The sequence below is a fragment of the Malus sylvestris genome, chromosome 2 (assembly GCF_916048215.2).
Source record: "Malus sylvestris chromosome 2, drMalSylv7.2, whole genome shotgun sequence".
NCBI classification, from domain to species: domain Eukaryota; kingdom Viridiplantae; phylum Streptophyta; class Magnoliopsida; order Rosales; family Rosaceae; genus Malus; species Malus sylvestris.
Window position 1 is genome coordinate 35,103,820 of NC_062261.1, and position 70,165 is coordinate 35,173,984.

Sequence of the window (70,165 nt, forward strand, 5' to 3'; positions counted from 1 at the left end):
TTTAATTACAAGTTTTAACTCATTCCCCTCGATGATACAATTACAACTTACTCTCTAGTCAAGTCTTTAAAAATTGGATCTATTAGGTTGACTACTGATACTATATGGCCATCATAAAACTCATCCATGTATGGAAATCAATATCATTTAAGAGTTGTTGTTTTCCAACCCTAAGTCCTCCACACAAGTATTAGGACTTAATTACTAAGTAATTTTCCAACATTTGGGTAAACAAAAATGTCCCCCGCATTCAAGGTATTTTCTAGAATGTCTCTAACCTTTTAATATATTAAATAATACACTGTAGGAAAAATTTAAACCATCTAGTGAACATATCAATTACAAATCTATTATCTTTTTCTAGAAGCAGATTACTTTTCCATTCTTCTTAAGTACATCTCAACTCTCAGAGATAACTAAGTCACACCCCTGCAATTCCTCACATTGTGAATGCTTTCAATGCTATCAATAATTCATTCATCATACTTAAGAAATCGGAAACTATATATGAAGATAGGTTCTCTTTGTCTATCTTCACTTCAAGGGAAACCTCATTTTCCTTTGTCACACATTCGAAAAGTTAAAGTTCGATGGACTAACCATGACTAAGGTATAGATACCAAGACTCTCTATGATGATCGTCATAAGACTAATTAGCCTTCCTTTTTGCCAGTAACTCCTAACTCATGCTAGCAGAAAGGTCTTGAGCAGGTCTTGACCCAACAATCAAATACCAAATATTATAAGCATATGCATGTATATATCATGCAACTATGCAAGATGTATCTTTTAATAATACATCTGAAATCAGACCCGTTAAAGTTACATGCTTAGTACAAAGATAACTCATCATCTTTCTCAAAGCAAAGAGAACTAATCATCTTCATAAGGTTTACATGTCCAATTGGATTTTTCACTGCATTGATGAACTTTGCGGATATGGCATTCACTGCAATCAAAATTGGCATTTTTTAAAAGGAAATGAATCAAATAAAGAAGCAAATTCCAACTAGGGTTGTGCCGTTGTGAGAGAGAGAGAGAGAGAGATTACACTTACTTCTCGTGAGAAATGTTTGGAAGCATTTAGAACACAAAAACTGAACGAATTGAAGAGAGAGCCTTCGTACACAATACAAGGAAAATGGGTCGAGAGAAATATATATTCATAAAAAGTAAAATAAATGGTATTACTTCGGGTGTCAAAGTAATGCGTTAGAAAAAAATTGGGTGCCCAGAAAAATGTGTGGGAGCAAATAATAAGGTCAATGCTGGTAAATTTTTATATGGGCTATGCATGTGATGCTATTTCAATGTTGAGTTTTGTCCTTCTGGTTTAAAGAAGAGATTTGAGATAAGCCGCACCATAGACTAGCTATAATAATTTCGGTATTGAACTCGTTACTTACAAGCAAGGTTCTAAAAAACTTTAGGCACTAGTCGGGTGACAAGATGAGACCTAGCACCTAGGTGCCTTAATAGACTAGACGGATTTAAATAAATCTATTATATTTCGTATAAACAAGTATATTTATATTTAAAATTGTATATAATTTCATCAAAAACTACAAAATAGAATGACATATATATTATGAAGTATTAGAACATAATGAAAACATAGAGAACAAGTATATAATGTGTGTTCATTTAAATATTCAACAAGTTTTTTACAATTTATTGATAAAATAAACTGCAAAATGAAAACTATCTATTTTCTGTCTAAATGAGTCGCAACCTGGGCAGATGTCTAAACGGGTTTGGACGAGATAGGCGGGTGCCTAGGCAGTCCAGGTGGGCGCTAACAGGTCAAGCCCCTTTCTTAATTTTTAAACGTTTAGGCATTAATCGGAGCGGTGACCAACCGCCTATCGCCTAAACAATGCTAAGCAGAAATTTTTAGAACAGTGCTTACAAGTGGAAAAGAATGCAAATAAGCACCGGAAGAAAGAAAAAAAACAAATGAAGAAGAAAATCACTTTTTTTTTTTGTAAATCCAAAAGCACTAAGATTTACTAGAGGATCAACTCCAGCACCGATGGAATAGTAGACTGAAATTAACAGGAGTTTTGTTTCAGTTCGTCATCCTGTTCATCGGAAGCCCAAAATTAACAAGTGGCAGTCACTTCCCAAGACCATTCGTCGTATCACCACTAAAAGCGTTACGAGATACCAAGAGAGAATCCATCACCATCAACTAGAACACTGATGCTAGCAGATTCAAATTATATTCCACTTCTTCTGCAGTGCGCAGCACAGTTGAGTCACCTCAGTAGAAGGAGCCAGCGGATATCGTGAAACTGCAATCACATGAACAGGAAGAAACAAGAAAATAAATAAAACAAGAAAGCAAATGTTATTTTCTCTTTAGGTCTAAAGAGAAAGCAAAGATTGTATCAAAAAAAACGAAAGCACAGTTAAAAATGAGACTTTTGGCTTTTGGCTTCGCAGATAAGTAGGAGTTTCCAATTCGAACTATACAAGCAAAAACAAAGTAAAAGGCATGAAATAAATAAATCAGAAAAGCAAGTCAGAATTGCTGCGTGATCCCCAGAACAATAATTCTGCTCCGAAGAATTCCTCGCAGAACTATCCAATCATTTGCTGCAGTAAAAACGCAGCAAAGAGAACCTCCTATCGCGCCTTTATGGCCGCTCTGCAGCACAACTTAGGTCCAGTAACCGCTCGAGCCTGAGCCTCACTACCCTAAATTAGAAGAATCTCAAAATGCCTTATTCCCTCTTGCTAGCCCCAAGATAACCATCCTCCACTCCACAGTATCCCTACAGTTTTCACTCTTGAAAAACCCAAGTCGATCTAAAAACTAACCAATCACTTCATTGGCACTCCCTGATGCAAAAGCTCTGTGTTTTATTACCAGTCTTTGACTCCTAAACGGGCATAAACATACAAAGGTCTCCAAGGTTAAAGTAAAGAAGAAATAAAGAAATTACCTTCCACATATTCATCAATGTAGTTCTCAATCTGATCCATTTTACCAACCTGTACAGATTCAGTAAAAAAAAGTAATATTAACAATGAAAGCCCTGGTGGGAGAACACAAAATGCGAAAGCGAAAAGTCAACAATAAAACAATAGACGCGAATAAATTGGCAAACTTTCAACTTACGACGAAAACAAGAGTCTGATCATTTGGAGCAGCAAAGATGTAGTTGTCAAGCGGAGCACCTCTTCCCTTTCCAGACAAAACACCTGAACTTGCAACATACAAATTCAGTGTGTTAGGAAAAGGAGGTACTGGCATAGACCATTTAGATACCAACTGCAGAAAACGTTGAATATTGACCAATCTTCCTAGAATTTGCAGGTAAGCCTTCCATCAAACTTGTTACGGCACGATTCTTGTGCCAAACCACAGCCTCAGTTCCCTGCTTCAGAACCCTGCCAGATTGATGCAGCTCAACTGCACGGCATGATTAATGATTTATGTTATATACAAATATGAACAAGTACTAGCCCTAGAGTCCAATTAACACCTAAAATGAATGTGCTGCAGTGAGGGAATGAACAGAGACCATAAGACATTAACTTACGCCAGAGTTTCTTAAACCCATCCAGTCCGATTGGAACTTCTGCATCACCATGGATTTCGTAGCAGCCGGGTGTGTTTTCAGAGTTGATATGGACAGCAAGGACCATGTGAGCCTTGTTAATCGGGCTCTCCAAGATGAAGTTCAAGGGCTGAAAGCACAAAAAGAAGAGCATTAATTAAACAATCAAGAGAATCAAATCCAAAGCAACAGCCTTATTAATTAAGAGCATTAATCAAACAATTAAGAGCATTAATTCAGATTAATTAAGAGCAATAATTAAACAATCAAGAGCATTAATTAAGAGGCCTGAGTTCTAGGAAGATGATTACGAACAAATTCATTAACATGCAATAAGAAGCAAATAAACACAAATTCCTCACTAACCGCTGCGTAAGTAGCATGAATATCGTCAAAAGGATCGGCTGGGTCATCGGATTCAAGCTGCAAGAGTGAAAGGGTTATGAGTCATGACCTTGATTACCAAGTAAAACAAATCGAAACCCTAAACCCTTGGAAGAGAAAAATACCAAATCTACACCCTAAAACCCTAAATCCCTTACCCAAGTCCACTGAAAAAAGCAAAAGTAATAGAAAAAAGAATACACGAACCCCAAACCCTAAATTGTCACCCATTACAAATCGATAACCCCAAACACCAACATGCGACCCTCAGCTCGTTATTGGAGAGATATAAAAGTAATAAAGTATATAAAATAAGAAACTAGAAAAACCTCCAGTTCAGTGAAATTCGCATCGAATCCCTCTGCCAAATGAAGATCCGTCAACAGAAAAATCACGCCAGGTGCAGGTGCCCTCTGTGGCGAAACCTCGGACGCATTTGTCGGCTCCTCTCGTGGCGTCGACGCCATTTGGATTTTGGGATACTTTTTCCTTTTCTCCTCGATGCGAGCGTTTCTTCCTTTTTCCTTCTCCTTCTATGTTGTCTGGACGACTTGATTAGTGGGGGTTTAATATATAAAAGTAAATTGTTTCAGTGTATCTGATGTAAACCATTGCAGCATATGTTTTAATACCATTTTTATTAGATTCTTGTGATGCTTTGAGTGAATTCGCTTCTCTTTCACTTAGTTTTGTGTTTTTCTTAGGTTTAAGGAGTAAAGATGAAGAAACAAGAAAAATGAGGGATTTTGAGAATCCGGATCCTCTTTGTGAGGATTCCGAAAATTCGTAAACTGTATCCGTTCATCGTACATCGTACGGTCATAATTCATTTTAAATATTTTTATTTAAAATTAAACACAAACAGTACCGGACAAAAACTAACCGCATGATATACAAAACATACACAATTCATGGATCTTCAGAATCCTCACCAAAAGGATATGGAGAGGATCCTATCCGGGATTTTGCGATTGAAACGAGTTTCTCCTACTCAAAGGAAAAAAATGTATGTGCAAACCAGCCAACTTAACGGAATAAATTGTATTTCCTCAAAAGTATCCAGTTGTTGAGCCTTAAACCACTAAAAAGATATCGAAGTTGGCTTTCAGAGGAATTTTACGAATCATGGTTTCGAGTTTTCTTTTACTGATCACCTTAGGACTTTGTGTATAGTAATTTGAAGACAAATTTGAGGCATAACTGCAAAATAATTTGAATTAGCTTCTTGTGATTTAAGGTTGTGAATTACATAGATGCTGTAACCAGATTTATGGTTTGCGTGATTCTCTCATTCTCTTGTGCGTAATGAGCTTTACATGTTAAATTGTGTGCCTTAATTGGATAGAGTACATGTGAGGATGTACGGCCTTTGCTCTGACCAGACAAAATCATATACTTAAGGAGAACTATGGTCTATATAGTGCCTTAATTGAACTATGATCCATGAGATGAAATATTCCATTGAATGCATTCAAACCTAAACCAAATTGCTTGCGGTTCATTCTGAATCCCTAGACCTAAAACCCAACGTTGTCTGCCACTTAATACTATGGTCTGATGGTATTCCTCTTCACTTGAAAATGAGAGGACTTAGGTTCGAATCTCATGTGTGGCAAATTCGATACCAAATTAGGTTGCCTATTGTGTGGCTTAGCCGAACTCCCCTTCCCCTAGTGTAAAACTATCAAAGTACTAAAAAACCCAACGTTTTCTTCTCCTTAAATCTTTATTTATAACTTCCTGTTCTCTTTTTATTCTCTTATAAAATCATCAAACCAAATTTTCACAACTTTAATTGAATTGTTAACTAAGATCGAGTCTAGTTTATTGTTTGTGTTTATACATTCGTGTTTGTGTGTCTTTAATATTGTTCAATTAGGTTTAGTTTATCAAATAGGAGACTAAATTAAAATCCTTGTGGGAACGATACTTGGACTTATGAAACGCTATACTATGACTACCTTATGCACTTGCACGTTTACACCAGTATCCAAAACACGTGTCATAATTTAAGTGGAGACACTAAAATAAAGCTCTAATCTCACAACTTATTCGGTCTCATACCACCGATCCTCTTGATTGTCTAGTTTGTAAACCAGGATAAATAATGGAGCGGTGAGCTTCAACAGCTCGGTAGGGATAGAATCTTACCACAATAAATTGTCAATACTAAATAAGTTTCATGGCATCACACAATCAAATACCAAATTATTATTAATAACAATGTATGAATGCAATGCGACTTCACGTGTTCATATGTCCAATGTATTAATGAAATGCGACTTCACGTGTTCAATGTATTCTTAACAGGGTTAAGTGAGTTTGCTTTTCAAGATTATATTTGTTGATGTGAGTGATAAAATGTGTAAAAATCATGAGCTGTTATAGATTTACTATATTTACAAATTTCTATCTATTTTCAAGTCAAACATGACGAACTGGCGCCTTTGTTGATTTTGGAATTCGAATCTTGTTTCAGTTTAAGTGTAAGTTTTTCAATCTAGATTTAAGCACGGCTTGTTGTAAGTATTGGACCATGAGCTATCATAAATTCACTCTACTTAAATCTCTATCTATTTTCAAGTGAAGCATGGCCTTTGTTTATTTTGACATTCGGGTCTTCTTATCTTCAGTTTAATTGTAAGTTTTCAATCTAGAGTTAAAGACGGCTTGCAGTAAGTTTTGATTTTATAGTAAAGCAACAATTTAAAGTATGTTATTTTTCATATTAGTCAGAACTAAGTTTTTAAGATCAAAATGTTCAAAAAAATAAATCAACATAACTTAAAAAAAAAAAATCATTCTTAAAAATACAACGAAAACATAATTGAAGCTAATTAAAACTTCTTCCCGAACATATGGTTTGGGATTGTGATGCTTTTGTGATGATTAAAAAAATCTGAAACATCAAATGTGTTGGTAAAACAAATTTTTTTCTTTTCTTAAACTGCTATCAATGACCATAGAGAAGTATAGGAAAGTAATTATTTTTTTTAAACTGCTGTCAATGACTATAGAGAAGTATAGGAAGTAGAAGCAGGGTATACCATGCTTCTAAATTTTTTTTTTCCCAAAGCCCGGTAATTAGTTGTCACATCCCGGCCCGGGGCGGACCACTTCCTGGGCCCGCTCCACCACCGTAGCACGATATTGTCCGCTTTGGGCCCCGACTACGTCCTCACGGTTTTGTTTCTGGGAACTCATGAGCAACTTCCCAGTGGGTCACCCATCCTGGGAGTGCTCTGGCCTCATTCTCGCTTAACTTCGGAGTTCTGACGGAACCCGAAGCCAGTGAGCTCCCAAAATGCCTCGTGCTAGGTAGGGATGGGAATATACATTTAAGGATCGCTCCCCTGGGCGATGTGGGATGTTACATTAGTAGCTCCGCCATTGTCTCTAACACACAAAGGGCACGTTTACGTAAGGGTAATGGGAATCAAGAAACGAAATTGAATTCCGATTACAGATTAAACCGGTGTTTACTAACGTGAGTGGAATAAAAAATCGTGTGGGACCCAGTTGAATTCCGGAATCACACTCCGGAATTTCCCGGAGTCGGATTCTCTAGCAACATGTGGTAATTGAATTCCTTGTATTGCTGTCCTCCAGGAATCAAACTTTTTTCCTAAATTACCCTCTCAATTCGTCTTCTGCAAATCCACCCAAATTGGGAGGTGGCAGGGGCCATACTGGTCCCTTAGTAGCTCCGCCATTGTCTCTAACACACAAAGGGCGTGTTTACGTAAGGGTAATGGGAATCAAGAAACGAAATTGAATTCCGATTACGGATTACACCAGTGTTTACTAACGTGAGAGGAAATAAAAAATCATGTGGGACCCAGTTGAATTCCGGAATCACACTCCAGAATTTCCCAGAGTCGGATTCTCTAGCAACATGTGGTAATTGAATTCCTTGTATTGCTGTCCTCCAGGAATTAGATTTTTTTTCCTAAATTACCCTCTCAATTCGTCTTCTGCAAATCCACCCAAATTGGGAGGTGGCAGGGGTGGTGGGAGGACATGTGAATATGGGAGGCAGTGGGAGGATCTGTGAATATGGGAGGTTGTGGGGGCTGGGGAAGAAGAGGATATGGAGGATTGGGGAGCGTGGATGACCTGTGAGTATGATGGGTGGTGGGAAGGGGATGTGCGGGCTAGGAAAAAAGAAGGCAGCAAGGATGAAACGAAGAGGCGTGGGAGACTGGGGGTGCTCTGGAAGTTGGTGAAGAAAAGATGGGGATGAGAGCGACCGAAGAGGTGATATCGTCTGTAAGAGGAGGGACACAAGTAGTAGCAGCAGGAATATCAGCATCAGTGGAGGCGTCAGAAGGAGGAGCAAAGATCTCAATCCATTTCAATGAATCGCTGCCGATGATTGGGACCTCCATGCCTGCTAATGTCGACCTGCTTCCCATCTTCTCGTACTACTAACCCCCAAAACCCTAAAACCTAAAACCCTATTTTGGGAAAAATCTTCAAATCAGTAAAAGGGAGATCGACTGGGGTGCTCTGGAAGAAGGTGAAGAAAATATGGGGATGAGAGGAAACAGAGAGGCATGGGAGATCGACTGGGGGTGCTCTGGAAGAAGGCGAAGGAAAGATGGGGATAAAAGGATGGGAGGAAGAAAAGATCAAGTTTTTAAAGATAAATTTAATTTTATATAAATAAACTTAATTTTCAATAATTATAGCATAAAAATCATTTATTTTCAACAAGGACAATTTATTATTTACATTACTTGGAACAAGGGCATTTTAGTAATCATACTGGTTTATATTCCGATTCTGCTAAATTAGTAAACAGATTTATGGAATTCTATTCCAATTCCAGACAGTTTTAGTAAACAACTTCAACAGGAATCTGATTTTGATTCCGCCTCATTTCATTTCCTCCTCAATCTAATTCCTCCTCAATTCAATTCCTCCCAATTTGATTACGGAATAGTAAACGCGCCAAAAGTTATCAATCAATTCAGAGTTATCAAATAAGATAATAATAGTATTTGTTCTTTCCCTTTACCTGTATTGTCCTAATTTTACCATCCCAGAGGGCTTTGTGAGTGTTGTCTTATTTTATTGAGTTTTTTTTTTGTTATGCATAGCATTCTGCAAGCCTGCAGACGTCAAGGCATTCTTCGAGGAGAAAAAACAATCTCTTCTGGGCAAGCGTCACAGAAAAGCGTCAGGAAAAGACGCTGATTTTGTTTTTAAATTCTAAAAAAGATTGAAGTCAAAACAAAAACTTGCATAAATCGATTTATACTTAGAAGATTTAAAATTTCAAAATCACTATCCTTTGGTAAAAAAGAAGGTTGGTTTTCTCTATACAAGCATTTCAGGGTTTTAGCTATAGGATAAAGATTACATAATGGTAGAGTTTGATATAATGATAGGGTTTGATTATTAGGTGGGTTTCTTGATAAATTTTAATTTTATTATTAATTACATCTTCTACTTGGTAGTAATTATATATGCAACAGAGAAAAAAAGACAATTCACATTTACAGTTTAAATTAGGTGTAGAAAGAAGTTATATGAGAATAAACAGCTGTAAAATAAAGTTGTTAAGTATTTGATAATTTTTTATTTTGTAAAAGTGCTTTTAACAAAAAAAAATCTTTATTGAATTGCTGTGAATATATTAAATGACTAAAAATTATACGATATTTAATGTGATATAATAATTGTTAAAGACAATAATATAGTGGCAAATATTTAATATTGTACTTTTGTAAAATGTGGAGATATACTTCCTATTTGAAAATTTTATTAAATGAGCACTAATGTCACATCCCGGCCCGGGGCGGACCACTTCCCAGGCCCGCTCCACCACCGTAGCACGATATTGTCCGCTTTGGGCCCCGACTACGCCCTCACTGTTTTGTTTCTGGGAACTCATGAGCAACTTCCTAGTGGGTCACCCATCTTAGGAGTGCTCTGGCGCCTCCTTCTCGCTTAACTTCGGAGTTCCGACGGAACCCGAAGCCAGTGAGCTCCCAAAATGCCTCGTGCTAGGTAGGGATGATAATATACATTTAAGGATCGCTCCCCTGTGCGATGTGGGATGTTACAATCCACCCCCCTTAGGGGCCCAACGTCCTCGTCGGCACACCACGACCAGGGTTAGGCTCTGATACCAATTGTCACATCCCGGCCCGGGGCGGACCACTTCCCGGGCCCGCTCCACCACCGTAGCACGATATTGTCCGCTTTGGGCCCCGACTACGCCCTCACGGTTTTGTTTCTGGGAACTCATGAGCAACTTCCCAGTGCGTCACCCATCTTAGGAGTGCTTTGGCCTCATTCTCGCTTAACTTCGGAGTTCCGACGGAACCCGAAGCCAGTGAGCTCCCAAAAGGCCTCGTGCTAGGTAGGGATGAGAATATACATTTAAGGATCGCTCCCCTGGGCGATGTGGGATGTTACAACTAAGGGACCAGTATGGTCCATGGCCCATACTACCTTCTTTTCTTCGTGCTACTATAACAAATGATGTTGCTGCATGCTAGTCTAATACCCTTAAAATTAAAGTGTGTTCTCAATCCGAACTCTTTTCCGTTCTAGGCCAAGCTTCATTTTTCTTACCATCCCTATCTTATTGCAATGCAGTCTTCACTTCCCCTCCTTATTCTATCCTTATTCGTCTTTGGCGAGAATCGAACCTAAGACCTCTCATTTACAAGTGAAGAGGAATATCACTAGACCGTAGTACTAAGTGACAACCTTTTTATACAAATTTCTTGCTTATTCTTTACCTCAATGTATAAATTACCTTCACAAACTCATCTGGATATATTTATTACCTTCAATGTATATAGACCTCTCAATGTATAAATTACCTTCACAAACTTACATATATAAAAAATTTAAATAGAGATTAAAAAAATCAAAGGTTATGCCTAGCTCTAATTAAAACAAAAAACAGATAGATATAATCTCAACAATAATCCTCCAAGAAGGAGTTGGGCAATTTATACCTAGCTCTAATTAATTAAGCTTGAATTTGACAAATGCAGGAGCAAGGATCGAAGATTAGCACTAATATGAAATAATTATGTAAACTTGACTCAATTGTATATCAGAGTGAGAAGTATTGCGTCATATCTAGTATCCACCGTGTTCTTGCTTTTTTTCCGACTTCGACTTCACACACATAAATCAAGAAGAGTAAACCCAAAACAAATTCTACTCCCACCGAACAAAATATAATTAATTAACTTAAATGGAATATCAGACAGGCGGAATTCTTTGACAGGGTAGACCTCTAAAGAAATCATCTGACGGGCGGAATCCCATGTGAGAGATATCAACAGATGAATACAAGTAATGACAAATATGCAGCAAAAGAACGATATGCAACAAAAGAATTATTAAGCACGAGACAAATATGTGAGAGACACTGTTATTTTACGCCTTGAATGAGTTGTAGAACATTGATTTGGGGTTTTTAATTTCTGAAGAGTATAAAAATATATTTATACATTGAACTTGGTTTGTGAAGGTAATTTAGATAGTAAATTTAAGTTTATAAAGATATTAATATTTTAATTAGAAATAAAAGTGTATAGAGAGTAAGTTGGGTGTAGAAAACTATTATATGAGTTCAAATAAAATTTTCCATAATGTAGGTGTTCTTCATCTGGACAAACATTCCAAAGAGTTATGGTAGTTTCACAAAGATATGGATTTTTTCTAAATTATGACACCATAGTATCATGGACGGAGGGAGGTGATGCCCAGAGGGGGCATATGCCCCCTCTCATCCCATTTTTTTTGCATTACAAATTATTCAATTAATCATTTTCATTTTTTTTGCTTTGCAGATTATTCAATTAATCATATTAAAATACTGAAAATCCTCTTTTAATTTTTAAATGCACCTCCCTCCTATATATTTTTCTCACGCACTAATGTCTAAACCTTGTTGAGTTGCATGTATCTGGTTAATTAATACAAATGAGCATTAGATTGTCAACAATTAAAGACAAAATTAGACAATAGAGTAATAAAATTAGGCATTTTGAAATTAATTTTTTCAGCATTTGTAAAAAAACTAGCTTTATTTGTCCAAAAAAGGAGCTCAAATTTTTTAAGGTGCCCCCTCTTAGTTAAATTTCTAGTTTCGTCCCTGCATAGTACTCAACAAAAAATTCGGCTGGGTTATGGAAAAATCCCTTGGGAAAAATAAACAGGTCTCTAAGCTTTTGAATATGGTTCACGCCTTTTTTATCTACACCAGGTACGTAAACAATTTTAGCTAATTTTTTTCTAAGTTCACCACTTTTGTTTCAAGAATACCTTAAACACCTACGTCAACTACTTGTAAATCAAAAAATTCATGATTGATGGGCTTCAAATGGGTGATCTAAGAAGAAAATGGACCAAAAAAGAACAAGAATTCAAATTCTACAATGTATAAACTATGATTGCATGTTAATTTATATCATTTGAATCAAAGAGCTTTTCATTCGGTGGCCAAGGAAAAAATTGCAGTACACAAATTCCAAAAATTATTTTCTGTGTAGAAAGCCATGAATGAAGGCCTTGAGAAAACCCAGCGTCTTCTTCATTTAACAAAAGGAGAACTTCGTCTTCTTCAGAGAGGTTTGGGATTGAAATTAAACTTCGACCATTTTATTTTTAATCGAATTAATTCCTTCTCTTATGGGTTCCTTTCAAGCTCAAAAGGAAGCCAAACACTATAACTGAATAGGAAACCGAATCCCGTTCCTGACCAGCCTCTTATCTTTTGGACACCATTAAGGTGATTGGAAGGGGATGACTAGTTTTTCCTTGTTTGTGTCGATTCCACTGTCCCTTGTTGTTTTATTTATTGGGGCCTTTTGGCTCACCCTTGTACTTGCATTGCCTGCTTTCGGCTTCTTTGAATCTATGATCTTTTGACAAAAAACAAAAACTAAGAGGGAGTGTGCAGAAGATGAAAAAGCGTGTCCAGAAATCATTCCCTTTCCAAGATTTGTTTGTTTGAAATTGGCAGCTGCTGTTGAATTTACTATATGATTTCTATGTTTTCTTCTTCTTGGGCAGCCACAACCCAAAAGCCGGTCTGAAAGTGGATTTATTTCTTGTTCTTTTTTTTTTGTCAAAGAAAGTGAATTCCGTAAGTCATGAAAAAGAGAGGAGTTAGCTAATTAGTTATGTCAGGAAGTTATCTGAAAGCCGTAAATTATGTTGCTTGGCAGCAGATCTTGTGCTATGATTTTGGTTTAATTTGATAAGCATGATATTATTGAATCCAAAACTAACAAGGCTCCGTAATGAAGTGACAATATAGCAATTTATTTCACTTCTAGCTTGGAGGAGAACACCTACCCAGTAAAGCATTCTCGAAGGAGATTGACTAACTAGCTCTTAATCAATAAATAACTGCACTGTTAATATAAATAGCCACTGGGATTCACAACTGATATTGCTTATATATTTATATGATATCCATAGCATGAAATGTGTATATATAGAGAGCCTGTAAGTAATTTGAATGTGAAGAACATAAATACATTTTGCTTAAGTTTTAAAGTTCAATAGGCTGTCAAATGCAGATTCCCACAAAATTGAAGCCCATGTATTTTTAGTAAACTTGGTACTCTTGATTCTTTGATATATGCTCGACAGTTTAAGGAAAGATCCAAAATTCTACCCAGTTGTAGGACTATCACTGCAAATTTTCTTAAGTTCTCAATCCCAAACCACTATACCTATCACACCATAGCCATCAATATACTTTCAAATTTAGTGCATAACATACATTCAATGTAAATAATAAATGATTAAATCGACAAAAAGATACAACAAGAGCATATGTTGGGTTTAGACACAAACTTATGATTACTCTGTTTTCAAAATAAACGAGCTCATTTAGTGGCAAAGATAATGGTAACTCAGACACATTTTCACTTATTCAACTGGTTTCTCAGAATCAGAACCTAATGTGATTCTTCTGTTTTACCAGTTCAGACTGTGTCGATATTCTCGGCTAATGATGGAAAGCCTCACTACCCTCACAAAAAAAAATTATATATATATAGACAATTTAGACCGTGTTTAGAAAAACCTGATTTGCTGCGATGAATCTTGTGAATGGGTTTGTAGCAGAATAACCTTTAGTTCCTTAGCATTAGAGGTGGCAAATCAACTCATTGGTGATATTAAGACCTATTTAGTTTGATTTTACCTTACATTATCATCACCACTACCAATCTCACATTTATATTATGGTGATATTAAATTAAAAGGGTCTTAACGGGCGTTCATTAACAACCTAATGAGTTGATTTGCCACCTCTACTTAGCGCAATGTTGGGAACATGCTTAATAACATGTTGTGGCCTATTTTATTTAAGAGTGTGATATCCACACACACCCCTTTTTACTTCTCACACACTCTTCTAATTTTCGGCTGTCGGATTAGATGAATTGAAGAATATCAAATGATAGAAATTAACAAGAGGTGTGAGAAGTAAAAAGGATGTGTGGATAACACACCCCTTTATTTAAAGGGAGAGAGATAGTGCGACAGTGGGATGGAGAAGGGCTTGATAATAAACATGATGGGATTCATTTCCTTACAATTAATATAATCATAAAAAGGATGGAATTTTCTAATCTCCTAAATACAATCTACTAGTGATTTATATAATCATACAAATGCTATAATTAATATCACAACACCTCTATCATATTCACAACTGAATATGAGCCCATGTTCAATTTATTCACAACTGAATAAATTACAAAGAGAGAGTGAGATTTTTGCAATGGAATTGTTCAATTTATTATTTCACATGTTTTTTACTTTCTTTCCTTTTCCATTTAAGGGTGTAGTCATTTTGAATTTTAGCGAACATTAATGAATTTTTTTAAGTGACAGATTTTAAAGGATTTTTATAAATTCTAAACTCTACAATTTTATATGCGGATTGTGACAAATTTATATGGATTTCTATGAATTTGTGAAGACTTATTTAATGAATTTCTTAAAATTTATTGACACACAAAGTAAATATTAAGATAAAGTAACCAGAACAAAAACTCATTGTAAAAGCTCAAGGTCATGTCTTGGTCTACCATTCATCAATATCCTCATCACCGGAAAAAATATCATTTTCATTAAAAAGTAAACAATATCAAGAGCGTTTCGTTAAAACTCCCTTGATTATATTCTACACTCAACTTTCAAATGGTGAAAATTCAACGTGAAAGATGCTTTTGAGTAATTGAGTTAACTACTGGTCAACGTGAAATATGCTTTAGTGCTTTAAAACCAAATCCAGCAGCAACTGCAACCGTAAAGCATTTCTTTACCTCTTCCAGACGAGAAATTTTTAGTTGTGACGGAAATACGGATGGTACATCACGTGTTTTTATGCGAGTGATAAAAAATTTTAATTTCTAAGTTATTAACATTTTAACACACATAACCCACCATTTATATATATAGGGATACGTGGTGTACCATTTTGTGTGACGGTCATACTGAAAAATCTATCCTTCCCGACGACGTCGCACCATACCTTAACTCCTCTAGTTTTTCTTCCTTCCTCCTTCCCCTCTCTATAAACCCCTTCTAAAACCAGCACCGTGGTGCGGATACTGCCATTCCTTGAAACCTTGCAGCAACAGCTACTGAGCTCAAGGGCGAAGATGTAATTTTGCCAAGGTGGACGCCACAGAGAAGAACAAGCTGTCACAGGAGTACGGTGTCGAGGGCATGGCAAGAGAGAAGTCAGGTTGAGAGAGAAGCTTGGAAAGCAATCATAGGGGTATATATGAGATTCTTTATAGCTTTCTTATGCATAAATTGACTCTTAAATCCTTCAAAATCTCTTACACTATGTTTGGATGAAGAAATTTACGATTACTAAGGAATTTCAAAATGATGGAAATTAAAATGACAGGATTTTATTTTCTAGAATTTGTGAATTTTCTTGTTTGGTTAACCGAAAAGAACAATGGAATTGAATATGAAATTTGTTATTTTTAAACTCTCAATCATAGAAATTGAGAAATGACACATATTTACATAAAATTTAAACTTGAGAATTGGAGGTTCCAAATTCCAAGTTTTTTTTTCCACGCGGAAATTTTAAATTTCTATGGTTAAGAATCCAAACAAGAGAATTGGTACATATCAATTTATAAATTCTGACTTTTACACAAATTCTATGTTTATTTCCCTCATTCAAACATAGTGTTACTTAATGGAATCCTTCAAAAACTATAACATTTTGAATATCTATAGATTTGTACCTTGGAATTTAATTCTTGATTGATTACATTTGAATTTGAATTTTAAAAATTCATCTTTAAAATCTCAATTGACTATAAGCTGATTCTAAGGTCTTTTAAAGTTTTTTAAAACCTTAATTTGTCTACCCCCTTATAGAAATTGTATATTATGGTTGTTGTAAATATATATTTATGTGTAGTTGCTTCGGATTAGGATTATGTGTATCTTATGTCAAGAGATTCCTAAACCGATGGCTCCAAATTCAGGACATCGAACATATAGATCTGTAAATAGATTTGTATGTATAGCCACTTCAGTCATGCTCGTCGTTTCTCGAAAGTATCTTTTTTCTGGGAACATGGTCAACCACACATTATTATGTTCGCGACTCTTCATCCACCGATGAAGAAAATGCTCCAGTTTTCCGTTCTTATATGAGGCCGGAAGATTTATTAGCAACAGGCCAGCGCGAAGTGATTCATCATACTCAAACATGAGCCGATCGTTCGTTAGGGACGGTTTATAGATCATCAAATTTCCACAAATGGAATGAGAAGTGGGCCCATGTAAATGATCGAGACCTCGCAAACAACACCACTCCTTCCCCATATGAAGTTCGGAACCCAAAGGCAATCGTTGAGTGAACTGTATCTTCTTTGTGTTAGTTGACCTAAGCCACACCATTACTGCTGGGGCAGGGCTCGGCCTCCGAACCGTACGTGGGACGAGTTTCTGCCTCATACAGCTTAGGCCGAAGACCGGGGGGAGTTTAGGAGAGATGGGGAGACCCAACCCAGCAGCTGCCGAGCGGGGCGGGGATAAGCTTGCTTCTTCACAAGCTTATCCTCCATATGATTGTGAAACTTGTTACACTAGAAACATGATTAAATAAGATCAATTAGACCAATCCATGTACTTATCATAATCCTTGTAATATTCTTAAACCCCCTCCGTAACGTGAAAACACACATCAACCGCTTCTCTCTCATTCTTTGAAAAAATATTGTACGACGAATTTATTTAAGAGAGTGATATTCACACAAGAAACCGAAAATTGAAAAAAAAAAGAAGGTAAAAGTTGGCTATTTATAAAAATTTTTATTCGGGAGGCACCCTAAAAACTGAAAAGAGAAAGCAAATAAAAATAAATAAAATATAGAAAAAAGAAGAAGAAAAAAATTAGAAAGAGAATTCGGAAACCCTAGCCCCAGCCCAGCTGCCCTCCTCCTCTCGCTTGTTTTATTTTTTAAACAGAGTCCTCCTCACTCCTCAGAATATTTTATACTCGTTTCTTCTCTCGAGTCTCAGACTCTCTCAACGGACGAAACCTTCACCTTGTTTCCAAAGCAAAAGGCCTCTGCTTTCCAAACCCCCAATTTGTTCCGGTATACAAACTCTCAGAAGCCCCAATTTGTCATCCAAACTGAAGACTGAAACAAGTTTTGCATGCCATGAAGACCCATAAAGTTTCGAATTCGAACAAGTTCTCTGAAACAAGGTAATAAACTTTTTACTCTCACACTTGGTTTAACTTTTGGGAGTCGGATTATTTATGTTTTGCAGCTTCACTAGCTATAATTTCCTAGTGTTAGTGTAATATGGGCAAATTTCTAGCAAAACGCCTGAGTCTGTAATGTCTTAAAAGGTTGAATTTCTATGTCATGTTTTGTTTTCATCTCTTGGTAGTGCACACATTGGTGAAAGGAAATGAATTGCCTTCCATTCTTTTGGTAATTAAATTAGCATGAATTCTTCAATGGTATTCCAGGAGGATCGAAAAGAGGGGAATGAAGAGAAAGGCCTTAGAGCGATGCTCAAGGCTTAATTCTTCCAAGGACATCTTGGAAGTCAAAGGACTTATTGAACAGGATAGTAATGAAGATTCTATGCTCCAACTTCCCGGCATTCCTCTAGCTCCTTCCGGCCAGAATATGAACCCTGGAGTTACTTTTGTTCTCGAAAAGGCCTCCTTGGTGCCTGCTTATATCGGCAAGGTAACCCCATTTTTCATCTATCAGTCTACCTGTATCCTTTATTTTTCTGCTTCTATGCTACTTTGTTCGTTACTTTTCTTTTACCTTATATTTATATTTCCTTGTTTCAGAAGTACCAGATTTTAAATCCGGAAATACACGGGGACTTCCTTCGTAAAAAGAATATGGATCCTTATAAATACAGACCTGACATTGTTCACGAGGTGAGGTGCCTGGTAACTCTTTTTTAAGATTGAGAATGATTGATTGAACTCATTACCTTTCCCTCAAATAGCATCAGAAATTGCATATCATCGCTCTCCAACTGCAAAAATCACTTTACTTTTGTCTCAGCTATTCTTTTTATCTTGCAAATTCATTTGAATGTTCAGGCCCTGCTTCAAATTATGGATTCCCGACTTTGCATGGCCGGCATACTGCAGCCGGTGTATGTTAAAACTGATGAAGGGGTTCTCATCAAAGTCGAACCGCATGCTCGTATACCAGAATCATTGGACAAGTTTTGTGCTATGATGTGTTAGTCCTTTGATAACAGACTCAAACATTATTTATTCCTAGCCATTTTTCATCCAGGTTGTTGTGCTCTTTTCAAAATTCATCTTTTAACTTCCCGAAACCTGTCTTAACCTATGGTTTGCAGCACAACTATTGCAAAAGCTCCGCATTAAAGCCAAGGGTCGACGTGATACACTATTGCGTGTGGTTCAAAACCCCTTATCTCAGCATTTACCTGCCAACTCTGTCAAAATAGGTAAGCCTCTGATAATGTGCACGGTTCTGTTTCCATTAACACTTTCCCTAACACCAAACACGCTCTCACTTCAGGCCTTTCTGTCAGTTCGCAAAAGACAGTTCAGTTACGGGAGTATGTAAATGCTGTCAGCAATAATGCCAATCTTGTTTTTGTGGTATGAACATTATACTTTCCTATCATCTGTTCGCATTACCCATTTACCATCTGGCGGTTTTGTTCGTTAGTTCATTAACTAACCTGATGTTCAGGTTGGTGCGATGGCTCACGGGAAAATTGATAGCGAGTATGCGGATGACTTCATATCAGGTTAGTCTCATATAAGTTATAACTTTTCAAGCTATACGGCATTTTTTCCTGAAAAATGATGGTAATACTGAAATGACAATAAGGACTGACTGAAATGACAATAAGGACTGATTTATGGATGCTAACGTTAAGAAATACTAGCCTTGCGGACAAGTTTTTCTATCAAACCCAGTGGAGTGAGGTAGGGGCAACTTGAAGGTTTTCCAAGTGTACTTGAGCCCTCTGGCTGGTTAAGGGTTTTAGTTGTTCTATGTCATGTTTGCCTTTATTTTTTATGTAGTCCTAATAGGATTGAGATTTATTAAGTAGTCTTGGAGCATCTCCAATAATGCTTTCTAATTCAAGGAATCATAATTTATTAAGTTAAATTCTAGCTAAAACAGAAAAAGTTATTTAGAAAATCTCTATAATATTTCTACACCAACCATGCTTAGTAATTCAGGGAAATCATAATTATTTTTAGCCACTAACTATGAAGTATTTGTTTGAAATAATACTTGTAACAGATTTAGGGGTTAGATTGGAGGCGTCATTGGAGTTGATTTTTATTTTTTTTTCTTTCGAGTTTTTCAAAATTTTAGCTCCTAAAGTTTTAGCTCATCTAGGGAGCCCATTGGGGACGGTAAGGGAGTAATTGGGCAAGTTTTTGGTCGGTTGGGATTTCTTAAACAAGGATGAGGCCACATGGTGATGGGATAGTCAGACTGAAAAGTTTATAGACCCGATGGCTCTCCCTTTCGTAATATTTTTTTCTTTGAGTGAGAAGTCTCGGTAATGGATTCCATCCTTGGAAGTTTTTTTATTATTCTGCAAGACTGTAAATAGTAGTCTTGGAGTCTGGTGGTTTCTCCTCATGGACTAAGATATAATTTTGATTTGGTTTCTGATATGATCTGTTAATAAATGTGCATGCGATGTTGCAGTTTCTGGATATCCGCTGAGCGCTGGGGTGTGCCTGAGAAGTATATGTATAGCATTGGAGAGAAAGTGGAATATTATGTGAAACAACTGTCATTAGTAATGTATGGATTAGAAACTCTTGTGAGCGTGCTATCTTGGTTGCGGAGGATCGATAGAAGAATTATGGAGCTTTTTTGCGGAGTTTTTGTTTAATTTATGGTCTGTATCACGCACGCTCTGCAAGTTGACAAGTTTAATGGCAGTAGATACTTGTTAACGGTATAAGAGTGCAGTACTTAGTATTGGAGAAGATAAGTCAAGTGCTAGTTGGAAACCTTCATTCATTTTTTGAGCATTTGAAGTTGCATTTTAATTAGCCCACTTGTCTACATCGTCAATTATTCCAAGTACCAATTTACAACCAAACGAGTAATTCGTTGAGGCAAACATACCCAACTGGGCACAAACACAAACGGGTAATTCTTTGCAAGTCACATTTCCGGCCAACATCGTTGGCATAAGTTATCATGTTGCGATGCATTCGATCTTTCGTGTTTGTTTGCCCTCACCTCAGCGTTCGCATTCATCCTCACCTTTGGGACTGCGTCTTCTCCAATAAGACACCATCATCTCAAGTAACACACCATTGTTCACATTCATCCTCACCTTTGGGCCTGCTGCGTCGTCCCTAATAACACACCATCATCTCTTGCGACTAACCACCTAATATAAACTCATGTTTCTTCGTCGTCGTCAGTGGTGCTTATCTTATTGATGTTTATATTTGAACCTATGGTCTCTTACTCATGAATTAAATTGTATAATTATAGATAAATAAGTCAATACTGAATTAATAAGTTTTAATTTTATGTAAGTAGTGGATTGCCCGGTTGGGGTTTTCTTTTTAACCACTGCGTCTCATGTTTGAACTCTCCTCCTGTCCTTCTAGAGTAAGGATATCGCTTGTATTTAAAAAAATAATCATAGAACTAGATCGGGCCAGCCCTAATAAATGCCGGGTCATTGGGCAACAAACCAAACTCAGACCGACCCATCGGGCCTAGGCTGTATTTACAAGCAAGTATTGATAGGATTTAGGCTAAAATAATGAGTTTGGAATAGTACAGGGCCATTCGGGATAGAAAACTCTCTCCTTGTTTCTCTTATCACGGAACCCTAGTTACTGGAGGAACACTACTTGTACAACATGGCGAGGCGGAAGAGGAGGCAGTCGCAGTCGGAGTCGGAGGCGGAGGCGCAGGATTTATCTAATAAGACTGTGAAGCGGAAGTTGGAAGAAAAATCGACAGCAACAGAAGAGTTAACAGATAATGACGTCACGCATGATGCCATTATACCGTCCCCGCCGCCGAATGTTGAGGTGCGTCGGGCAACCTTTATTGTAGAAAATGCTTCTCTGAGAAAGGGCATCGTTCGAAAGGTACGGGAAACTCTTCAAGCAAAAATTAATTTGATATTCGGCTTTTTTAATTATTTTATTTGTTTATTTGTCTAGAATTTTATTTCCTCAATTTTTAACTTTTTCTCTTCTCAGAGGTGGAAGATTCTGGATTCAGAGGAAGACGCTGATGCCCTGAAACAAAAGAAAGATGAGAATAATTATCGGCCTGGAGTTGTCTACCAGGTTTGCTCTTGAGCTACAACTTACAAGTTACATTGATTACATTCTTCTTATATGAGTTTGGTTAGGTTTTTATATAGTGGAGTTGTAATCTTAGGTTAATGAAAATACTTATAAGTGAACAAACTAAAGGTTTTTGATAAGGTGTTGATATCATGGATGATAATGTATCACATTATCAGTGACAAAACTTACTGAGTTATTGATACAAATTCCGACAACAACTCGCACCGAGAATTTTTGGATGCATAAAAGAAGGGTCCTAGAAAGATGAGGATAAATCCATCCGTTTGTTTATATGAGATAGAAAAGTTATTTCCAAACCCTCATTGTCAGTAAAGTCGAATTAAACAATTTACACTGTATCATACCATTGTTGCAGACCCATAAGTTCATTCATAGGAACTGAGGTTAGCATAAGGGTTACTGCACTCAGATTTTAGCATTGGATCATGTCTCACTAATATGTAGTCTATGTTGTGTTTCTTTTGCTGTTTTTAATTTATACATTTATTAAGTGTTTTACCCATCCAGGCTCTTCGTGCGATTTTTGATAGCAAACTTAATAAAGCTGGTATGGTAGGAGCTGTGTATGTGAAAACAGATAATGGAGTGTTATTTGAGATTAAACCCCATGTTCGTATACCAAGAACGTGTAGGCGCTTTTGTGGAGTCATGCGTAAGTTAGCTTCTATTCCTAGTTGTCTTATATTCACTCTGCATCATTCAGCCTCTTCAAAATATATCCATGGAATCTTACAGATTGCTTTGTGTTTTGACTTTTGCAATTTTTAAAGTGGAGTTACTAGATAAAAAATGCATACGGACCAAAGATACAAATGAAATTCTTATGCGTGTCATTGCGGAACCTGTAACTCGATATTTACCGGTCAACTCTCGTGTAGTAGGTGAGCATTGCCTACCTCTATTTAGTATTCTGATCTTACTGACTATGACTAATGCCTGCTGTACTGGGTTTACAGGACTCTCTTATAGTTCAGAAAAAGTGGTTGATATTGATGACTATGTTAATTCTGCCAGCGATGAATTGAATCTTGTTTTTGTGGTATGTTTGAGATTCTAAATTTCAGTTCATAAGTCTCTACTTCGTGCTCTTTTTTGTATGTGAAATTTGAAATCCCTTAATCCGCATAACGGCTTTTTATACTTGTTCAGGTGGGTGAACTGGCCCATGGGAAGATCAATGAGTATACAGATGATTTTATATCGGGTAATTTATACTTGAGCTATGTGATATTGTGGCTTTTATAAATGTCGATGAGAAATGTGAACGGATGTTAAGAAACTAAGATGGTGTATCTGAACTTTTGAGCTTGAAAAGGTAATTTTTGGTGGTTGAGTTTGAATTCTTGAGTAAACAGAACAGCGATCAAGGGATTTTGTGCAATATAGGAAACTCGAATCTTATCAAAACTGGGGAGCGGATGGTTGACGGAAGTAGATATCGGATAGGCTTAATTGTTTAGGGTTTAGGATTTACTGCGATGATGATTTTTTGTATCTCTGTACTTGAATTCATTGATGAGAAACAATGTGCATGTGAAAAGCTCCTGTAGTAGTACAAATAAGAACTGAAATGGTAAATAACTCCAATGGCTTAACTTGATCCTTCCTATATTTAACAACTTACCAAAAATTGATCTCTTTACGATAAGCGGATGCAGGCTTTGAATTTCCGTTATTATTGGTTTGAAGTGCTCATTTTCTACTAGTCTCAGTCATTTTCATTATTATTATCATTATGATTGAGACCGTTTTTACTAAAAGGGTTGTGATTGCTTTTGTTTATTTATCCTGTTCCCCTTAGATATACGAGGAGCCTGCCCCGGTTCTCACACTTTTTAAAGTTGTCTAGCTTATTGTGTCAGTATGTATATTGTGTATGACGAACAAAAGCAGCTCGTTCACTGGGTTGTTTGTATGTTTGTCAAAAAGGCATTTATTCTTTAACATCCTTGTTGAATTGGCAATAGGCAAAACAACTTGCCTTTTGCGTCTGTGTGTTTGTATAAATTTTTAGTGTTGTCTGTTCTTGGTCGGCTGTTTTTTTTTTCTTTCTTCTAGTTTCGTTTTCACTTGACTTCTCTATGTTATGCTGGAAGCTATTAATATTTTAATGTTGCATTTGTTTGGCTCTGCAGTTTCAAATTATCCATTGAGTGCAAAAGGCTGCATAGGGTTGATTTGCGAGTCGTTGGAGCATAAATGGAAGATCTTCTGAATCATTTATATCTAGGTTATTAAGTACGAAGTGTTGTACAAGCGTTGAAGATATTCATAACATGAGTATTCCTATAATTTATCGTGATTTAAAAGATGAAAGTTATTGGACAAAACTGAATTACTTGTGAAACATTTGTTTTCATCTTTTAATTGAATATCGCTTGAGTAGACGATAACTTAGTTATTTAAGTATTGGATTTGAAAATTGAATGTTCTCTTGTATGAAACCTTTACAGTAAGTTTGCTATTAGTTCCAAACACCCATTTTAGTCAGAATGGGGTGGTTAAAATCCCCTTTAATGTCCTGGTGCAACCATTTGACCATGTGGCAAGCCCTTATTGGAGGGATTTTTCAACATGTGGCAAGTAGGGGTGGGTTCAAATAACCGAAAACCGAAAAAAACCGAAAACCAAACCGAACCGAGGCCGAAAAAAACCGAACCGAAAAAAAACCGAACCGAAACTGCCAAACCGAACCGAACCGAATCTGGTTGGTTCGGTTTCGGTTTTTAAGGTTCGGAAACCGAACCAAACCGAACCGAACCGAACAGATATATATATTTAATTTTTTTTCAATATTATAAATACTTTAGTGATACAATTATAACAAGACATAACCTGTTACCAAGTTGGTTTGCTTGAAACTTTTCAAGCCCCTGCGCATGGGTTCGAATCCTCATGCCTCCAGGGTTTCAGAAAAATTTTTTAGTTTTTTTGAGCAATCAACAAACCTTTTAAACTTAAAATTAAATTTACTTAAAACCTGCTGCTGTGAGGAATCGAACCCCTTCCGTCCAGGGGGGATAATTCCTTCAAGCCAACTTGACTGTAGGCTTGTTGTTGCTATATCTGTACCAGTATATCATTTATAGGTATTCTAATCGCTAATGCTTTATAAAATTTGTTAAGTTTACAAACCCTAGCAGCCGTCACTCAAACACTCTCGCTCCTTCCTCAGTCTCTCCCTTCCTCATCCGCTGCTCTCTCTCCCTCATTCCTCAGTCTCTCTCTCCCTCCTTCCTCTCTTCCTCTCTTCAACTCTCCTTCCTCTCTTCCTCTTTCCAACGTGCCAAGTCCTCGTCGTCTCAGGTCTTATCTGCAATGCTTCCTTTCGTCGTTGCTGCTACCGCCATTGCTGCTCTGGCTCAGCCGTCAACGTTCACTTGGTCAGTTCTGGTTTTCTTGAATTTTATTGGGTTTTGAATGGTCGCATGTCGAGTTCTTGTGGAATTAGCAACTGGGATTCTGTTTTTTTTTTTTTTTTAGTTTATAGCAAGTCCAGTCCAAGTTAGCTTATTTTATATATGGATACTTTGTTTTTGCTGGGATAATTAAGGATTAAATTTATAAATTAATACTATTTGTGGATACCCTTTCGTATAGATTAATCTAAAGTCATTATCTTTAATCCTGGCTCATTTTAGTCAACTCTTAATTTCAGAGATTTTGGTTTAGGAAAATTTTAAAGCTCATGAGCTGGGACTGCTTGCATGTGTTTGCTTATAGGCACATGAGAGTCTAATTTTTTGTTAATTTAGTTTAGCAATGTATTAACTTAAAATTAATACAGGGTATCCAAGGATTTATATGCCCCTGCTCTTGGTGGGATCATGCTGTCAATTGGAATCAAACTTTCGATTGATGATTTTGCTCTTGCATTCAAAAGGTAATATCTTTGTTCAGTGTCGTGTATGTTAAGGGTAGTTAAGTAAAGTTTGTTTTACTTTACTTAGCTAGTAAGATAAGTAATGAGGATATATGTAAATGATGGTATATATATACCAAGTGTAATATTATTGAAATAATACAATTCACAATTTTATTTCTTCTCTCTCTCTTTAAACTTTCTTACTAAATCTCTCTCTCTAAACTCTCACATGGTATCACTCGCCGGTGTCTAACGACCTCCGACGATCCTTCGTCTCTCTGTGTTCTCTGTGTTCTCTCCTTTTGCTTCTTGTCGCTACCAACAATGGCGGTATCGTCTCCCTCTGATTCTACCTCGCAGCCATCTCCTGCAGATTCTTCGGCCCCAAATTCGTGCCCTAATTCGGTCAGTTCTTCGATTACTATTCAGAATATTGGTTCGCTGGTTCCGATTAAACTCACAACTACAAATTGGATCACCTGGAGTGCTTTATTTGCACCAATTTTTCGTCGGTACAATCTCACCGGCCTCATTGATGGATCTCTGGTGGCGCCGCCCATGTATCTTCTGGATTCTTCAGGACATCGCACTTCGACTGTGAATCCTCAATATATCACCTGGTTTGAGAATGATCAAAACATTCTGATCTGGATCAATTTGACACTCTCGGATTCTCTGATTCCCTACACTGTTGGTGTTACCTCTGCTCGAGATCTGTGGGCAAAACTGGAATCTCGTCTTGCTACAGCGTCGCAATCACATATTCATGAACTGCGCTCTCGTCTTCGCACGATTACCAAAGGTGATTCCACTGCGGCTGCTTATCTTCAACAAATTGAAGAAATTGCGGATGCTCTTGCGACTGCTGGTGCTCCGATTGCTGATTCGGAACTCATCTCTGTCCTTCTTCATGGCTTACCGCCTGAATATGATGCTTTTGTTGACACTATTCAATTTCGTCTTGGTTCCACTACTGTTGATGAGTTACATGGCTTATTGCTTAGTAAGGAGATTCAATTGGCAAATCGCAAAAAGGTTTCTCCCTCAGTGCCATTTCAAGCATATCATTCCTCTGCTGGCATTCTCCCTACACCACCTGCTGATTCTCAGGCGTACTTTGTTTCTTCTCATGGCCGTGGCTTCGATCGGAATTTTTCTCATCCTAGAAATTTTCAGAATTTCTCTCGCCAAGGTCCGAATTTCAGTCGCCAAGGTCCGAATTTCTCTCGCCAAGGTCAGCATTTCTCTCGCCAAGGTCAACAGAAGAATAATCGTGGATCCAAACCAAATTTCCACAATTTCAATCGAAGAACTTCCTGTCAAATTTGCCGTCAATCTGATCATGAGGCTATTGACTGTCCGCATCGTCTGAATCCTAACTATGGTACCAAGCATTCACAAACTGCATATCATGCGAATACTGCTTCCAATGCTTTCCCTCATTCCAATGCTTCCAATGCTCCCACATGGCTTCTTGATACCGGTGCCAGTTCTCATATGACCAACTCGTATACAAATCTTCAAAGTCCTGAACCCTACAGTGGTCCTGATCAAGTTTATATTGGCGATGGCAAAGGTTTGCCTATCACTCATTCTGGTTCTTCTTGTCTTCCTACCTCTACTCATACTTTTGATTTGCACAATGTGTTGCATGTTCCTGATCTGAAACAAGATTTGATTTCTGCCAATCAATTTATTGTTGATAACTGGTGCTCCATTCATCTATATCCTTTTCACTTCCTTGTGAAGGATCTTACTTCGGGGAATGAGCTTTTTAAGGGTCCTGTCAAAGCTGGCTTCTATCCTTTTCTTGCACCTCCTGTTGCAGACAATCATCAAGCTTATGTGACCAGTACTACAGCTTCTCAGGGCATTTGGCATCAACGCTTAGGCCATCCATCATTCAAGATTTTACATAAACTAGGCTCTCAGTCTCGTATCTCTTGTTCAGATCACATTCATAAATTTGTAAGCTCTAGTTGTGCTTTAGGCAAATGTTCTCGCAAACCATTTACCTCTGTTTCTTGTACAACAACCAAGCCTCTTGAGCTGTTGCATACTGATGTATGGGGTCCTGCGCCCGTTTCTTCTGTTAATGGATTTCGATATTATCTTCTATTGGTTGATGATTTTTCCAAGTATTCATGGTTCTTTCCACTGAAATATAAATCTGAGGTTTTCGGTACCTTTGTTCACTTCAAATCTGTGGTTGAAAATCTCTTGGGTTTCAAGGTTATTACTCTGCGATCTGATTCTGGTGGAGAGTTTGTTAATCATCAATTTTCTGATTTCTTGAAGACACATGGGATCTCTCATCAACTGAGCTGCCCTCATACTCCAGAACAAAACGGGTGTGCTGAAAGAAAGCACAGGCATTTAGTCGAAACTGCTCGGACTCTTCTTACAGCATCTCAAGTACCTCATTCTTATTGGGTTGAATCCTTCTCCACGGCTCTTTATTTCATCAATCGCATGCCTACTGGTAGTAAACTCTCTCCTTGGGAAATCTTGTTTCATAAACCCCCAGATTACACAACTTTGAAAGTTTTCGGTTGTAGGTGTTATCCTTGGCTCCAACCTTACACTTCCTCTAAACTTGATCCGAGAAGCAAAGCTTGTGTCTTTTTAGGCTATAGCCTTAATCATAAAGGTTATCGTTGTTTGGATGCTCAAACTGGGCGACTTTATATTTCTCGCCATGTTATCTTTGATGAAACCACATTTCCTTTTCATTCTTCTTCACCTCCTGTCCGTCCTTCCTCTCCAGTTCCATCTATTTTCACTTCCCCCTCCATCCCAACCTCATTAACATTTACTCATTCCTCTCCTGTCTCGTTACCTATCTCTGATTCCATTCCCTTATCTCCTTCTTCTTCTACAGCTTCCTTACCACCCTCTTCTCTACCTAATATTCATCCTATGACCACTAGATCAAAATCTGGTATTTTTAAACCGAAGGCTTTTCTAGCAACTAAGCATCCTCTTCCCTCATCTTTATCTCTTGATTACACACCTTCCACCTACCTTCAAGCCTCTAAACACCTGCCCTGGCGACAAGCTATGCAGGAAGAGTTTAATGCGCTTCTTCAAACTGGTACCTGGTCTTTGGTTCCTCCTACTTCCTCTCAGAATTTAGTAGGTTGTAAATGGGTTTTTCGTATTAAACGGAAACCTGATGGCTCAGTGGACAGATACAAAGCCCGTCTGGTTGCCAAGGGATTTCATCAGCAACAGGGCTTAGATTACAATGAGACATTCAGTCCGGTTGCCAAACCAGTCACTATCCGCATTCTCTTAACCCTTGCAGCTAAATTTGATTGGTCTATCAACCAGTTGGATGTGAGTAATGCTTTTCTGCATGGCACCCTCACTGAGTCTGTTTTTATGGTTCAACCTCCAGGGTTTGAAGATCCTACTCAACCCCATCATGTCTGTCACTTGCATAAGTCCCTGTACGGTCTCAAACAGGCTCCCCGAGCCTGGTATGCCAAGTTAACAACTGCATTACAGTCTCTTGGTTTCTCTGGATCCAACAATGATCATTCTTTATTTGTTAAGAACAGTGATTCCTTGGTCTATGTCTTGGTTTATGTGGATGATATCCTTGTCACTGGCCCTGATTCTGCAGCTTGTCACTCTGTGATTTCTCAACTCTGTGCATTATTTCCTGTTAAGGATTTGGGACTCCTGCATTATTTTCTTGGTATTGAAGTCAAGCGATCTTCTCAGGGCATCTTCATCAATCAGCCTAAATATATTCTGGATCTTCTCAAGAAGGCACACATGGATGGTGCTAAACCTTGTGTTACTCCTCTGAGCACTTCTAAATTGGATCATTCTTCTCCCTTACTGTCCAATCCTGAAGACTACAGATCCTTAGTTGGCGGCCTCCAATACTTAACCTGGACTCGACCCGATTTGTCCTTTGCAGTCAATCTCGTATGTCAGTTCATGCACACTCCTCGGGAATCACATCTTCAGGTTGTCAAGCGTATTCTCCGATACTTGAAGGGCACGATTACTCTTGGTCTTTGGTTTCCCAAATGCTCTGCACCCCTCAGTATTAATAGTTTCTCAGATGCCGATTGGGCTGGTTGCCCTATTGATCGGCGTTCCACCGGTGGTTTTTGTATTTTTCTGGGTGATTCTCTTATTAGTTGGAGTGCCAAGAAGCAACCCACTGTTGCTCGATCCTCAACTGAAGCGGAATATCGTTCTTTAGCTAATACTGCTGCTGAGTTAACTTGGATCTGCAAGCTGTTAGTTGATATTGGTCTCCTGCTTCCGTGCCCTCCTAAACTTTGGTGTGATAACATCTCTGCTCTTTCTCTTGCTAAGAATCCTCTGTTTCATGCTCGAACCAAGCATGTGGAGATTGATTATCACTTTATTCGTGAGAAAGTTTTGGCCAACTCCATCACTGTGCATTTTGTCTGTACACAGGATCAAACTGCCGACATATGTACTAAGGCTTTATCCAAGGATCGGTTTATTTTTCTCCGTGACAAACTCTCACTTCGGCTTCCTCAGCTTAGTTTGAGGGGGGATGTTAAGGGTAGTTAAGTAAAGTTTGTTTTACTTTACTTAGCTAGTAAGATAAGTAGTGAGGATATATGTAAATGATGGTATATATATACCAAGTGTAATATTATTGAAATAATACAATTCACAATTTTATTTCTTCTCTCTCTCTTTAAACTTTCTTACTAAATCTCTCTCTCTAAACTCTCACAGTGTATATATTCTTCTTACTGTCATTTATTTATCCTAATCTGTCAGTGAGGTTTTGAGTGTGCTTCCAATACTCTTTACTTCTCATCTGTTGCAGACCTTTACCACTCTCTGTTGGGTTTATCGCGCAGTATGTGCTGAAACCGCTACTTGGGGTACTAATTGCAAACGCATCTGGCGTGCCGAGGATGTTCTACGCTGGCTTTGTTCTCACCGCTTGTGTCTCATGAATATTGAAAAACCGTCCTAGAGAGATGGAAACATGTCATATTTTCTATTTCTATCTTATGTTGTGGTTGTTTTGCATTTTTTGGAGGAAAAAAAAAAAAAAAAAAAACCGAAAAAAAACCGAACCCGAACCGAAAAAAAAACCGAACCGAAAAAAACCGAAAAAAATATGGGCCGAACCGAACCGAACCGAAATTTCGGTTTGGTTTCGGTTTTGGCAAAAAACCGAACCGAAAAGAACCGAACCCAGCCCTAGTGGCAAGCACTGATTTGCCGGGTGATGTCATTGTGTCTATGAATTGGTTGCGAGAGAATCTCTGCACTTGTGTAGAGGTGGTTTTTTGGACTATGTTTCTGAAACAGTTTTTTTTTTCTTTTGCATTTGAATTTGTTTTTGAAAAGGAAAATTTCACAGATCAAAGGATGATTATTAAGTTATTACTTCAAAAAAAAAAAAAAAAACAAGTATGATTATTCGACTTGATGAAGTAAAAAATATAGTTCGACACTGAGAAGTAGAACCGAGCACAATATACTAGCCAACTAACCATTGTAATTTGTCTATAAAAGATGATAGTTTAAGTTCCTCCTCGGTCATGGGCAACAAGAATGCCTTCCAACATGAAGGGCTTACTCTTAAGCTTGTCCATAGAAGAAAACAGTGACTTAGCAGCCAACGCAAGAGCAGCAGCCTTCAATAAAACCTCTTTGCCTGCAGTAGCCTCATCAATAATTAGGGAATCTAAAGTGATCAGAGCGGCTTTTCTGCTGGATTTCTTTACTTAGAAATAGATAAGTCGGGCATGATCAAAGATGCTATGGCTGACCTGGCCCTGGTGTTAATCTAACGCAACTTACCTGTGATAGTCTTAACACCAAGAGCTTTCACAAGGTTTTGTATATAATCCAATGTTTAGTGAGATGACTTTCCTACTGACCGAATCACTTTTTTCAGTTGAAGGAAACGAGGCTTCCAGCTCGGCTGGTCCCACTGGCGAGGAGAGTTTTGATTGCGAATATTCTCGTAGCTGCTTCTGATCCTGTTTCAACTTCTACCCCTATCTTGAATGCAGCTGCCGTGGAAACTACTCTCCATGTCCCCCTTCACCCATTTCACAAGGGTGCAACACTTCTCAATTTGGGACTATGGCAAAGCGATACACTCTGCTCTCTTGCGACCCTTAGTATAATCAAAAGACTAAAGGCGGCGAAAAGGTCGTCTAAGTTTTCTTAGGAACAAATTTGTTTGACTTCAAGGGTCCAATGCTCTTGCAGCTCATGATAGAAGAAAAATTTTGGCGTGGCAACATGCTTGGTGATAAGGGCTAGTTTGGTATTGTTGTGCTTTTTAATAAAATTGTTTCTGCTGTGCTGTGAGAATAAATATCTATAAAATAAAATTGTTAAGTGTTTGGTAAACCTATTTTTTTGTAAAAGTGTTTTTATATAAAAAAAAAAAAAGCATTGTCTAAGTATTTGGTAAACTTTTATAGAAGTTGCTTTGAATATGTTAAATGACTAAAAATGATATAGTATTTAATGTGATATAATAATTGTTAAAGACAATAATGTAAGGACAAAGATTGTAATTTTGTAAAGCATGTGGGATATGCTTGCCATTTGAAAATTTCATTAAATGAGCATTGATTACTATGCTTTAAAAACTGCTTTGATTTGCAATAGTTGGAATGGTTCTAATTGGTGCTGGCCTAATAATTCTTCTCATGAGTTGCTGGAAATTCAAATTTATATGTCTAATATTGTGCCAAATCCTAGCTTGGGTGATATGATTTGATGGACTCCTTCATCGTCTGGCATCTACCTTGCTACTTCTGCTTGGGATAAATTTCGGCAATCCAAGCCTACGCTAGGTTGGCCTAAGCTTGTTTGGTATAATCAAAATATTCCCAAGATGAGCTTCATTCTTTGGTCGGCTATTAAATGCAAGCTTTCTACTATGGATAGAATTTTGACTTTTGCTCTGTCAGTTCTTGTCACTTGCGTACTCTGCTCTATTGCTACGGAGTCCCATTGCCACCTCATCTTTGAGTGTCCTTTTATTGATGGTATTTGGTCTTCAGTGCTATTCAAGTGCAGTGTCCTTTGGCTAAGGCTCCCTTGGCCTCTTTTTGTCATGTGGGCTACCAGCCGTTTCAAGGGAAAATCTCTATCATCAATAGTTTTGAAGTGAAGTCTTGTTGTTATTGTGTATTATGTTTGGAGGGAGCAGAACAACTATAGATTCAAGAACTCATGTCAACCCGTTGCGGTGGTTCTTAACTCAATTAAGTCCACCATTAGACTTCGATTGAGTTCTTTGAAAATCGCCCATTTCGTTGCTATTGACTCTACTTTACAGGAATGGTGGAATATAACTATGAATAGTTAATGCTTATTTTTGCTGCTTTGATGCAGCATTGTTAGCTTTGCTGTTTGTTTTTCTTTTAGCTGCAGCTCTTTGTTGCGTGTTTGTATTTTCAACTACTCTTTGTTGCTTTAATTCTCTTTTTCTCATCAATATATTTTATTTATATACAAAAAAGCATCTTTTTAGAAGCACGGTAGATTTGCTTATGCTTTTCTATGTTTTTCCTACTTTTATTGACATCAATTTTTTTTATCGAACACATTTAATGTTTCAAATTTTTTAATAAGCTGTTTTTTTTAAAGTACCACAATCCCAAACCAATCTTAAGTGTATAAAAACCAAAAGAAAAATATGAATAAAAAAAAAAACCCTCCACCTGAGACACACAAATACTTGTGGGGCGCGGATAGCTCCAATATCAGGACACTGAAATTTCACAATATTACATTATTCATTAACAATGTAAATATGATTGTGACGCTTGTTACACTTAAAGTATGATTAAATAAGATCTCTTAGACCAATCCATGTACTTATCATAAAGGAAAACTAATGAAGTTTTTTTTGAAAACTTTGAGTTTTAATTAAAATGACAAAAAAGTGTTGTAAGTAAATAGTACCAGGAGTGACTTTTTAGAGAAAATATCATTTTCGTTAAAAAAGAACAGTACCAAAAATGTTTCGTTAAACTTCCTTCCTTGTAGGATTCTCAAACCCTACGAAGGAGAATACACAGATCAAGTAATCAACCCCTTCTGTCTCACTCTTTATAAACATACTCATACAATAAATTTATTTAAGGACGTTGTAATAGTCATCATTTTTTTTTATCCTCCCATACAAACTCTATTTTTTTTAATTCATTCGATCAAAAAGTTAAAAATTCAAAAGAACATGATCATTGTAAAAATAGTTGTGTGAACAGTAACATCCTTTAACTATTCTATTTATAATTATTTTTGGTCGGGAGGCACGTAGGAAAAACTGAAAAGAGAAAGCAAATAAAATATAGAAAGAAGAAGAAGAAAAAAAAAATAAATAAATGAGGATTCTCTCCTGATCTTCTTTGTGAGTATTTCAAAATTTTTCAATCACATTCGTTTATCGTGTGATCAGTTTTTGTTAGGTACTGTTTATATTTAATTTTAAATAAAGTAATTTACAATGATTCAGATTGATATACAATGAACAGATATGATTAAAACTTTTTTGAGGATCCTCATTCGAACAAAATTAGGAAGAGAATTCGGAAACCCTAGCCCCTGCTACCCTCCTCCTCTCGTTTCGATTTTATTTTATTTTATTTAACCACAGTCCTCACTCCTCATACAATTTTATACTCGATTCTTCTCTCGAGTCTCGGACTCTCTCAACGGACGAAACCTTCACCTTGGTTCAAAAGCAAAAGGCCTCTACTTTCCAAGCCCCCAATTTGTTCCGGTATACAAACTCTCAGAAGCCCCAATTTGTGACCCAAACTGAAGACTGAAACAAGTTTTGCATGCCATGAAGACCCACAAAGCTTCGAATTCGAACAAGTCCTCTAATGGAAGGTACTAACTACTAAGCTTTTTGCTCTCACATTTGGTTTAACTTTTGGGATTCGGATTAGTTATTATTTGCAGCTTCACTAGCAATTATTTATTATTTCATAGTGTTGATGTAAAATGGGCAATTCCTAGCGAAACGCCTGCTTCTGTAATGTCTTAGAGGTTTAACTTGTGTGACATATTTTGTTTTAATCTCTTGGTAATGCACACATTGTTGAAAGGAAATGGATTGCCTTCCATTCTTTTGGTAATTACATTAGCATGAATTCTTCAATGGTATTCCAGGAGGATCGAAAAGAGGGGAATGAAGAGAAAGGCCTTGGAGCGATGCTCAAGGCTTAAGTCTTCCAAGGACTTCTTGGAAGTCAAAGGAATTATTGAACAGGATAGTAATGAAGATTCTATGCTCCAACTTCCCGGCATTCCTCTAGCTCCTTCCAGCCAGAATATGCACCCTGGAGTTACTTTTGTTCTCGAAAAGGCCTCCTTGGTGCCTGCTTATGTCGGCAAGGTAACCCCATTTTTCATTTATAATTCTACCTGCATCCTTTATTTTTCTGCTTCTGTGCTACTTTGTTCGTTACTGTTCTTTTACCTTGTATTTATATTTCCTTTTTTCAGAAGTACCAGATTTTAAATCCAGAAATACACGGGGACTTCCTTCGGAAAAAGAATATGGATCCTTATAAATACAGACCTGACATTGTTCACGAGGTGAGGTGCCTAGGGACTCTTTTTAAGATTGAGAATGATTGATTGGACTCATTGCATTTCCCTCAAATAGCATCAGAAATTGCATGTCATTGCTCTCCAATGGCAAAATCACTTTACTTTTGTCTCAGAAGTTCTTTTTATTTTTGCAAATTCTTTTGTATGTTCAGGCCCTCCTTCAAATTATGGATACCCGACTTTGCATGGCCGGCAGACTGCAGCCGGTGTATGTTAAAACTGACCAAGGGGTTCTCATCAAAGTCGAACCACATGCTCGTATACCAGAATCATTGGACAAGTTTTGTGCTATGATGTGTTAGTCCTTCTTTGATAACAGACTCAAACATTATTTATTCCTAGCCATTTTTCATCCAGGTCGTTGTTTTCTTTTCAAAATTCATCTTGTAACTTCCCAAAACCTGTCCTAATCTATGGTTTGCAGCACAATTATTGCAAAAGCTCCGCATTAAAGCCAAGGGTCGACGTGATACACTTTTGCGTGTGGTTCAGAACCCTTTATCTCAGCATTTACCTTCTAACTCCGTCAAAATAGGTAAGCCTCCGATAATGTGCACGGTTCTATTTCCATTAAAATGCTTTCCTTAACACCAAACGCGCTGTCACTTCAGGCCTTTCCGTCAGTTCGCAAAAGGAAGTTCAGTTACGGGAGTATGTAAATGCTGTCAGCAATAATGCCAACCTTGTATTTGTGGTATAAGCATTATACTTTCCTATCATCTGTTCGCATTACACATGTACTATCTGGCGGTTTTGTTCGTTAGTTCATTAACTAACCTGATGTTCAGGTTGGTGCCATGGCTCATGGGAAAATTGATAGCGAGTATGTGGATGATTTCATATCAGGTAACTTTTTTTTTTTTCTCTTTACTTTTAATATTCCCAAAAAAAAATGTTATTGTTCTAAGCTACCCGGCATGTTTTCATGAAAGTGATGATACTACTAAAATGAATATCGAAGACTGATTCATGGATGCTAAAGTTAAGAAATACTAGTCTCGCGAACTTGATGGTTCCAAAGCTAATTGGGTCCTCTGGCTGGTTAAGGATTTTTGTTGTTTTATGTGTCATGTAGTCCTAATAGGATCGACATTTATTAAGTAGTCTAGGGCATCAAATCATGCTCTGTATTATCAAGTTAAACTTTAGCTAAAACAGAAAAAGTTATTTGAGAAGTTCTCGATATTACTTCCACATATTTCCACACCTACCATGCTCTCTAGTTTAGGTAGTCATAATTATTTTTAGCCACTAACTAAAAAGTATTTCGTTGAAATAATAGTTAAAACCAATTTTAGGAGTTAGATAGATAGGAAGCATCATGGGAGTTGATTTTTTGCAAGTTTTTCTAAATTTTTAGCTCATTTAGGGAGTCCATTGGGAATGCTCAGGGAGTAATTGGGTAAGTCTGGTCGGATTGGGATATCTTGATAAACAAGGATTAGGGTTTCTAGGATGCTGTACTCTGGTATGAATAGACTATTATTAGGCTCGTCTATTCAGTTTGCTTTTATCAGTTATATAATTTCTGATTTCAGAGTTTCCCTTGGATTTCTTGCTCTAGAACTCAGTTGTCTTCGTTCCAGCTTCGGTTTTATTGCTGTTTTATCTGTATTGTTCTCTTGTTCATCGTTTGGAATTCACTTCTACTGTGATTTGGCCCTATTCTACTCGCTGGACAACAGATTATCACTACTGCCCATCAGCTTTCCAAGCAGCAAAGCTAATCAATAAGCCTGAAAATTTACATGTGTAAAAAAACTCGAGGTGTTACAAGGGGTATGGGCTATTTGGGTACAGAAGATCTGAAGGCAAACTTACGCTAGATTAAAAAAGGTCTTAAGAGGCATTAACATAAAAAAATTATAAACCAATGCCAAAATTTTGACTGAGATTTTTGGGAACCACCTAAAACAAAGCCAAATACATAATTCAATCTCGTGTTATAACTTGAATGGATTAGCCACATGGGTGGTTATGGACCCGATGGCTCTCCCTTGGTAATATTCTTTGCCTTGAGTGAGAAGTTGCGGTACAAGATTCCATCCTTTGAAGTTTTTTTTTATTAATATTATTGTTCTGCAAGACTGTAAATAGTAGTCTTGGAGTCTGGTGGTTCCTCCTCATGCACTAAGAAATAATTTTGATTTGGTTTCTGATATGATCTGTTAATAAATGTGTATGTGATGTTGCAGTTTCTGGATATCCGCTGAGCGCTGGGGTGTGCCTGAGAAGTATATGTATAGCATTGGAGAGAAAGTGGAATATTTTGTGAAACAACTGTCATTAGTATGGTATGGATTAGAAACTCTTGTGAGCGTGCTATCTTGGTTGCGGAGGATCGATAGAAGAATTATGGAGCTTTTTTGCGTAGTTTTTGTTTAATTTATGGTATGTATCACGGACGCTCTGCAAGTTGACAAGTTTAATGGCAGTAGATTCTTGTTAATAAGAGCGCGGTACTTAACTATTGGAGAAGATAAGTCAAGTGCTAGTTGGAAACCTTCCTTCACTTTTTGAGCATTTGAAGTTGCGTTGTATGTACCTTGTATCATGTTGGCGTAAGTTATCATGTTGTGACACATTCCATCTTTCGAACCATCATCTCCAGCGACTGTTGTAGCCACCTCCAATTACCCAATACGACCTCATGTTTCTTCGACGTGAGTGGTACTTTGATTGACGGTGGACCACCGAAGTGTTTTTTTGTAGCAAAGACCTTATCTTTGGCGTGAATGTGTATGTGGGGTGTGAGATCATGAGCTGAGATTTAAAAAACTTACATTTTCTCTTCAAATTTCTTCTCATTGGAGCAACCAGAAAAAGTTTAATTTCTGTCCCTCGAAATGGTTAGCTCACTGCTCAGAGCAAGAAATTCCATCCCCAAAATCCCCAAAATCTTCCCCCCAAATCCACAAATTCTCACTCCAAACTCACCCCCAATCCAATCCCACCAAAACCCATGTCCCCAACCGCCTCATGCCCAAAACCCGTCAAGGGTTTTGCAGAATTCTTCTTTTTCAACCCAGTCCTCCAAGTTTCCTGAATACGAAATGCCCTCGATCACGTGGGGTGTCGTCCAAGGCCGGAAAGAGAAGCTTGTCTCCAGGGTCATAATCTCTGACTATTTGAACAGTTTAGGCATAGTTCCTGATGAATTTGGAGAACTTAGAGTTGCCCTCTGCTGTTGATGTCATGAGGGAGAGAGTTGAGTTCCTTCAGAAGCTCGGATTGTCCATCGACGACATTTACGAGTACCCGTTGATGATCGGATGTAGTGTCAGGAAAAATATGATACCTGTGTTGGCTTACTTGGAGAAAATTGGGATTCTGAGGCCGAAACTTGGTGAGTTTGTTAAGAGTTAATCGCAAGTATTGAATGCTAGTGTGGTGGTTGAGCTTGTGCCGGTCGTTAAGTTCCTTCGTGGGCTTGATGTCGAAAAGCAGGACATTGGTTATGTGTTGCAGAAGTATCCCGAGGGACGATGAGTACTTCAGTTGCATATCTTGTTAGTATTGGTGTTAGTCCTAGGGATATAGGACCGATGGTCATGCAGTATCCCTTCGTTTTGGGAATGAGAATTGGGACTGTCATTAAGCCGTTTGTTGATTATTTGGTATCGTTAGGCTTGCCGAAAAAGATATTGGCTAGGATGTTGGAGAAGCGGACGTATTTACTTGGTTATGACCTAGAGGAGACTGTTAAACCAAATGTTGATTGTTTAGTTAGTGTCGGGATCAGGAGAGAAGCGCTTGCTTCGGTTGTTGCTCAGTACCCCCAAATTCTTAGGCTGCCTTTGAAAGCTAAAACGTCTTCACAGCAGTACTTGTTTAGTTTGAAGCTTAAGATGGATCCTGAAGGGTTTGCACGAGTGATTGAGAAGATGCCGCAGATAGTCAGCCTTCATCAACATTTGACAATGAAGCCGGTGGAATTCCTTCTTGGACGAGGAATAGCTTCTGAGGACGTAGCTAAGAGCCTAAGACGGTTGTAAAATGTCCCCAGTTGATTGCGTCACGTGTTGAGCTCATGAAGAATAGTTTGTACTTGTTTAAGAGTGAAATGGGGCGGCCATTGAAAGAGCTTGCGGAATTTCCGGAATACCTTACTTACAGCTTGGAGTGTCAAAGCACAGGGATACTTCTCTTTTTGGAGGTCTGCAGGTACGCCCAGTGGCTCTGCGGGTTGGGTCCAGGAACACCCCAGCGAGGCTGGGTGGGAATCTCGCCGGAGAAAACCAGTGCCGCCGCGTTATGGCGACCGTGTTCTGCTGGTGAGCCGTGGTTCGACGGGGAACCAGTGACTCGATGGATTAGGTATCCTCAACGTCCAAAATCCAAAAACCCTTGGGATTTCGAATTCAACTAGATTTTAACAGGAATCTCAAACAAAACTCTTCGGGGATAACTGCAGTTTATCGGAGACGATTATTTTTCACTAAAACTTGGTGAACCACGATGGCTGGGCTCGACTGCAGGCGAGACCCGTGGTTGTCTGCGTCGGAGGGACAAGGACGACTCCAAAACGGCGTCGTTTTTTCCTTCTTGTAGTTTTTGCGTTTGGAGCAGCGTGGCTCGCGGCTCACAGCTCAGCTTGCATAGACTGCAAGTCTGGCTGGCGTAGCTCGGTGGTGCGGCTCGAAGCCGCTGCTCGCATGGGGTTTATTATTCAAACCTTAATTTTTGTTTCTTTTGATTCTTCACCATAATCAATTCACATAATATATACTTAGCATTTGCCTACATACTTTGTGTATAAAAACATTTTTTTTTTGAAAAAAAATAGGAAGGGGAGAGGGAAAGAGAGAAAAGGTGGGTGAGAGTGGGAGGTTTTCGTTTTTTTTTTTAATATTAAATATATCTTAACATCGCTTAGGTGAGGGTTCAATAAAAAATAGTAAAATTTAGATTTATGAAATTACATGATTACCCATCATTTTTTATGTAATAGAAGACTAAATAGTCTTTTCACCCGCTTTTAGTTGACAAAGATAGTTCTATTAATTGGTAGTTTAGATATTATATCTTGAAAAATAATGCGATCACAATTTATGCATAATCTATAATTTGGAATGCGAAAATTTTGAATTTATGGATCATGGTGAAGGTTCATGCAATCAAGATTGAAAAAATATTGACAATTAAGACTATATTTTAGAAGAACCTAAATTGCGTAATTATAATTGGCAATGGTTATAGTAGAAAATCCCCTTCAGATTCCTTAGTGCACCGAATGAGCATGCTGATAACATGTTGTGACCAATTTTCTAGAAGAGATTTTCTATATGAGAGAGAGGGCGCGCAAGAGACAGAGTGCAGAGTGATTAAGCATAAAATTGTAGAATGTTTACACACTGATTTTTCCTATACCAATGCCTTTATTAATAGTAAATCATGAGGAAATGGTATCTTGTTCCCTAAGTAAATACAAAAGGATAATAGGAAAGAATCTCTAGAATAATCGGAAAACCTAAACTCAATCTACCTAGAATTTACACAATCACAAATGTGCTAATAACATTACAACAAATTATACTTAGTTCCTTTTTTTTTTTTTGTTCCGACCTCTCTCGTTCTTTCATAATTTATTAGGAATTGGTTGTTTAAAAAAATTGTGAATCTAGATATGGCATTGATATTCCCAAGGTCCAACGCAGCATCATTGAGTTGTAATTAACTTGTTATTCATATTACAATATCTTAAGTTCAATCACACTTCTAAAATCATAATATAGAACAATCGTTTTACGTTGCAACGACCTGAGAATCATCCAATGGTTAATGTGGTTACATGAGTGTCAGTAATCAACGCGGTAAGTAGTAAATTAGGTGGTCAAAAGAGCGGTGCAGGACTTAATTTCTATGTCATCTCAAATGCAGTTAAAACTGTAAAAAAACCTTTATCACGATCCCACCTTATATTCCTGCATTGTCCTCGTAAAGCATTTGGTTTCCTTCCCTTGAAGAATAAAAAAAATCAAGTAGCACATTTAGATATATAAATATCTATTTCTGCAAAAACTTAATTATTGAGGAGATGTCGAAAAATATTTCAAGTTTGGAGGAAGATGATGACATTGTGCTGCAGAATATCAATGAAAAGTTCTTCAATGTTTGCTTCAACTTACCACCAAATATGAACTTTCATGGTGTCTGGGAGGACGATCTCTCAAAAACTTCCGTGCCACCACGAGCACGTACTGATCAATTAGTGCCTCTTTTGGAGTTTCAGATGGTTGTGATTTTCATCATCACTCAAGCCACCCATCACCTTCTGTTCAAACATTATAGGCTCCCCAGGTTCATCTCACAAATTGTGGTATGTGCTTTCTATACTATACTCTTAATCTCTTAATTATTTTTTTTTAAATGATCTCATGGTGATGAAATATGAAATGATTCTTTTTTTTTTTTCTTAATCTTTAAATTTTATGGATGTGAAGTAATTCATAACACAAGTAGTTCCATGCAATTTCATTAGAAATCAGAAAGCTTTTTCGTTGTTTTGTTTTTGGTTTTCTAAAGGACTGTTTGATGGAATAAATTCTAGACTGGCATACTGCTTGGACCTTCAATCAAAAGCAAGTTGGGAACATTCAAAGAGTCCTTGTTTCCACTCATCAGTCAAGATGTAATTGGCACGGCATCTGTGTTTGGTTACTGTCTGTTTATGTTTCTAATCGGTGTGAAAATGGATGTGGGATTGATAAGGAGAACAGGAAACAAAGCTTTAGCGATTGGTGTTTTGTCACTCGTAGTGCCCTTCGCATTCGGCTTTTCAATAGCAGCTGCTTGTGTATATTTTACCCACAGAGAACAAGACCTGGAGACGGTTTTTTTTGTAGCCGGCACACATTCTTTGACTTCATTTGCTGTCGTTTCTAGCCTTCTTGAAGACCTCAAACTCCTAAATTCAGAACTAGGTCGGTTGGGATTGTCTACTGCGCTAATCAGCGACATGCTAAACGTGATTATAACAAGTACTGCTACTTTTTTCAGAGTTTTCATGGGAACTGGCCAACCAAAATACAAAATCTGCACTGACATTGCATCACTTATTGGCTTTCTTCTCACGGTTGTGTTCATCATTCGTCCTGCCTTCTTTTGGATTGTGAGACATACACCTGCAGGCAAACCTGTTAAGGATGTATACCTTTACACCATCTTTGTACTGCTTATGCTTTCTGCTTTTCTTTCTCATGCTTTTGACCAAACCGCACTTTTCGGTGCATTTATTTTGGGATTAGCTGTTCCAGCCGGACCACCATTAGGCTCAGCTCTAGTGAAAATGCTGGATTGTGTCGCCAGTGGAGTTTTGGTGCCACTCTTTGTAACTGTATGTTCAATGAAGGCTGATCTTTCATTCGCAACATATGATGGTAAATTGTTAATGCTGGACGTAATCCTTCTGGTGGTAACTTTTGTGTCCAAAGTAATAGCGTGTTTTGTGCCAGCTTTGATTTGCAAGATGCCCTTCAATGATGCTCTTGCAATTGGTTTCATTATGAGTGCCAAAGGCATAGTTGAGCTGGCCTCCTATTCCTTATTCCATGACTTCAAGGTATTCACTTGAGCACTCCAATCATTTAACTTTTATATCGTTCTATCTAAACCCTAACCCTAGATATGCAATAAAAAATGTATTTAACTGATTTTTTTGCTTGGTTTTTTTGGGCCTCGAATATTGCAGACCATTGATGACCAAACATTCGCTGTGTTGATCGTTAGTGTTCTGACTGTAGCAATACTTGTGCCAAGCATGGTGAATTACTTGTATGATCCTTCAAGGAAATACGCAGGCTACCAGAAAAGGAACATCATGGATTTGAAACCGAATTCTGAGCTCCGAATACTTGCATGCATTTACTCACACTATGATGTCGCTCCTATCATCAACCTTCTTGATGTTTCATGTCCAACAGGAGGGAGTCCAATTTTTGTGAATGCCCTTCACCTTATTGAGCTAGTTGGCAGAGCTGCCCCTCTCTTTATTAACCACCATATTCATGAAAAGGTTACATTTGACATTGCCTATAGTGAAAATGTTATCATCCCCTTCGACCAGTATCAACTGAACAATCAAGGTGCTGTGTTCGTGAACATATTTACAGCCATCTCTCCACCCAACATAATGCATGAGGATATATGCACACTTGGGCTTGACAAACTTACATCCATTATACTACTTCCATTTCATCGAAAATTCTCCTTCGATGGAAGCATAGAGTCTGAGGACAATAATACAAGGGCACTAAATTGTAGTGTCCTTGATAGGGCTCCGTGTTCAATAGGAATTATTGTTCACCGTGGCTATTTGAGACGTCCATCAGCATTGTATCGCATTGCCATGATCTTCTTAGGGGGTAGGGACGATAGGGAGGCCTTGACATTTGCAAAACGGGTGAGCAAAGACCCCGGGAGCTTCAGCCTAACAGTGGTACGATTAGATGCCGAGGATGATCACACAATGCCTGATTGGGATACAATTCTTGATAATGAGCTGTTGAAGGATTTTAAGCATAATGTTGGAAACGAGAATATTACATACATAGAAAAGACATCAAATGATTCTGTTCGAACAACAGGAATACTTCGGTCTCTGATGAATGAGTATGAGCTTATCATAGTTGGGAGAAGGAATGGCTTTCAATCCCCTCAGACATTAGGTCTCTCAGAGTGGACTGAATTCCCGGAATTGGGGATCATTGGGGACCTGCTTGTTTCGTCAGATTTCAACAGCAAAGCTTCAATTTTTGTGGTACAACAGCAAAAGAAATTGAAGGGAAGGATAAATATAAGCAATGGCAATACTTTCAAGCTATGATATAGGAAAAGTTTCGGTTTTCTTGTTCATTTTCATGTTTTTTTGATTCTTTACATTGATTTGTAGCATATATTTGTTTTAACACATGTTTCTTGAATATGTCGAATCATTAGACATTTTGATAAATCTCCTGTAATATTACATTGTATTTCCTTGTGATGTAATGCCCTAATGATCCTTCAGTTGGTGACGGATTACTGGTGCAAACTACTTACACATGAACTGGAAATTTTACACAATTGGAGTCTAGACTCGTCCACTTTTGTGCATTCACCACCACATCGGATTGGTTAGTTTCCGTCCTCAATTCCATCAAATATCATAACAGAACTTGCATGAGGACCGCATTTCAAGGGCATTGTCATCAGTTCACAGTCTTAGGTTGTCATACTCTATTCATATCCTACATGCCAAAACATGTGTTGGAGACTATTTTTCCAAGAAGTAAAATACTCAACAATTTCTATCCAGCTCCTGTAAAAGCAATGAGAAGATCCTTGGTAGTTAGGGCTTTACTGTTCAGCACACTGCATCAAACTTTCATGACCCCTTCTTCTTAGACCAACTCCAACAATGGCTTATAACCTAAAACTCCCCCTTCTCTCTCCCCCCCCCCCCCCCAAGACCCACTCCAACCCATGACCTAAAATTAACCTAAAACCTAAAACTAACCCAAATACCAGCCCAAATTTAGGCCACAAAGCAAAGTGGACCCCATCAAATGAGATTGAAACTGGGCTGTGAAGCCCACTGCCCAATTCATGACTCGCCTACGCGCCCACACACTAGGCCTTTCCCACCAGAAAAACATACCCACGTGGGGTTGTTCCCCTGGTGTCAGATCCATAAGTAGCCCAATGTCTACTTTTCTTCATCCAACGGTCCAGGTTCAATTTTTTTTTAGGTTTATATTTATATGTTTATTGAATCCAACGGCTTAGATCGAATATAATCAAATCTAACGGTAAAAAAAAAGATTTAACGGTCCAAATTTAAATCAAACGGCTAAAATAATTTAAAAAAATTATTTAACTTAAAATTCAACCAAAAACTCTATAAATACCTATGTATTTGTTCAAACACCCACACAAAACTCACTTTTCTCCTACAATTCTTCCAATTTTTCTTTCTACCATTTCTTCTCATTTCCAAAATTTTCAAGATGGCAAAAGAGCATGTTAGAGGTCGTAATTGGACCTTTGACAAAGATATTACTTTATGTTTGGCATCGATTTCTATTAGCAAAGATGGTGCCGTCGGCACCAATCAAAATATAAAGGTTTTGTGGGGTAAAATCATTGATAAGTTCCATGAAAACTCCCAACGCCGGTCGAAGGGAAGTTGGTGATGTTTATGATCGGTGGAAGATTATCAACAAAGCGTGCACTTTGTGGAAGGGAAGCTTGGAGAGAGTCATGGTTGACATGCCTACTGGAAGGGGCGCCTTAGAAATTGTGAGTTTCTTTGTTGATATTTTAGTTGTCATGTACATAATAGTATTTTGCAACTAATTGTTTTTATGTATTTGTTGCATAGGGTGACAAAGCAATGGCAATTTACAAGACAAGAACTACACCAAAAAATCAAGCTTTTAAGTTGCATCATGCTTGGAACATCCTCAAAGATTGTTCGAGGTGGGGAACCGATGCGAACCAACAATGTGGAAGATTATTTCATGATGAAACCGCCACCCCCCAAATGATGTCAATGAAGGTGTGAATTTTGCCGACAGGTGTTAAACAAATGACCCCCAACTTCTTCTTTTGCAAGGCCCCTGGGTAGGGATAAGCAAAAGGAAGCAAAGAGAAAAGGGAAGTCTCAAGATCCGATACGTGCACAATTTGCTAGCGAAATGGTAAGATTGAACAAAAACCATATCTCTCGGCAAGAAGAATTGGCCCAAATGTGTTTGGCCATGAAGGAAGAAGGGGATAGGAAGCCAACGGCGGAGGTAGTAACAAGGCTAGGGTGGGCTCTAGTATAGGGAGAGTTTTAGTTGTTTAAGGTTAAAAATACTAATAATTTAGACTATTATATTATTTTTAATTGTTATAACTCACCTAATAAGTAAAAGTTCTGAAAAATAAGACTACTTTTAGAAAAAGTAAGAGTTAATAAATATTAAATAAATTATTTACTTTAATCAATATCAAAATTTATTATTATTATATTTCAAATTGTACACACACGTCTCAATAAATCTTTTTATTTGATTAGTTTATAGGGAGTAGTCTATAGTGGTTAGTTTAGGTTTCCTAGAAGTAGTCATCCGGTTTTAAAAATTAGATTTATTATTTTATTATTTTAGGTTTCCTAGGAGTAGTTTATTTTTTTTTCGACTTTTGGGGTACAACAGTGACCCTATTTCACCTTTCAGTTCTGAAAGCCTTTGTTCTGTCTCGTCTGCATTCCAGTTCACACAAACCAAGCATACAAGTGAGAAAGTTTATTGATTTTTCTCATCAATATGTAAGTTTTTGACCACTTTATTCTTATGTCTTGAAGATTTTATTTGTTTATTGCTTTAATTTTAAGAGTTCGTACAATCGTACTTTAAAAATTCAATTTCAAGTTTAATATATTTTTTCTGATAGTCTAATAGATTTCTTAGAAATATAATTTATTATATAAATTTGTATTATTGTTGTTCAATGTGTTAGGTTAACGTTCAATGAAGAGATTAAGAACTATTGATTCATTCTGTAAAAAAAGAGATGATGGTGATAAATTAGAGAGTGGTATACCTTCTGCATCTAATGATAACGCACCAATATCAACTGAGCAGCCTCATGATTCTCACCAGACATCTAATACAATTGAACCTCAAGAAAAAGTTTTTGATGATGCTTATTTGGAATTGGAACGAGACCTGGGGAAACGGATTCAAATACATGAGTATCCTATTAATCAACAAGATGAAGTTCGACGTGCTTATGTCAAAGTTGGGCCTTACCGAATGAAACTTCTTGAGTATCCTAGGTCTCGGTTTGGATCACAATATCATCGATTTCAGTTTCTTGGTTTTCACAATTTCCATGGTTAGAATATTCTCTGACAACAGATAAAGTGTATTGTTTCCCATGCTTTCTTTTTGGGGCTGGTCTAGCAAGTCTTCCGGCACTAATTGTTGATGGGTTTAACAATTGAAAAAGAGTTAATGACGGAAAGAAATGTATATTTCTTTCTCATATTGGAGGTCCATCTTCATTACATAATACTTGTGTTTCACGTGTAGAGGAATTGATGAATCCATCTTAGCATGTTGACAAGGTTATTAATCGACAATCAAAAGAAGAAATTTTGAAGAATCGGTTGCGACTCAAGGCTACAATTGAGTGTGTTTGATGGCTTACATTTCAAGCATGTCATTTTAGAGGACATGATGAATCAGTGGGTTCAAAAAATCATGGGAATTTTATTCAATTGGTAAAGCATGCAGCCATGGCGTTCTAGGATTCATATAGCCGACCCCACTTATTGGGACAAGGCTTTGTTGTTGTTGTTGTTGTTGTTGGTAAAGCATGCAGCCAAGTTTAATGATAAGGTGGCTGCAATTGTTTTAGACAATGCACCAAAAAAATGCCAAATATTCCTCACCCATGATCCAAAAAGAGGTTTTGAACATTCTCGCCAACATTGTACGAAGAAAAATTCGTGAAGAAGTCGGGGATGTGTGTTTTTTGTTTTCTTGTTGATTGATAGAGTTCTGAGGTTTAGGATCCCATTTCTTACCCTTCGATTTCCAGTTCTTCTTTGGCTTAAAGTTACCAAAGGAAGGATTTGATTGAGTTCCCTTTGGATTTACACTCAGACTACTAAAAGCTTTCTCAGTGATACTCTCAACATGCCTATCAAGGCGCTGTGCAAATCCCCTTAATGCAGCAATTACCTCTTGCACCTCAATAGTTTCAATGTCCTTAGTTTGCTCAATCACATAGCAAACAAGGTCAAATTCTTTGGTCAAGCTTATGAGCAATTTCTGAACCAAACGCTCTCTGGGTAAATTTTCCCCATAACTTTTCATCTGATTCAACAACTCGAGAAGACAAGTGAGATACACAGACAAGGTTTCATCATCCCTCATCCTTGTGTACTTGAAATCACGGCGTAGACCTTGCAACTTGATGGATTTCACTTGCTTATCGCCATGAAATTCCTAATGTAGGATATCCCAAGCACCCTTTGAGGTCTCCTCATTTAAGATTCTGGGGAAAATGTCATCCGAGACAGCTCATTGGATAATACCCAGTGCCTTAACATCCTTCATTAGCTTTTCGTTCAGAGATCCTTTCTCTTATTCCGATGACCCTTCCGCATCGACCTTCTTCCCTTTCGATTATGAGATTTCAAGACCCTTTTCAACTAGATCCCAGATTCCATGTGATTTGAAAATAGTTCTCATTAGGATCTTCCAAAATTCATAGTTGTGACCATTGAATATTGGAGCCCGAAGATCACTACCACTTGACCTAGCCGTTTGAGACCTGAATCAATGAACTGAGTTAGAAATTTCACGTTGGATTTCCGAGCGCATCACTCACAGATGCGACGCCCCAATTCCAGATAGAACCTAGGCTCTTGATACCATGTTGAGATTTGAGTAGTCTTTCATTGATGAACTCTTGGATTACGAAGGGAGCAAGAGAATGGAGAGAGAGTGAAAAGCTAGAGTGAGAAAAATGGAATAATCACTGCAGCATCCTCTCTATTGTAGAATGATGCATTTTATTCATATAGATCATTCTCTTACATCAGTCATCACAACCATTCAAATACATGAGCCGTTGTGATTATGACACATGGCACTTACAAGGCATGTGAGCCATTGAAAATGAAAACTGATCTAAGACCCTACACTTGGCATATGAGCACAAGTTATCATAATAGAAAGCAGTTATACAATAGGACAAAGGTAAATTGAATAAGTATATCATTTACTAACAAGAGATTAGTAAGCAATTTACTTTTCAACATTGTCTAGTCTTACCAATTATCATCCTTCACTTTGTGACAGATTTTTTGTTTTTGATACAAGTAATATTCTACATTATATGAATCTCAACTATGAATAGATACTTGAATTTGAGTGCAAAGTGGGCTCAAATTTGTCAGTGACACACTATGAAGCACAAATACAAATTGATCACGTATTCTGTATCCGATATTTCATCGGATACGATACTCATAGGATACTCTTGGATACCCATCGAATACATATCATGGTCAACAAATATGAATTTAACTTGATGAATACGCGTATCCATATTTGGAAAACAGGTATCTGACTTTTAGGATAGAAGTATGTATGTTTACGTTGGAGAGTTAGAGAAAAAAAGTAAGTGAAGGTGTGAGATATAGTACTTGATGATCACATTCCTTTGTATCAAAATCCTAGTGGGTGTCCAAAAAGGCTGTACGGTTAATTAATTTTTTATTTATTAAAAAGTCTAATAAATCCTTTACAATCATACAAATTTAGTAACCCGTAGAGTATATGTGTGGCTGTAGGGCTTCACATGCAGGATATCATGAAAAAGTTATGATTTCACTATAAAACCAATTAACAATATGGAAAGTAGCCAAACTTATGTAAGGTCCATTCTCTCATCAAACTTTACATATGATTATTAGTGTCATTTTACTTTAAAATAAATTTAAAGGTTGTCCAAGAGGAATGAGAATCATCTCTGGATGCTCTTTGTGCGGATCTAGATGATCCTTTAATCGTATTCGTTCATCATAAATCGTGCGATCAGTTTTTATCAGGTATTATTTGTGTTCAATTTTAAATAAAAATTTTAAAATAATCTTTGACCACACGATGTACGATAAATAGACACAATTTACAAAAAAGATCTGGAGAGAATCCTCATTTGTCCAAGAGACCACTTCGATGTAAACAAATTTAAACTGAATAATAAACCAACCCTATAATGTCCATCTCAGTTCTTAATGTAAAATCAGGCCCAAATAGAAAGCCAATTGCTATCATTGTTTTCGTTGTCATCATCATATAAGTGCCATAACTTAAGTCTCCATTAACCTTATAACAGAACACCAAACTCATGTCTGTCGATTCCTAAAACAAAACTTCAAAGTTTCATGTAAGGTTGGACATTTGGTTACCCATCACTGGATTTCAATCTTTCTTTGCTTCAAAGGGATTCAAACTTTCCATGTTGTGGTAAAGCAATTAAAAGCCAAACACTCTTATAGGCTTGTAGACCCAACAAAAAGCAGTGGTTGCTTGAAAATGCACCAACCAGACCAACCATCCTTTAATTAAGTAAGATGGGAATTTTTACGGTATTTTGGAGTATTGGTTACTCAGGGATTTTAACCGTTATTTTAGTTAAAAACTTAAAAACTAACATCTAACAGTTAAAAAGCCTAAAATATAAGATACTCTGGATCACCATAGAATTTCGGTAAAAGGGACACACTTGAGTAATGTGTTACCAACTTCTAAAACTTGCCCTCTTCCTCCTCTATTATAGTGACCACAAATCTTACCAGAAGTCTATATTTCACACACACACACACACAGGGTGACACACTAGAGAGACTAATATGTCTTCGTTTCTCTATTACTCTATCTTCATCCTCTACGCAACCTTTATCTATTGCATTGATGGAGTTCTAATTAGGCAATTCGTTAGATCCGGTGGGAAAACAGAAAACTTAACCCACCTCCACTTTTTCTTCCATGACATCCTTGGTGGCAAAAACCCTACCTCTGTTAGAATTATTGGGCCGCCAAATGGTACTGCTGGCGGCTTTGGAAGCACTATGATGATTGATAATGCACTGACTGAAGAGCAAGACCGCGCCTCCAAGCTTATCGGAAGAGCACAAGGATTTTACTCAGTGGCTTCACAACAAGCAGATGAATTTGCATTCCTTATGGTCATGAATTGTGTTTTTGTGGAAGGCAAGTATAAGGGGAGTAGCATTAGCATTCTCGGGAGGAATCCGGTCATGAATAATGTGAGAGAGATGCCGGTTGTCGGAGGCACGGGACAGTTGAGGTTTGCTCGAGGTTATGCCTTAGCCCATACGGTTTGGTTTGATGCTGATACAGGAGATGCCATTGTTGAGTACAATGTTTATGTGTCAGACTCCTGAATTTTGTCTTAGGCTAGCCATTGTTGAGAAAAATATCTTTTTACCTTTTTATATTTTGTTTTTCCTTAATCCCTTATAGAGACATCTATTGGACTTAATTAGGGAATGGCTACGTCAATCTTATAACTAGAAATAATTGGATTTGAAATAATACTATTCTCATATGATGGATTTTAAAATGAGGTGGAATTTGGCGAAATTTTGTAGTGAATGTGATTTTATTTCTACTTAAAAGATTGATGACCTAAAAAATAAAAGGTGTAGGGACCGTTTGATAACAATTTCATTTTCAATTTTTACTTTTTATGAAAACTTGAAACTAAAAAATCATTTTGTAACTACATCAGTTTTCAAGTTTTGAAAACTAAAAACCAAAAAGTCAGTTAACTTCTTGAGTTTTCAAATTTTAGAGAACTGAAACGGTCCTATAATAAATACAATTTTGTTTGAGATTTTTCATATATTTTTACTAAACGCAGCAAGGCCAACCATTTTCTTTTTCTTTATGAAAGAGCTTTTGTTAATTAAATCTAGCTCGGCTCACTAAAACAAAGTCGCCTATAGAGCACTTTTGGTGAGGATATTATCCATTCATCGCAAAAACAAAGCCGATTGTGATCACTAAACTTGTCCTTACAATAGCAAGAATATAAAATATTTTGCGAGAAAATGTGTTTTCTTGATGTCGATGGACTCTTAGCAAGGAAATCTCTCTTTCCTAGTTGTAGGCTTGTAGCGACTAAAAGTTAAAGAGCTAACCATAACAGAATTCAGACTCCCAGTCTATCTCTCTCCGTTCCCTTCGCATCCTTATTCTTCCAGTGTCCAATATTCCCCACATCTCAAATCCCACACAAAGCTGCACCCAGTTTTCCCCTTAGCTTTCGAAACCTATTTTCTCGTTTTCCCCAATTCCACTCTGCCACTCTTCGCAACCATTCCCCCTCCATCCACGCTCTTCCCACTCAATTCCACTCTCTCTCAGCTCTCTTTCTCTCTTTCATGTCAACATCACTGCAGAGCGTGTTCGGTTGGCCATTGCCCTTAACACTGGCACCTAATGGGGGCATTTATAGAGCTAAGCTGTTTTACGGACTGGGGAATATCTACCCCTTAAGTTGTTTTACGGCGAGGAAAGAAAAATTTCCTCGCAATGCCCTTTCCTCGTTGAACATGCCATTTTTGCGAGGAAATTTCTTTTTCCTCGTGGAAACTATAAAAAAATTTCAACTGTAGTTAATTCTATATCGAGAAAACAGCTTTTGGCGGAAAAATGACGAACTTTAGAGATGAATTATTTTGTCGCAATGTTAGGGTAAAATTGGCTATTCCTAAACAAAACGTCTGAGTTTGTAATCTTAGACTCGTACATATTTTCCGTTGTAATTATTTTAGTCTAAGTTTGTCTCTTGGCTCTCTATCACAAAACTGGCAAGCGTTTCAGAGACATCCACTCAGGTATGTTTGCATGCATGCATCCAACTACATCTATATCACATGGTATTGTATTTGGGATAGGACTTTTACCCTTTGTGGGTTTTATCTCTTTAGAATGACTTATCCTTTCTACATTAATTATTAAAACACGCTTTCAAAATAATCTGATTGCACTTGGTGAGACTTATCTGATTGCATGGGAGTTATCTAAATGGTTTGCCGTCCTTATCAATTTATTTGGTGCGGTGCCGTGCATTATATAAGAGATGTCAGGGATTTGTTTAAAGCAAGCCGCATATGCATATAACCTGGTTTCTTTGATAAAATATTTTGAGGCAGCAGCTTGGTGTTTTGAATAAGGAAAAATATTTTTGATATTGCTGCTGTCTTGTGGTTTCAACATCATGTGTTTTTAAAAGAGAAAATATTATTTTCATGCTGATTTCATTTGGGTTTTTTATTGAATGTCAATTATGAAAATGTGCCTTGTGATTTTCATAATTGATTGATTTTTCAACCAAACACTTCATCATATAAACATTCTGCATGATCGCGTTAGTATCCTGCAAAGTTCGAGGCGACAGTGATTGACGGCCGCGTTAGTGTCGTGCCACTTCAACTCGAAGGCTGAAGAGAGATCTAGTAGCAAAGCGCGGAGACAAAACTGCCTACTAGTATGCGTGTCTAGTTGATGAGTTTTGTAAGTCTTTCTGTACTTGTTTCTCTTAGTGTTTGTCCTGGCTTGGGAGCCCGAGGATTTTCCCAGTGGTGGGTTTTGCCTCGTTAAATCCTACATCATGTGTGCACTTTTTATTTATTGTTTTAATTGCATATGAGTATGATAGTTTGATATGTGATGTGAATGTGGATTTAATTTGAGAACTGAAAATTAAATTGAAAATTGAATTGAATTTTTAAATTGGAACCTATTCACCCCCTCTAGGTTAAACTAGTACCCATCCTAGAACTTTCACGCAAAAATGGTGCAACTACAATGAATTAGATTCCTCACGATTGAACTGTCTCTGAGGATCCTACTGCGAGGAACTAGAGCTAATTGTTTCGTGACAAAAATGATATTTGCAGAATCAAGTTCAGCTATAGGAAAATCTACTAACTGAACCTTCTCAATCAAGTATTTCTACAACAATGGATGGATTTTTTTTTCCTGTTTTGATCAATGGTATCAAATCAGAAGATGTGAGGAGAAAGTATCATGTCTTGGGTGCGTCATAACGATAAGATTAATTACTTCCTTATCGTTCAAAATGACATGCAATTATTTGCTATGAATTTTTTAGCTAAAAATAAATCGCATTACAATTTGCAAACTGTTTCATACTTGCATGTATTTCAGTAGTTACAAGTTACAACATGCATCATGTTTATGTCTAATTTCTTAATTTATTTGCAATTTTTAATTAAGTTCGAGCTTGTTTCAAAGGAAAGCTTAAACAAGCCAAGCAGAATTTAAGCTTGAGAAAATCATTTGAGCCGAACTTAAGCACAACTATATGAACCTTGTTCGAGCTTAAAGCTGAGGTTTAAAATGGCTCGGGCCATTGACAACCATACCAAGCTTGCACTTCACACTATTAACTTCCCAAACCCTAAGAAAAAAAGGGCCTCGTCTGCTTAGCTATTCATGATCTCTTCTTCTCTTAATAGTTAATAGTCTATTCTTCTGTGTCATTTAATACTACGGTCTAGTGATATTTCTCTTTATTTGTAAGTGAGTGGTCTTAGATTTGATTCTTGCCGAAGACAAATTTGAATCAAATTATTATAGCTAGCCCACTGTGAGGCATAGCTCATTCCCCCACCCCTTAGTGTAGATAATATCGTATGTAGTTTATCGAAAATAGTCTATCCTTCCGTAACAATTTATTTGTCTTAGTGGGCAAAGTCAAGTCGATAATAATGGGTTAGTGTTAGGGATTTTACCACCTGCAAAAGTAGGGATAAAAACACATAAAAATACTTGCAAGAGTACAAGGTTGTCGTAGTATAGTAGCTCAAGTAAGGTCGTTCTCCACAAGGATTGAATGAATAATTTATGTAAATATCAAATCTTAATTAATTATTTGAAAACAAAGTTTGGAAGAAGTTGATTTTATGGCCTAAAATATTAAAAACGAATTTAATTAAAAATAATTAAATAAATTGAGAAAGTAAAGAAAACAAAAGAAAATAGTTTTGAAAAAAAATTTGAGCTCTAGGTTTCCGCCGTCACCTTAACAATCTTACGCAGTTCTTCCAATTACTTATGAATTACACATGCATATTTGAAGGTTAGGTTTTCCTAAAGTATGCCCTACTTGGAACCTCCAACATAGAACGTATATCTAGCATGCAACCCGTCTGTAGTGTCTAGATCAAATGTGAACATGCAAGATTCATTAAGTTTTGTGAAAACCTTTTGAAAAACCATATAACCCTTAAGATGTGTCGTCCATCCTAAGAAGTTACACATATTAACCATAAGAAGCCAGCGACAATTTCAGGGACAACCCTCCGCCAAAATTGCATCAAATTACTTTTCTAAATATCCTAATGATGGCCACTCATCAAGACCATTAGATAGTTTCAAGCATGGTGATTAATAATTCAAAACTTGCATGCATAATATCATAAGCAAATTGAAAAGAAACTACATATTTTTGTTAAGCCTCGTGGCCTCACCCTAGCAAGCGAAACTTGTTACTAACAATCATAAAACAAAATATTAATAAAACCATGGATAGAAAACACCTTGAAAATAAACTTGAATTATCAAAAGCAATTCTCCAAATAGTGTGTGCGTTCTCCCCTCCTAATGTTGCGTAAAGAACCCTATTGGCTAAATACCTTAATTTATACTACTACAAAATAACACCCTAAAATGTCTTAGAATAAAACTAGGAAACATAATAAAATAATAAAACGGAAAATAAAAGGTTTCTTATTTGAACTAAAATTCGAATTTCTCAGAAAATTAGACTTTTGATTGACCAAATCAACTCTGATTTGGTCCCAAAAGGTCTCTTTTGAAAGCTAGAGACTAAATCCTCAGAAGGAATCTTTCTTAAAATATGCCATCTTGACCTCCAAAATGCCCAAAACGTCCAGAAAAGTCAATCTGGAAAAGTTGCGCGCTGGGCCTTTATTTGATCGCCACGGTCAAACGGCTTGGTAGAAAAATCTGGAACTTTGATACAATCATCTTGAAAGACTCACGAACATCCTCCAATTAGAATCACTTCAAAATTCATCTGTTTAAGTACTTTTTGCTCTAGAGGAAGTCGAATATCCTACATTGAAAATATAATCAAAAGTATCAAAAGTCTACAAAAATAATTACCAAATTATACTAAGAATAGGGTAAAATATATAATATAATATTGACTCATCAGGGTTATTGAGTTTTTGGTGGTCAAGGACGAAAGGTTACAATGGGGTCTTTTTGACACACTTATTGTTTCCTCCTAACTTTTTTGTGTGCATATTGAATAATTTTTTGGGCTCAAAAATAGTAGGTTCATTGGAATTAAGATAAGGGTACATGCAAAATATGATGAGCAAAATTCAAGAATAAAAAGGGATATGTTGCAGTCCTATTAGATTAGGAATGTAATTGTGTAAATCCTAATATATTTTAGAATATCTCTTATATTCCTATTAGGAGTTGAATACCTATTAAATGTTGTAATCCTAAAGGGAAAGGTTTTTACCTATCTTACTACTATAAATAAAGGCACAATGGAGTGAAATAGAACTAGGCCTGGCAATTCCTGACACGACCCGATAACCCGACACGACACGAAATTAACAGGTGTTTGGGTCGACACGATAACGAATCGGGTCGTTATTGGGTAACCCGATAAGCACTTGTTAAGATAACGGGTTGATTCGGGTATACATGTGGGTAACACGATACACGATAAGCAGAATATTAATTTTATAATTTTATAACCCTAAAAAAATATTGTAATAATTATATATATTAATTTAACAATTTTATACCCCTAAAAACTATAATAAATATATATATATATATATATTAAATTAACTATAATAATTATAATAATTATATATACTATAATAATTATACCCCAAAATATTAACTATCTATAATAATTATATATATATATAGATTAAATTTTGAATTATAAAAACTATAATAATTATTAATTAATATGTATGCATCCATTGATTTGAATTTTGATTCCATAATTGATCCATTCCATTCCCTGCTGCAGTGCCGCCCTTTTTGAAGAAAAGGGGAAGGAAAATGAAAATGATAAGAAAAGTTGAAAAGGAAACAAAAAAGAGAGGGAATTAGGGAAAGATGGATGGATAGGGTGGAGGGAAAAGTGAAAATTATATGAAAAGTTGAAAAGGAAACAAAAAAGAGAGGGAAAAATGAAAATTAATAGAAGTGCAGTGGTGAGAATATTTTTTTTTAAGTTATTAACTTTTTATCGCACATGATATATCCCATTATTTTTATAATGACACGTGATGTACTACTCTGTGTACCGGTCAATTATACATACAAAATAAATAGATTTAAATCTACTTAATATATATACACACACACATACACCATTGAACTTGATGGGATACGAATTCTCCGAAATAAATTTCAACGATCACAACCGTCAAACTTGTTTGTATATGCTTCGAGATCACATCACCAAAAAATCACAAAAAAAAAACATTCAGAGATCAAGTAACGGGACAAATCTTTTCGACGGTTATAAACGAAAAATCACGATTTAACGGTTATTTTAACTCCAATTTTGATAATTTTTTACAGCTACACTCCTTGACCCTATATGAATACAATGAATGAATTCGATCTTCAATTTAAAATATTTACACAAGTGGATACCACAAAATCTTATGTTATACTTAATAAAAGTATAAATAAACTCTAAGTGTTAGTCAATCTATTGTTTTGATGGGATACAAATTCTCCGAAACTAATTTTAACGATCTCAACCGTCAAATTTGTTTGTATATGCTTCGAGATCACATCAGCAAAAAATCACAAAAAACAAACATTTAGAGATTAAGTAACGGGACAAAGCTTTTCGACGGTTATAAACGAAAAATCACGATTTAACGGTTATTTTAACTCCGATTTTGATGATTTTTTACAGCTATAGTCCTTGACCCTATACGAATACAATGAATGAATTCGATCTTCAATTTAAAATATTTACACAAGTGGATACCACAAAATCTTATGTTATACTTAATGAAAGTAGAAATAAACTCTAAGTGGTAGCCAATCTATTGTTTTGATGGGATACGAATTCTCCGAAACTAATTTCAACGATCCCAACCGTCAAACTTGTTTGTATATGCTTCAAGATCACATCACCAAATAATCACAAAAAACAAACATTCAGAGATCAAGTAACGGGACAAAACTTTTCGACGGTTATAAACGAAAAATCATGATTTAACGATTATTTTAACTCCGATTTTGATGATTTTTTACAGGTACACTCTTTGACCCTATATGAATACAAAGAATGAATTCGATCTTCAATTTAAAATATTTACACAAGTGGATAACACAAAATCTTATGTTATACTTAATGAAAATATAAATAAACTCTAAGTGTTAGTCAATCTATTGTTTTGATGGGATACGAATTCTCCGAAACTAATTTCAACGATCCCAACCATTAAACTTGTTTGTATATGCTTCGAGATCACATAAGCAAAAAATCACAAAAAACAAACATTCAGAGATCAAGTAACAGGACAAAAATTTTCGACAGTTATACACGAAAAATCACGATTTAACGGTTATTTTAACTCCGATTTTGATGATTTTTTACAGTTACAGTCCTTGACCATATATGAATACAAAGAATGAATTCGATCTTCAATTTAAAATATTTACACTAGTGGATGTGGATATCACAAAATCTTATGTTATATACTTAATAAAAGTATGAATCAACTATAATAATTATATATATTAATTTAACAATTTTATACCCCTAAAAACTGTAGTAATTATATAATATAATTATATATATTAAATTAAATTTAAAAAATTGATGACCATTTGGATCGGCTGAGATTTAATCTTTTGAGAAAGACTTACAACCTTGAAAACAAAAACTCTTTCATTTTGCATATCCTTGCACATTTAATATTTGTAATAGATTAGTAGTGTATGTATTATTTTTTTATTAGGCTCTTATTTTCGAGTATAGTTATAGTACTTAAATGACAAATGTTTTAATGTTTTGAAGTAATATTTATGTGGCAATATGTGGTATGTGCAAATTTAAAAAAAAAATATATTTTTCTTAACGGGTCGGGTCACTTTACCCGTTGGGTAAAGTGACACGACCTGTTAAGGACCCGTTAAGATAACGGGTGTGACACGACACGACCCGTTAAGATAACAGGTGTTACACGAAAACGACACGAACACGACAGACACGACCCATTTGCCAGGCCTAAATAGAACACACCCACAATTACACATCTCTCTCTTTCTCTCTATCTATGCCGCACCCTTCTCTCTCTGGCCTCCATAATTGTTCAATAAACTATGCCTACAACAGAATAATGCTAGAGAGTCTAAATTTGTTATTTAAGTGATGTGTTACCAATAGTAAGTAAGCACGTTAATTAACATTTAAGTAGTAATTCAATCATCAACAACCATATCATTTAGTTTACAATATTTAGTTTAGAAATTTAGTCTTTTCCTATCATTACCCATATAAAAATAAGGGGATATATAAATACCAAATTTTAAATGCGGATTAAAAAGGGTGAAGATCTAAGATTTAATTAGACCTGGCATTCGTGTCGTGTTTTTTGTGTTCGTGTCGTTTTCATGTCATACCCGATATTTTAACGTTTGTGTCGTGTAACACCCGTTAAAATAAACGGGTAAAATAACCTGACCTGAAATTGATCCGATAATATTAGCAGGTAAAAGGACCCGACCCGTAACTCGTTAAGGAAATATATTTTAAACCAATAAATAATCAAATAAAAACATAATATTAAATAAGTATATACATATCATATTATCCCATCCAAAACATAAAAACACAATTTTCTTTTAAGTATATTTTTCCTTACGTAAATTGATCAAATTGTAAAATTGGAAAATATTGGAATAGATAAGGGGTTTTTTTTCGTCCAAAAAAGTTCTAATAATATAAGTGAAATAGAATCTAACGGTACATATTTACTTTCATTTATCTTACGGCTGTTATTTAAGTAAAGTCTTTAATAGTTTTTTAATTAATGTAGAAGTGTAAAAAATATAGAAAAAAAATATATAAACGCTCGTAATGACAAGCTTTACAACTTTCATGAAGAGCTTAACTTCGAAATTCGCCACTATAATCATATAAATCATAGATTAAAATTTAACCATTGATTGTTGTTTACATTTACGCTTTATTGTTCTCATCAAATTTTGTTTTTTTTTAGATTTTGTTTATTGAAAACATGATCTATTAGAGGATGTAGAAAGATGCGCGGTTTGGATAGTTGATAATATATTTAGAGTTTTACGGTTAGTGAAAATATTGCTTGATGTTTATAAAGTTTCTACAAACTATATGACATCGACTCATATTTCAGTTAACCATAAATATCGAAACGTGATATCAAAGATTTGAACGATTCATTTTCTTACATCCGCCAGATGATCATGTTTTCGAAAAAGAAAATTAAAAAAATGAAATTCAGTAAGAAGAATAAAGCGTAAATGACAATCGACGGTTAAATACAAATTTAAGGTTTATGGATTATAGCGTTGGATTTCGAAGCTAACCCCTTCATGAAGGTTGTAAAGCTTGTCACTATGAGTGATTGTATATTTCTTTTACATTTTTTACACTTCTACAATAATTATTATTAATTTTTCCCTCAAATAAAATGCATTATTCATGAGGGTTTGGAGGATTTTAAAAATCTAAATGATAATGTAAGTGTAACCATTATCTACTCGTGGAGGAATAATGATGAATCGCGAGTGTTTATATATTTTTTCACATTTTTCATACTTGTATGTATGTCTTCTTAGTTCTTGCCTACACAAATACTATACTAGTTTATTTTAATTTTGGACAACAACATGTTAAGTAAAATTAATAAGGAACTTTCATAATAAAAATAAATAATGACTAAAACTTTTATTTATTTATTTATTTTTATAACTTATATAGAATAATAATACAAAACTATATATTTAATATAGAATATATTGTATATATTAATATGGTTGTTGTGTTTTATAATAAATCTTTTAGTAATTACACTTTAAAATTATCAATTTTTTTTTTTAACGGGTCGAAATGCGTTACCTATGTGTATACCCGTTAATGACCCGATTAATTATCGTGTTGACTCGAAATCCGTTATTTTCGTGTCGTTTTGGTATCTTGTCACAGTGTCGTGTTAGAAACTGCCGGGTCTAGATTTAATGGACTGCAATTGATACAAAGTCAATGTGAGAATAGAAAAAAGCAAAAAGCATAATTGAGCCTATCTTGCAGAGAAAAAATTGTTTTAACAAAGAGTAATGCTATATTTACTATGTATTTGTATCATCTCTCTAATACAGGTAAGGCCTGCCAACTCATGTGGGTCTAATTTCTACTAGAAATATAGTACAAATGATGATATAAATAGATAATAAAAGTAGCAGTTTCGTTTAACAAATCATTTTTGCATGACTCTAATGTATATATTTAATAATTTTTTTTATTTAAAAAAAAATTATATACGTAAATATATAGACCTCAAATTGTTTTTGGGTTTTTATCATAAATGGTCTTTGAAATTGACCCTCACCATCAAGATGGTCCTTGAAATTAAAAATCAATCAATGTAGTCCCTGAAAATAAGTGTCGCTAATCAATATGGTCATTCCGTCATAATTCTGTTAAAAATTTCATTAATTGCCGATGTGACACATAAATAAGTCCCATAAGTCTTTTTTTTTTTCTCACAAATAATCTTTGAAATTAACCCGTGATATCAAAATGGTTCCTGAAATTGAAAATCGATCAATGTAGTCGCACAGGTAAGTGTCCCAAATCAATGTAGCATTTCCGTCATAATTCTGTCAAAAATTTTGTTATGTACTGATGTAACACATAAATGGATCACACAAGTCTAATTAAATAAAAAAAATTCAAATAAGTTTAATAATTAAGAGGTATTTGTTGATATGCCCCTTGAACTTGTATGCAGTTGCCGATTTCCCCTTAAACTTAAATTTTAGCCGATCTCCCTCCTGAACTTTTATAAATAGCCCATTCCCCCCTCAGCATTAGATTTTAAAAACTTTCATCCAATTTTTCATCCATCCAATTTTTCTTTTCCTTTTTGCTCTCATATAATTGTCATGTGTTGTTTCCGTGAACGAGATGGATGGAAAATTAGATGATTTTTTTTTAAATCTAACGCCAAGGGGGAAGTTGGCTATTTATAAGAGTTTAGAGGGATTATTAGCTACAATTAAAGTTCAAGGGGGAATTGGCTAACTATAAAAGTTCAATGGGGTAATTGACTAAAATTAAAGTTTAGGGGGCAAATCGACAACTATGACAATAATTTAATAGTTAATAAAAAGTTATGATCCAAAAAATCCAGTCCTGCAATCACCTTCGATCCTAGTCCACATTCCTCTACCTTCTTCGTTGTCAATTCTCCAAAAAGAAATCTCAATATACTCATCTTTACACACTTCGACACCTTTCACTGAAATGAACCTGGATCGAGATCACCTTTGGTGACGACTTAGCTGATTGGTGACGACTTGGCTGATTGGCAACGACTTCTAGGACATCAGCATTAACATTTACACGAACAACATCCTCACAACCTTAATCTTGGAGAGCTTGTTTGGCGCTTCCCTAGTAGTCTGATGACTCAAAGAACAACGAGGTCTGCCTTGAGATAATGAGGTTATAACCAAGGTGCGTCTATTGTTGGTTGAAAACTATTTCCAAACCCCCTCTTAGGCCTTGGTTAAGCCTTGTGCCTTTGAGAATTTATGGAAAAGATCTCTATTCGGAGTAGATCCTACTATAAGAAAAAAAAATTCTATAATGCAAAAAAGTATTTAGACAACTTTTTTTAATTAATTATTAAATTCACATTAGCACATAACAAAAATTATACAGAATTGTAGCAGAATGATCATATTGATTTGCGACACCTATTTTTAAGGACTACATTCATTGATTTTCAATTTTAGGGACCATCTTGATGGTGTGAGTCAATTTCAGGGATCATTTGTGTAAAAAAAACCCGTAAATCTTGTGGTGCCCATTTATATGCCACATCAGCACTTAACGAAATTTTTAACATAATTGTGACGGAAGGACAACATTGATTTGCGACACCTATTTTCAATGACTACATTGACTGATTTTCAATTTCAAAAATCATCTTGATGGTGAGAATAAATTTCAGGAACTATTTCTAATAAAAACCTTTTTTTTTTTTAATCATCCTGTAGGGCCTAGGCAATAGCACTGGACACCCTTACTCGAGAATTACCATTTTAATCACTTTAGATGTGTTGAATGACACCTCAAGAACAACTTTATTTATCCGACAAAAATACTTGATTTGAAAAATGAAACTACATTAGCAAATTCGAGGACCTGCTATATAAAGTACTATATACAACTGGAAAGCCTTGTTTGTGAAGCAAGCATGCTCTGAGAGGTGTTATCATATCATCATATGGCAATTGGCACACTATTACTTCGTCTGGAATCAATCGAATTCCCACTAAGCATAGAAAATTGTTTGTCGCCATAGTTCAGTACAATTTAGTAAGCGTATATAATTTGCAATTACAAAACTTTAAAACCCTTTATTTTTTGGTACCACAAAAATGTTGGAATTTAGAATTATTTTATTATTTGAATTTGGACTTAGCCCATTAGAATTAGGATTTCGTTTTCTTATTTATTAGGGTTAAATTAATTCTCTATATATATGGTGCTTTATAGCTCGTAGAATTATAAGTCAGTCAAAATGTAGTTTCTTCGGTTCATGTAGCCTTCTTGGCAATTCCATTTAATAAAGTTTTATATTCAGTTTGTTCGTTTGTTCGTGGCGTACTCTGATATTTAACTTGGTATCAGAGCAGGTTTGAAGGATTAAATTTGTTCTTGGTAGCTAGTTTGTTTGTCATGTCACATTCCTCTTCTTCGTTTTGGTTTGTCGTTGTGCCTTAGTTAGGGTTTTGTTGCTTAAAAAAAGGGAGAGAAAAAAAAATTGAATTTGTTTGCTGCATCACGTCGTCGTCTTGCCACCCAATGACGCTGCACGAATCAGCCGTCGCACTCGTTGCTACAGCCTGTACCGTCTGAATCGATTCGCACCGCCGCTGCCTAACAACTTTTTGAAGCCCAGATCGAAACCCATTGCTACCTATAATCCGTTGAACACACCTGGAACCATTGTTGCCCAGACTTGTAACCTGATGTCGTCCCATAACCGCAGCTAGAGATGAACTTGTGCCCTACCCAGCCACCGCCGCACCCACCATCTGTTACCACACTTTGTTCGCAGAGAGAAGGAAGAAAACAAAGGGAAAAAAAAAAGGTTTGTTGACCCGTGAAAAGTTGCTAGTGGAAAAGAGTTGGTAGGCAGTATTTGTTGCTTTTTGTTGGGGCAAACGTGTTGTTGCTATTGTGTTTGTGTTTGGAACTTGTTGCTCACCACAATGATTGCTTGAGTGCTTGGATTTATGACCACTAAAGCGACATTGTACACTTGGTTGGTAATTGGATCGTTTGCCAAAATCTGCTTGCTCGCCTGCTCGCTTGGATTGTTCGTTTGTTCGCTTGATTGCTCGCTTGCCTTGTCGTGTCCACCTAACGGAGCTTGTCTTGTCTTGTCTTGTCCGCCTAACAGAGCTTGCATCCGCATCTTATTGTTGCAAACTCTTGTCGTGTACCGTCATGAGTTTGACGGGGGATGTTGGAATTTAGGATTATTTTATTGTTTGAATTTGGGCTTAGCCCGTTAGTATTAGGGTTTCGTTTTCTTGCTTATTAGGGTTAGGTTAGTTCTCTATATATATGATGCTTTGTAGCTCGTAGAATTATAAGTAAGTTAAGATGTAGTCTCTTCGGTTCATGTAGCCTTCTTGGCAATTCCATTTAATAAAGTTTTATATTCAGTTTGTTCGTTTGTTCGTGGCACACTTTGATACAACTAGAAATATACGTGCAGCAAGGTTTTTGACAAGCTAAAAATGTCAAAGTTTTGCATAGCAGTAAATAAATTGCTAGCTAATCCAAGTTATGAATGGTTTCAAAAAAAGAAATGCTTGTGATTTGGCAACAAGTACTGGATAATACAATTGATTGATAACAAGAAAATGAGCCAAAAAAAACTCACTTTAATGTTTAATATGTAGTTACACTTCAATTTCTTTTGCCAAAAAAAAAAAAAGAAGGTAATATTGTTTAGACACATAAAACCGATTTACATTGCTCACTGAGCTCTAACACTAGTGGAACTCATGATAAAAATGACTTTAACACAAATACCATTTTTCTCCACTGTCAATCATGATTGATCCACATATCTGAAATAAGACTACCACGTAATGTTACCTTCACTCAAATTATTATGTCTATTTCGTTTGATTTATTTATTAACCAACCATAAAGTAGAGACATAGTAACCAACCATGTGGAAAAGTACACTAAAGTGACAAGTGTTCTGATTAACATAAAATTTCTGTTGAAGATATCATAAAATTATATTCATTGCCCTGCTGCGCTCTTGTTGATCGAAAACCAAGCACGGGGTTATAATTTATTCAACAAAGAACGCATGCAAAGAATCCACACTCTCTTAACTAAGGAAGAGACATCATTCCCCACATCTATACCATTACCATCCTATAAATAACCATTTGCAACACTGACAATACAACTGAAAACTGAACCAAAATGGCTTGTTTTGCAACTTTTGCCTGCTACTCCATCATCTTATCAACCACCTTCACTACCATTCATGGAATATTCTCAGAGCAATCTCTTTTATCCCTATCTGCAAAACGAATGGAGAAAACTACCAGCCTTCACTTCTATTTCCATGACATCCACGACGGCGAGAACCCAACTGCCATGAAAATTGTTGAACCACCAAACGAGTCAGTTGGTGGTTTCGGAACAACTTTCATGGCAGACAATCCATTGACAGAAGGGCCAGAGCTTAGTTCAAAGCTTGTGGGGAGAGCTCAGGGGATTTATGCTGTTGCTTCTCAGCATGACTCAGGGTTGCTTATGGTCTTGAACTTTGCTTTTGTAGACGGTATGTACAATGGTAGTACCGTAAGCATTCTAGGGAGGAATCCATTTATGGAAGCCATCCGAGAGATGCCTATTGTTGGAGGTACTCGGGTTTTCCAATATGCACGGGGCTATGCATTGGCGAAGACATTTTCGATGAGCATGAAAACTGGAGATGCTGTTGTTGAGTACAATGTGTCTGTATTGCACTACTGAAGTGTAACGATATTGTATCAGATCATCTCAATTAGAGATGTGGTTAGTAAATGTAGTACAAATAATTTTGTTGCTTTTTCTTGATTAGTTGTGTTGCCTTTCATGAATCTATGTTGTGTTGATTTAGAATATTATATATATATATATATATATATCTATATGCAACGATATATTTACAGTGAGAGGTGGGGATCATAAATTCTTAACGAACTTGCCATTTATGTGATTTGAACTTAAGGTCTTTAACTTACAAATGAAGAGGAATTCCGCTATACTATAGTGCCAAGTTGATTTAGAATTAATATCTTGAATAGCAATGGTGTGATATTCCACTTCTTAAAATACCTATATGTTTGACTTCAAACCCCAAACATGTTTAACTTTGAAATATCAATAGAACAAGAATCAACCTAAAGAAAATATGCCAAAAGTGCAACATCAGTGTTTGTATAGAAAGAGAAAAGAAAAAAAGCACACAGATTAACAGATAACAAAAAATTTAGAACAGATAATAAATTCTCCGAATCTTTCTGAGGAAGACACTATGCAGTTGGCGAGGAAGAAATGCTTAAAATTCTTTACACAAACAAGAAAAGGGACAAAAGAAAGAAAAAGAAAACAGCACTCAATCCCCGGATGGTCGACCAACATCATTGGTATCTCCTAAACCTCCAGCCTGAAATCGAAAAAAGAGGTCTGTCGTGCCAGCAAATAACCACACATCCATTATGTTCTTTAATCTTGTACCCGTCATAGCCACGCAACAGCTCCGTAGCCTGCAACATTCCGTTGTAGCTCAAAGGCACCCTGCCAAACCCAGCCAACTCAAGCCTTAAAATCCACTTCTCAAGCTTCTCATGCCTCTCCGTTCGCTCAGTTCCTTCACATGCTATGATGTTTTTTATTTCCTCTCCGAAAAGCAGCTTCTCAACCTTCTGTCGCTCCATTGGTGATCTCGATACTGTAGACTCTAAGCAATCAAAAAGTGCTCCATAAAAGTACAATGCTTCCATGATCCTGTCCATCAATGTATGGCCATTGTGGTTTGCCTCTTGCTCTGTTATTACCATTAGTTTTGGCGAAAGGCCCCAAAGAGAAGTTAAAAAACTCCCCATCTTTGGTGAAGCACTGGATAGCGGGGACAAAGCAGAATCGGGACTGCCGTTAATTGGATCTTTCTCCAGCCACTCTCCTAAAGTGAGTTTATTCATATGCAAGACTTTCTGCAGGTTCTTAGATTCTATTGGTGTTTTCCTCCTATGATCATCATCACTTGCCAAGAGAGAATGTAGCTGCAGTACGGAGCAGACTGCCAGAGCCTCCCCAGTCTTGACACGCAAACTTTCGATATCAAGGTTCTCTAGCTTGCTAACTATAGCATTGAACTGAAATGGGATGTTCAGATTTTCAGCTTCTTCTGTCAACCGAAGAAACATTTGGTCTAATACTTCTTTTTGTTCATGAATGCCAGTAATTCTCAAATGAGGGGGGCCTTCAGGTCGTGCATTTAATGTCTGAATCAGATTAATCCACTGGGCAGGCTCACATGAATGAAGATCGATAATATGAACCATCTTCTCCCCTTCCATGGCTTCCACTATGGCCTGATTTGTGACCACATACGCAACCTTGAGGAAAGGACAGAGATCAAAGAACAGCCTTTGAACAAGAATTTCTTCCGAGACTGATGATATTTTTGTTGAATTAAGCGCTTTATGCAGACCGGGCAAACCTTTAAGCATCCGGTCTGCAAGTGCCTCGGTGAAATAAGCAGCTATTCTCTGCATTGAATCACCATCAGGAGAGGCGAGCTGACAAGTCTGGTCAAGCCAAATATTTGCATTCTCGATGCTACCTGATGCGACATGGCTAGCACAGGCGTACAGAAGCTGGATCAGGCATAAACCTCTCTCCTCAGATTTTAGCTCCCTGAGCCATGGTGAGTATGGAGATCCTATCCCAGGAGATAGCCAGGGAAAGAACTGCAGCGCTGATGAAGTTACCGGTGACCCGTCCTCTTGTGCCATTTTTTCAATTAACGATGAAAACAATGAGGGGATGAAGAAGATCAGATTGCCAGAACTGTTTCAAAACAGCAAGAATTAGACCAGTAAGAAAGCAGCTGATGAAATAAATAAATTAGAATTTGATTTCAGTGTTTTATTCCACAGGTTTGTTTTCCAAATAATGAATCACTTAGATTCGACCAGAAATTTTCGACCTGAAATTTCGAAGTATCATACCTATAATACAAACAATAGTCTAAATTACTCTTATCTATGGGGCTGAGGATTCGAACTCGTCTACCTTGACCAACTGACCTAGCTCATGAGGTCCAAAGTACCATACCTGTAATTTCACACAGACCTGACCTTGGTATATCTAAGTAAAACACACAAGTAAAATTAATCATGAATCCCTGTAAATATGATATGAATCTGGTAAACTGAACAGATAGTTTCTGAGAAACAGAGCAAAAGAATGAAAAAAAAAAAAGTATGAAAATTGATTTTTTTCTCGGAAATGATTCCATTGTTAACAAAACTAAAAAAACATTAACAAGTGACCTAAAATATTTCCTTTGCTACTCAACAATGTAAGTTCTTGGGAATTTTACAAGTTAAAATGTCTACTTTTTTCATCAACAAATCAACCAAAAAGCCCTACACAACATCATGCCACACAAAAAAGCATAAAATAGAAAAAAAAAAAAAATTCACAACAAATGAACAACTGCATACGTAAAAAAAATATAAATTTCAACATCGCAAGAAACAATGATACACAGAGCCAGGGAATTACCAGAGAAAGTAACTAGTTAGTTCCTCCAATAAACAACCCACCAAGTTCAAACGACATGGAAATACCCAACTAGGTTTTCAAATGGAAAGAACTCGGAAACGTTTCCTGAAATGGTGGTGGCTGGCTGGAGCCTCCTCCTAGTAATGCTTCAAAGGCGTGGAGTTCGAGAAAACTCAGAAGGGTTTTGTGTTTGTGATGTGAAGTTTTGCTGCAAAGTGAGTGAAATAGCACAAAAAGCTCTTGTTTTGAAGGACTTTTCCATGGCTGCGTTACGTTGGCGACAATACTAGAGGCTGCCTTTTGTCGTCATTAATTTGTTTTGTTTGTCCTTTGGAGGGTGTCCAGAGGAATATGGAATTTCTGAAATACAGTGCCCTCTCTCTCTCTCTCTCTCTAGATTTTCTCTATCTAAAATGTTTGGTGTGTTACTTTGTTTCTCTCTCACTCTCACTTGGGATTTGTCACCAAGTGAAATGGATGGGAATAAGAGCTGGCCAAAGTTTGGGACTATTCTCCAACACAATGCCCTTCCAAACATGTCCTAACAAAACAAAACAACACCCTTGCTTGTTGCTTAGTGGGTAATAGTGGGGATTGCAAGGAGGACCCTCCCAAGTGCCTCCAAATCCAAAACTTGTATTTGGATTCTTTCCACAGACATACACCATCCACTTGGTACTTTCTTCTAACATCAGGACAAGGGGACAAGTAAATTATAGGAAAAGCCAAAAGTAGATAGAGCATTTAACTTTTGGTGGTGGTGGTGGTGGTGGTGGGAGTTCTTGGAAGAATATCATACCTCCATTGCTTCAATATTTACTTTTTACCCTAACCCAATCCCATGTATGAACGTTTCTTTGTATAGTTAATCAAGTGACATCAAATTGCAACCTACTTTAAGCCACCTAATCATGTATTAGTGGTATACAACGTCATTGCAACCTGGCCCGTCCATGCTTGACATTGTTGTTTGAAAAAAAATAACTTTCCTATTTCTGCAATCAATTTCACTTAAAATTCTATTATGTTCATGCTATGAAAAGTGGCTTGACAAATGAATAATTTCATTTAGAAACGGATAGAGAAGTGATTTTCACACATTTCTTTTTTTCGCATGCATACGTCTGTTTATTTCTAACATTTGAATTTTATTAATCCAAAATG

At 36.6% G+C, this 70,165-nt stretch overlaps 9 protein-coding genes and 1 pseudogene across 9 annotated transcripts; 8 read left to right on the forward strand and 2 right to left on the reverse strand.

Annotated features, from left to right (window-relative positions):
• Positions 1-2,214: 2,214 nt before the first annotated feature.
• LOC126603499 (uncharacterized) lies at positions 2,215-4,417 on the reverse strand. The gene is made up of 9 exons (XM_050270369.1): positions 4,280-4,417; positions 4,109-4,117; positions 3,933-3,989; positions 3,549-3,696; positions 3,275-3,418; positions 3,125-3,207; positions 2,949-2,997; positions 2,410-2,469; positions 2,215-2,294 (listed from the first exon to the last, which is right to left on the reverse strand). Exons 1-9 carry the CDS (start codon positions 4,415-4,417, stop codon positions 2,215-2,217), a joined length of 768 nt encoding a protein of 255 aa, XP_050126326.1.
• A 13,199-nt stretch (positions 4,418-17,616) lies between these two features.
• Positions 17,617-20,304, forward strand: LOC126610811 (uncharacterized). The gene is made up of 8 exons (XM_050278950.1): positions 17,617-17,694; positions 17,965-18,190; positions 18,301-18,393; positions 18,562-18,706; positions 18,831-18,941; positions 19,016-19,098; positions 19,193-19,250; positions 20,174-20,304. The coding sequence occupies exons 1-8, from the start codon at positions 17,648-17,650 to the stop codon at positions 20,251-20,253; spliced, it is 843 nt and encodes a 280-aa protein (XP_050134907.1). The 5' UTR covers positions 17,617-17,647; the 3' UTR covers positions 20,254-20,304.
• A 963-nt stretch (positions 20,305-21,267) lies between these two features.
• LOC126610824 (uncharacterized) lies at positions 21,268-24,206 on the forward strand. Its single transcript, XM_050278960.1, has 7 exons — positions 21,268-21,591; positions 21,706-21,795; positions 22,327-22,471; positions 22,590-22,700; positions 22,776-22,858; positions 22,969-23,023; positions 23,955-24,206. The coding sequence occupies exons 1-7, from the start codon at positions 21,358-21,360 to the stop codon at positions 24,032-24,034; spliced, it is 798 nt and encodes a 265-aa protein (XP_050134917.1). The 5' UTR covers positions 21,268-21,357; the 3' UTR covers positions 24,035-24,206.
• Positions 24,207-24,973: 767 nt separating this feature from the next.
• Positions 24,974-30,721, forward strand: LOC126610859 (probable sodium/metabolite cotransporter BASS3, chloroplastic). Its single transcript, XM_050279012.1, has 3 exons — positions 24,974-25,202; positions 25,607-25,702; positions 30,513-30,721. Exons 1-3 carry the CDS (start codon positions 25,138-25,140, stop codon positions 30,643-30,645), a joined length of 294 nt encoding a protein of 97 aa, XP_050134969.1. The 5' UTR covers positions 24,974-25,137; the 3' UTR covers positions 30,646-30,721.
• Positions 30,722-34,264: 3,543 nt separating this feature from the next.
• LOC126610801 (uncharacterized) lies at positions 34,265-37,888 on the forward strand. The gene is made up of 8 exons (XM_050278940.1): positions 34,265-34,564; positions 34,847-35,072; positions 35,183-35,275; positions 35,443-35,587; positions 35,715-35,825; positions 35,902-35,984; positions 36,079-36,136; positions 37,486-37,888. Exons 1-8 carry the CDS (start codon positions 34,518-34,520, stop codon positions 37,563-37,565), a joined length of 843 nt encoding a protein of 280 aa, XP_050134897.1. The 5' UTR covers positions 34,265-34,517; the 3' UTR covers positions 37,566-37,888.
• A 39-nt stretch (positions 37,889-37,927) lies between these two features.
• Positions 37,928-39,659, forward strand: LOC126603505 (transcription termination factor MTERF4, chloroplastic-like; annotated as a pseudogene).
• Positions 39,660-41,327: 1,668 nt separating this feature from the next.
• Positions 41,328-44,114, forward strand: LOC126603510 (cation/H(+) antiporter 3-like). The gene is made up of 3 exons (XM_050270389.1): positions 41,328-41,549; positions 41,841-42,851; positions 42,981-44,114. Exons 1-3 carry the CDS (start codon positions 41,328-41,330, stop codon positions 44,112-44,114), a joined length of 2,367 nt encoding a protein of 788 aa, XP_050126346.1.
• A 6,446-nt stretch (positions 44,115-50,560) lies between these two features.
• On the forward strand, positions 50,561-51,418 carry LOC126610836 (dirigent protein 22-like). Its single transcript, XM_050278982.1, has one exon. The coding sequence runs from the start codon at positions 50,685-50,687 to the stop codon at positions 51,237-51,239; it is 555 nt and encodes a 184-aa protein (XP_050134939.1). The 5' UTR covers positions 50,561-50,684; the 3' UTR covers positions 51,240-51,418.
• A 14,180-nt stretch (positions 51,419-65,598) lies between these two features.
• LOC126610829 (dirigent protein 22-like) lies at positions 65,599-66,328 on the forward strand. Its single transcript, XM_050278971.1, has one exon. The coding sequence runs from the start codon at positions 65,642-65,644 to the stop codon at positions 66,197-66,199; it is 558 nt and encodes a 185-aa protein (XP_050134928.1). The 5' UTR covers positions 65,599-65,641; the 3' UTR covers positions 66,200-66,328.
• Positions 66,329-66,679: 351 nt separating this feature from the next.
• LOC126610776 (scarecrow-like protein 3) lies at positions 66,680-69,382 on the reverse strand. Its single transcript, XM_050278904.1, has 2 exons — positions 69,002-69,382; positions 66,680-68,281 (listed from the first exon to the last, which is right to left on the reverse strand). Exon 2 carries the CDS (start codon positions 68,224-68,226, stop codon positions 66,850-66,852), a length of 1,377 nt encoding a protein of 458 aa, XP_050134861.1. The 5' UTR covers positions 68,227-68,281; positions 69,002-69,382; the 3' UTR covers positions 66,680-66,849.
• Positions 69,383-70,165: the final 783 nt, after the last annotated feature.

Excerpts from the sequence above, each read along its gene's own strand:
- LOC126603499 (XM_050270369.1), bottom strand. The coding sequence starts at position 4,417 with ATGGCGTCGACGCCACGAGAGGAGCCGACAAATGCGTCCGAGGTTTCG. Across the intron at positions 3,208-3,274 it reads TTCAACGTTTTCTGCAGTTG|GTGTTTTGTCTGGAAAGGGA; the intron begins GTATCTAAATGG and ends TTGCAAGTTCAG. Across the intron at positions 2,470-2,948 it reads CATTGATGAATATGTGGAAG|TTCGAATTGGAAACTCCTAC; the intron begins GTAATTTCTTTA and ends TTGCTTGTATAG.
- LOC126610836 (XM_050278982.1), top strand. The coding sequence starts at position 50,685 with ATGTCTTCGTTTCTCTATTACTCTATCTTCATCCTCTACGCAACCTTT.
- LOC126610811 (XM_050278950.1), top strand. The coding sequence starts at position 17,648 with ATGAAGACCCATAAAGTTTCGAATTCGAACAAGTTCTCTGAAACAAG. Across the intron at positions 19,099-19,192 it reads ATGCCAATCTTGTTTTTGTG|GTTGGTGCGATGGCTCACGG; the intron begins GTATGAACATTA and ends CCTGATGTTCAG. Across the intron at positions 19,251-20,173 it reads TGCGGATGACTTCATATCAG|TTTCTGGATATCCGCTGAGC; the intron begins GTTAGTCTCATA and ends GCGATGTTGCAG.
- LOC126610776 (XM_050278904.1), bottom strand. The coding sequence starts at position 68,226 with ATGGCACAAGAGGACGGGTCACCGGTAACTTCATCAGCGCTGCAGTTC.
- LOC126610829 (XM_050278971.1), top strand. The coding sequence starts at position 65,642 with ATGGCTTGTTTTGCAACTTTTGCCTGCTACTCCATCATCTTATCAACC.
- LOC126603510 (XM_050270389.1), top strand. The coding sequence starts at position 41,328 with ATGTCGAAAAATATTTCAAGTTTGGAGGAAGATGATGACATTGTGCTG. Across the intron at positions 41,550-41,840 it reads TGATTTTCATCATCACTCAA|ACTGGCATACTGCTTGGACC; the intron begins GCCACCCATCAC and ends AATAAATTCTAG. Across the intron at positions 42,852-42,980 it reads CCTTATTCCATGACTTCAAG|ACCATTGATGACCAAACATT; the intron begins GTATTCACTTGA and ends CGAATATTGCAG.
- LOC126610801 (XM_050278940.1), top strand. The coding sequence starts at position 34,518 with ATGAAGACCCACAAAGCTTCGAATTCGAACAAGTCCTCTAATGGAAG. Across the intron at positions 35,826-35,901 it reads TTCTAACTCCGTCAAAATAG|GCCTTTCCGTCAGTTCGCAA; the intron begins GTAAGCCTCCGA and ends CTGTCACTTCAG. Across the intron at positions 36,137-37,485 it reads TGTGGATGATTTCATATCAG|TTTCTGGATATCCGCTGAGC; the intron begins GTAACTTTTTTT and ends GTGATGTTGCAG.
- LOC126610824 (XM_050278960.1), top strand. The coding sequence starts at position 21,358 with ATGGCGAGGCGGAAGAGGAGGCAGTCGCAGTCGGAGTCGGAGGCGGAG. Across the intron at positions 22,701-22,775 it reads GGTCAACTCTCGTGTAGTAG|GACTCTCTTATAGTTCAGAA; the intron begins GTGAGCATTGCC and ends CTGGGTTTACAG. Across the intron at positions 22,859-22,968 it reads AATTGAATCTTGTTTTTGTG|GTGGGTGAACTGGCCCATGG; the intron begins GTATGTTTGAGA and ends ATACTTGTTCAG.
- LOC126610859 (XM_050279012.1), top strand. The coding sequence starts at position 25,138 with ATGCTTCCTTTCGTCGTTGCTGCTACCGCCATTGCTGCTCTGGCTCAG. Across the intron at positions 25,203-25,606 it reads CAGCCGTCAACGTTCACTTG|GGTATCCAAGGATTTATATG; the intron begins GTCAGTTCTGGT and ends AAATTAATACAG. Across the intron at positions 25,703-30,512 it reads TTTGCTCTTGCATTCAAAAG|ACCTTTACCACTCTCTGTTG; the intron begins GTAATATCTTTG and ends CATCTGTTGCAG.